The 58,132-nt window shown below is 38.2% G+C and overlaps 2 protein-coding genes and 1 long non-coding RNA gene across 3 annotated transcripts; 2 read left to right on the top strand and 1 right to left on the bottom strand.

Moving 5' to 3' along the window:
* Positions 1–21,140: 21,140 nt before the first annotated feature.
* On the top strand, positions 21,141–25,274 carry LOC142161908 (uncharacterized). Its single transcript, XR_012693633.1, has 2 exons — positions 21,141–21,674; positions 24,812–25,274. It is a non-coding gene; the product is annotated as an uncharacterized LOC142161908 (long non-coding RNA).
* A 692-nt stretch (positions 25,275–25,966) lies between these two features.
* On the top strand, positions 25,967–28,997 carry LOC107791442 (uncharacterized). The gene is made up of 6 exons (XM_016613520.2): positions 25,967–26,263; positions 26,346–26,405; positions 26,593–26,705; positions 28,214–28,282; positions 28,532–28,583; positions 28,697–28,997. Exons 1-6 carry the CDS (start codon positions 26,036–26,038, stop codon positions 28,829–28,831), a joined length of 657 nt encoding a protein of 218 aa, XP_016469006.1. The 5' UTR covers positions 25,967–26,035; the 3' UTR covers positions 28,832–28,997.
* Positions 28,998–29,226: 229 nt separating this feature from the next.
* Positions 29,227–45,310, bottom strand: LOC107791440 (uncharacterized). The gene is given in 21 exon segments (XM_016613516.2): positions 29,227–29,610; positions 29,843–29,948; positions 32,134–32,413; positions 32,867–33,086; positions 33,216–33,318; positions 33,818–33,976; positions 34,754–34,838; positions 34,947–35,024; positions 35,228–35,268; positions 36,458–36,517; positions 37,758–37,877; positions 38,033–38,296; positions 38,440–38,511; positions 39,520–39,582; positions 39,690–39,872; positions 40,003–40,119; positions 40,231–42,180; positions 42,286–42,429; positions 42,527–43,075; positions 44,310–45,063; positions 45,065–45,310. Coding segments are annotated over 16 exon segments (4,737 nt in total). The 5' UTR covers positions 45,187–45,310; the 3' UTR covers positions 29,227–29,610; positions 29,843–29,948; positions 32,134–32,413; positions 32,867–33,086; positions 33,216–33,318; positions 33,818–33,841.
* Between the last annotated feature and the right edge of the window lie 12,822 nt (positions 45,311–58,132).

Genomic DNA, 58,132 nt, shown 5'->3' on the forward strand with positions numbered 1-58,132 from the left:
GAAGATACAACAAAGAGCATCAACAAGCGGACATTGACAGAGAAAGAGCGCAGGCAAGATTAGAGCAGGCCAGACTCCGAGCTCTATTAGAGTCAGCTCTAGATCGTGAAGACCGTGTCAGAGATATAGCCACCACTCGCCAGCAGCAATTGCAGAATCAAGGCCAACATCTCCAAGATTTCAGGACACAAATCCACGACCTGGCGGTCTACACCTCCCAAAGTTACGTAAACTGCCAAGGAATGGATTATGAAAGGTTTACAGAGCATGCACCCACTTTTGCCCGTCATCTAGCAATGGAGTTGGAAAGGATGTATCGTACTCTGGGAGGTCATCTAGGTCAAGCCCCACATTGAGCAAATAATCTAATAATTTACAACAAAAGTGGAAAGTGGGGCATGTTGTGAGATGTTAAGAATTGTATCTTTTATTTTGATTTAAGTGTGTGTGTTTCAAACCATTTTCTTACAAAGTTTTCAAATGTAATGTCTGTTCATCTTTGTATAATGAATAAAAGTGTTTGCCTTATGTCCGAACTACGGAAGGTCTGATTCATGTGGGGGCATGATACGTAGGCAATCTCTATAAGATTCGACCACCACAATAAAATATATATAAGAAAATAAATAAAATAAGAGTGAACAACAATAAAAGACCAAGAAAAGCTGGGATGACGCAAGCAGCCGAGCAAATGCATAATAGAAAGGGGATATTTGTCTAGGAGCATTGCATCTCAACGTGTAATTATATATGTGTTAAAATCTCAAAACTAACAAGTTTGTTCATTTACAGAATTCAAGCAGTTAGTTTCTCTAAAGAGTATACTGGCATATTATCATTATCACACGTGATCAAAAGGACCAATACCCGAAAGTATGTCTATCCCAGATATTGACACAAGTGTTGAGCTACAGGAGATGGATGTGGGGAAAATGAAAGAAGAGATGTTTAAACTCAAGCAGCAAATGGCTGAGATGTACCAAGCCTGGTCTACAGGGCAGTTACCCCCATCTTACCCAACTAACCCTGTTCCATCAATGACCCAAACTCAGGATAATATTACCACTGAATTATCCCCAAATTTCCCCATTTACCAACATTACCGAGGAACCACCTCTCAGACACCGCAGTCTCCACCTCCTAAACCAGTTCCATACTTTCCTCCACCTGTAACTCCTGTCTTTGTGGCACCTCCCACAGCTACACTCCACAAATCTCCTAGTGAGCCTACATTCCAGGCCCAGGACAACCAATATTACCCTCCGAAACCCACCCTCAAAGCCTCCGAAATCCATTCAACTACTCCTCGTTTTGACCTCCCAACCGAAATTTACAAGCCAGCCAAAAATGCTGAACAAGAAGAGATGTTCAGGAAGGTCAAAAGTCTAGAACAATCGTTCAGAGACATGTGAGGATTAGGTGGGCAAGTTAGTGTAGCTTACAAGGATTTGTGCTTGTTCCCAAATGTACAATTACCAGTTGGCTTCAAGATGCCTAAATTTGACCTATACAATGGGCACGGCGACCCAGTAGCCCACTTAAGGGGTTTCTGCAGCAAGATGCGAGGAGCTGGGGGAAAGGACGAATTATTGATGGCTTACTTCAGTCAAAGTTTAAGCGGATCAGCTTTGGAGTGGTATACACGCCAGGACCATGGGAGATGGTACACCTGGGATGACCTGGCACAGACATTCACATACCATTTCCAATACAATCTGGAAATCATCCCAGATCGACTATCTTTGACAAAATTTGAGAAAAAACACAATGAAAGTTTCAGAGAGTATGGCTTCCGGTGGAGAGAACAGGCAGCAAGAGTGGATCCTCCTATGAAGGAGAGTGAAATGGTAGACTACTTCCTCCAAGCCTTGGAACTAACTTACTATGCCCATTTGGTTTCAGCAGTAGGTAAATCATTCAACGAAGTAGTAAAAATGGGAGGTATGGTGGAAGAAGGCCTCAAGACAAATAAAATCATAGCTATTCAGCAATTAAGGCGACTACTCAAGCTATTCAAGGCGGGGTAGGAGGAATCGGAAGAAAGAAGAGGGAGGAAGCAACGGTAGTTGATTCAGGAATTTGGTCGGGACCCAGAGGTTCACCGCCTTACCATAATCAACAACGACCTCGCCAATCAACTTACCACCACGATTCATCCCAACACTACTATCACCCTTCAGAGCCTCATTTTTCCATTAACCATGCACAAGCATACAATCAGCCACCTGTTCACGCTAATTGGCGTGCTCCCGCCATACCAAGTACTTACCCACGAGCCTATCCCGGACTAGGTTTCAGGCCTAGGCCAGCATTCAGGGGAGAAAGGGAATAGAAAAAGAAAACCTACACTCCATTGGGAGAGTCTTACACTAGTCTGTTCCACAGGCTGAGACAGCTGGACATACTAAGACCAATACAATCCAAGCTACCCAATCCTCCTCCAAAGAATCTGGACTACACCATTAGCTGTGAGTATTGCTCCGGTACACCAGGCCATGATACGGAGAAATGCTGGCATTTAAAAAATGCAATACAAGAGCTGATTGATACTAATAAAACCGAGGTTCAAACCCCCGAAGCTGCCAATATCAATAGAAATCCAATGCCAGCCCATCAGGAGGCCAATATGATAGAAATCATACAAGCTGATGGGGAGACAAAGAAGCCGTCACAAACTGTCATGATGATCAAGTCTCATGAAGCCAAGCCAGATAAGCAGTTAACAGAGGAGAAGCCGGTACTTAAGCAGAACAGAGATGGTAATGAACCATCTGTGGTAGTCGAGAAGGGGTCTTCGAGCAAAGTTGCCACAAAGCAAGAAAGGTTGAAAGTGATAGTACCAGGGGTTGCCAGCAAACCCATTGTAGTCGTGGAAGGAGCCCGTGTAGATCAGGTTATTATCAAACCTGTAACCCAGCTACCAGTTATCAACAACAAAGCTGTTCCATGAAACTATGAACGGGTGACTGTAATGTACAAGGGAAAAGAAGTCAAGGAAGAAGTATGTAAGGTGTAGGGCTTGACTCGTTCGAGAATATGTTTTACGCCCGAAGAGATAAGAAAAACTAAAAATAATCCAACACCAATAAAGAGAGCTATGACGGAAGAAGAAGCGGAAGAGTTTGTAAGAAAAATGAAACTCCATGACTATTCTGTTGTGGATCAATTGAAGAAGACGCCCACTCAAATTTCATTGTTGTCATTACTGATCTATTCAGAGGAGCACCGTCTGGCTTTGATGAAAATCCTGAATGAGGCTCATGTTCCTGAAAAAATTTCTGTAAATCATTTGGGAAAAATAGCCAACAGAATCTTTGAGGCAAACAGAATTACATTTTCTAATGATGAATTGCCTGTGGAAGGTACTGAGCACAACAGAGCTCTTTACCTCACCGTGAAATGTGAAAACTTCGTAGTAACCCGGGTATTGGTTGACAACGGGTCAAGTGCAAACATCTGCCCTCTCTCCACTTTAAGCAAATTGAAAATCAAAGAGAAGAAGATCCAAAAGAATAGTATTTGCGTACGGGGGTTTGACGGTGGAAGCAGAGATTCATTTGGCGACATAGTGTTGGAACTGACAATAAGGCCAGTTGAATTCACAATGGAGTTTCAAGTACTGGACATAACTGTTTCTTATAATTTGTTGTTGGGTCGACCATGGATCCATGCTGCTAAAGCAGTCCCGTCAACACTACACCAGGCGGTCAAGTCTGAATGGGATCATCAAGAAATAGTTGTGCATGGAGAAAAAAGTTTAAATGATCACAGCAGTGCCATTGTACCGGTCGGGGGAACAGAAAATGACCAGGGACCATGGGTATACCAAGTGTCTGACACAGTGTCGATAGAGAAAATTCCAGAGGGGAAGTACCTTCCGAATCCAAAGATAACCTCTGCATCAATCATGGTAGCCTATGAAATGTTAAAAAATAGTTTTATACTCGGCAAAGGTTTAGGCTCGTCTTTGCAATGAATTATACAACCAGTATCTCTCCCCGAGAACTGGGGAACATTCGGTTTGGGGTTCATACCCACTGTCAACGACGTGAAAAAAGGCCAGAAGGCTGAAACAAAAGGCATGGGTTCTGCCAAAACCAGTCCCACATCTATCAAAGTCTTTTGTCAAGACCGGTGCTAAAAATCGCCCGATAACAACAATTCCTAAATCCCTGGTCAATCCTGAGAAAGAATTAATTGAAAGATTCGAGAAATTGTTTGACGATGTGAATATGGTGGAAAGCGGGGAAGGTTGTAGCAACGCAGAAGTTCAATTCGTTGGGCCAGAAACAAAGCTTAATAATTGGAAAGCCACTCCTTTCCCCATTCGAAAGGAGTCTTGGTAGTTTATTTTGATTTTCTTTCAGTTTGTTTGGGTTACCTCAGGGTTGTAATCCCAATACTTATCTTACAGTTTGTTTGAAGTGTGCAAACCTTGTTATCTTTCAACATCCAATAAAATACAGTTTCCTTTATCATTCCTGATAGTTTTCTTTTTCCCCTTCTTCTTTTTCTGTACAGTTCTTTTTACGCTGGCTCTAGTGATATGGCATGCATGAGGAATCCTCAGCCCAGTCTTAAAAATCAATCTGGTTCCGAAGTAATAATTCAAGAAATATATTGTGATTATGAATCAGAATATGATGAAGATGAGGTTTTTGAAGAGATTAGTAAAGAGTTAATTCACTTTGAGGAAAAAATCAAACCTAACCTAAGTGATACTGAAGACATCAATATAGGGGACACGAGTAATATCCGGGAAACTAAAATAAGTGTCCATCTCGAACCAAAGATCCGAGAAGAGTTAATTAAAGCACTCATAGAATTCAAAGATGTTTTTGCATGGTCATATGATGACATGCCGGGCCTGAGCACTGATTTAGTGGTTCACAAATTGCCCACCGATCCAACGGTGCCTCCTGTCAAGCAGAGGCTGAGAAAATTCAAGCCTGATATGAGTGTGAGAATTAAGGAAGAAATCACCAAACAGTTGGAAGCAAAGGTTATTCGAGTCACTCGATATCCTGTTTGGTTAGCTAATATCGTTCCTGTACCAAAGAAAGACGGCAAAATTAGAGTATGCGTCGACTACCGCAATCTCAACAAAGCAAGTCCGAAGGATAATTTCCCATTACCCAATATCCATATTTTGATCGATAATTGTGCCAAGCATGATATAGGATCTTTCGTGGATTGTTATGCCGGGTATCATCAAATTCTAATGGATGAAGAAGACGCAGAAAAGACGGCATTCATCACACCATGGGGAACTTATTGCTACCGGATAATGCCATTCGGTTTGAAGAACGCCGGAGCAACCTACATGAGAGCAATGACCACGGTGTTTCATGATATGATACATAAGGAGATTGAGGTATACGTGGACGATGTGATCATAAAATCAAAGCATCAGGCCGACCACGTTGGGGATTTAAGGAAATTCTTCTTAAGACTTCGCAGGCACAACCTCAAGCTTAACCCTGCCAAATGCGCATTTGGAGTTCCATCTGGAAAGTTGCTGGGATTCATAGTCAGTCGGCGAGGCATCGAGCTAGACCCATCAAAAATCAAAGCCGTCCAAGAATTGCCACCTCCAAGGAACAAAACTGAAGTAATGAGTTTGTTGGGAATGTTGAATTACATCAGCAGGTTTATTGCTCAGCTTACGACAACCTGTGAACCCATTTTCAAATTATTGAAAAAGGATGCTGCGGTCAAATGGACCGATGAGTGTCAGGAGGCATTTGATAAGATAAAAGGATACCTGTCAAACCCACCCGTGTTGGTCCCTCCAGAGCCAGGAAGACCTCTAATTCTTTACTTGACGGTCTTGGAAAATTCATTTGGTTGTGTATTGGGGCAACATGACCTCACTGGCAGAAAAGAACAGGCCATCTACTACCTTAGCAAGAAATTCACAGCTTATAAGGTTAAGTATACTCATCTGGAGAAGACATGTTGCGCCCTAACTTGGGTAGCTCAAAAATTGAAACACTATTTGTCATCATACACTACTTACCTCATTTCTCGTCTGGATCCATTGAAATATATTTTTCAAAAGCCTATGCCAACGGGAAGACTTGCAAAGTGGCAGATATTGCTCATAGAATTTGACATCATCTATGTGACTCGGACTGCAATGAAAGCCCAATCATTGGTTGATCATTTAGCTGAAAACCCGGTCGATGAGGAGTACGAGCCGTTGAAAACCTATTTTCCCGATGAAGAAATAATGCATATCGATGAGATTGAGCAAATTGAAAAGTCTGGTTGGAAACTTTTCTTCGATGGGGCTGCTAACATGAAAGGAGTCGGGATAGGAGCTGTAATCATTTCTGAAACAGGGCATCACTATCCTGTTACGGCTCAACTGCGATTTTATTACACCAATAATATGGCTGAATATGAAGCTTGTATTATGGGGTTAAGGCTAGCCGCACACATGGGTATCCAAGAAATCTTAGTCATGGGAGATTCGGATCTTCTGGTACATCAAATTCAAGGAGAATGGGAAACCCGAGATTTGAAGCTCATACCATACCAACAATGTTTACATGATCTTTATCAGTGGTTTCAATCAATGGAGTTCCGGCATATTCCAAGGATCCATAATGAGGTCGCCGATGCATTGGCTACCTTGGCATCAATGTTGCACTATCCAGACAAAGCTTATGTGGACCCACTACATATTCAAGTCCACGATCAGTACGCTTATTGCAATATGGTTGAAGAAGAATTTGATGATGAACCATGGTTCCACGACATCAAGGAGTATATCAGGATAGGGATATATCCCGCACAAGCCACAGGAGATCAAAAGAGGACCATTAGGCGATTGGCAAATGGATTCTTCTTAAGCAGAGGAGTTTTGTATAAAAGAACACCAGATCTTGGATTATTAAGATGCATAGATGCCAGACAAGCTACGACTGTCATGTCTGAAGCACATTCGGGAGTTTGCGGACCCACATGAGCGGATATGTACTGGCAAAGAAAATCCTCCGAGCTGGATATTATTGGCTTACCATGGAGTGTGATTGTATCAGTTTTGTGCGCAAGTGTCATCAATGCCAGATACACGGAGATTTGATTCATTCTCCACCATCCGAGTTGCACACAATGTCGGCACCATGGCCCTTCGCTGCCTGGGGCATGGATGTGATAGGACCAATTGAGCCGGCAGCATCCAATCGGCACAGGTTCATTCTGGTAGCCGTTGATTATTTTACCAAATGGGTTGAGGCCAAGACATTCAAATCAGTGACCAAGAAAGTTGTGGTCGATTTTGTCCACTCAAATATCATATGTCGATTCGGAATCCCAAAGGTGATCATCACAGATAACGATGCTAATCTTAATAGTAACTTAATGAAGGAAGTATGTCAACAGTTTAAGATTACACATCGCAACTCTACCCCATATCGGCCCAAGGCGAATGGAGCAGTCGAGGCAGCTAACAAAAACATAAAGAAGATACTTCGGAAAATGGTAGAAGGTTCAAGACAATGGCATGAAAAACTACCATTTGCGTTATTGGGATATCGCACTACTGTTCGCACTTCAGTAGGAGCAACTCCTTATTTGTTGGTATATGGCACTGAAGTAGTAATTCCTACAGAAATTGAGATTCCTTCCCTTCGGATCATCGCCGAAGCAAAGATTGATGATGATGAATGGGTCAAAAACCGTCTGGAACAGTTAAACTTGATTGATGAAAAACGATTGGCCGCAGTATGTCATGGCCAATTGTATCAAAGAAGAATAGCAAGAGCATACAACAAAAAAGTGCGTCCACGGAAGTTTGAAGTGGGTCAGCATGTGCTGAAACGTATTCTTCCACATCAGGTTGAGGCAAAAGGAAAATTTGCCCCGAATTGGCAAGGACCATTCATTGTGACCAGAGTATTATCGAATAGTGCACTATGCTTAACATATATTGAAGGCAAATGCATAGACATGGCGATCAATTCTGACGCGGTAAAAAGATATTATGCATAACTTTTTGAATGTTTGTATTTAGCATTATTTCGAAGATTGGAATGACAAAGGCAATTTATTCTGCTATCCAAACACTATACCCTTTGCTTTCCCTTTTGAGCCATATTTGTTTCTTTCTTACCCTCTCTTGGAATCAATGAAAATCAAATATGAAATAATCAAAAAAAAATCACTATTATTTAGTGAACTACGTTTGACCTGATTCCTTAGAGAAGGATACGTAGGCGCCTCACAGCTCGGTCATAGGGTGCACAATATGCATAATGTGCACAAAAAGAAACATTAAGAAACCCCAATCAAGAAACTGGGGCAAGAATTGTATTGGAAATAAGAAAAAGATTCCAAGAGTTGTAATTTTAAACACATACCAAAACTGTTTAGCTTTTGATACCTTTCCATTTCCAACCACATACCAAAAAGACCTTTCGATCAATCTTAGAAAAATGTTGAGTCAAGCAAATGAAGATGGTTCATAACACTCTGGTACAAACAAGAAAAGAAAGTAAAAATGAGAGAGTCTTATAGGTGAAAACCCACACGGGCACCATAAGATGACAGAAGTTGAGAGAGTAAAATGAGAGAGTCTTATTGGTGAAAACCTTCGCAGGCACCATAAGGCGAAAAGGAAGTAAGAAATGAACAAATGAGGAAGGTTTGTCGGTGAAAACTCTTTGAGATATTGCAAGTCAAACGGGTCTGTAAAATGAAAAGTGAAGTTGGGTTATGGAAATTTTGGGGGAAAACAAAATGAGACAATTGAAAGGAGATTGATTAAAAGACTGGGTTGGTTAATCCAAATTGCATGCCATGATCATTGGAGCCAGTGACTCCAATCAGATAAGTCCTTTATTCCTTCTCCAACAATCATCCAAATTTGGATTTTTCTTTTTTCTAAATTGTCGAAATCATCATGTTTTCGTCACTAATAATCTTACTCTTCTAAAGCTTTTGAGATGAGTTTTGTTCCAAACAAATAAGAAAGAATGTCAAGGTATACTACCAAGATTCAAGGTTGCATAGGACAAAAATACGGCCATGATGGGCAGGAGGTGATAAAAATAATAAGATATGGGTGTAAGAAAAATCAAAAGTGGATCAGCAATATCAGGAGAACATATGATTACGGTTAAAAGGGTTTGAAGGAAAACATACAGATGGGGATCCTATAGTTAAGGATCAGTTACAAGGACAAACAGTCTTTTCAACCATTCCAAGGCAACAAAGCAAGACGAAGAGAAGCCCCACCGTCGGCAAAAATGCCCCAGTTAACCATCCTGCTTTAAAACTAACAAAGTTTTCTTTGATTTAAAACAGGGGCAAAAACAACATTGGTGTCAGGAAACACCCGATGAAGAAATAAAGAAAAAGTCAGGCGTCCACCTGGAGAATGAGGATGAAAAATTTAAGAAGAAGTCAGGCATCCACCTGGAGAATGAGGATGAAAAGAAGAAGTCAGGCGTCCACCTGGAGAATGAGGATGAAAAATTAAAGAAGAAGTCAGACGTCCACCTGAAGAATGAGGATGAAGAATTAAAAAGAAATCAGGCGTCCACCTGGAGAATGAGGATGAAGAAATTAAGAAGAAGTCAGGCGTCCACCTGGAGAATGAGGATGAAGAAATTAAGAAGAAGTCAGGCGTCCACCTGGAGAATGAGGATGAAAAATTTAAGAAGAAGTCAGGCGTCCACCTGGAGAATGAGGATGAAGAAGTTAAGAAGAACTCAGGCGTCCACCTGGAGAATGAGGATGAAAAATTTAAGAAGAAGTCAGGCGTCCACCTGGAGAATGAGGATGAAGAAAAAAAGAAGTCAGGCGCCCACCTGGAGAATGAGGGTGAAAAATTAAAGAAGAAGTCAGGCGCCCACCTGGAGAATGAGGGTGAAAAATTAAAGAAGAAGTCAGGCGTCCACCTGGAGAATGAGGATGAAGAATTAAAAAGAAATCAGGCGTCCACCTGGAGAATGAGGATGAAGAAGTTAAGAAGAAGTCAGGCGTCCACCTGGAGAATGAGGATGAAAAATTTAAGAAGAAGTCAGGCGTCCACCTGGAGAATGAGGATGAAGAAATTAAGAAGAAGTCAGGCGTCCACCTGGAGAATGAGGATGAAAAATTTAAGAAGAAGTCAGGCGTCCACCTGGAAAATGAGGATGAAAAGAAGAAGTCAGGCGTCCACCTGGAGAATGAGGATGAAAAATTAAAGAAGAAGTCAGGCGTCCACCTGGAGAATGAGGATGAAAAATTTAAGAAGAAGTCAGGCGTCCACCTGGAGAGTGAGGATGAAGAAGTTAAGAAGAAGTCAGGCGTCCACCTGGAGAATGAGGATGAAAAATTTAAGAAGAAGTCAGGCGTCCACCTGGAGAATGAGGATGAAGAAAAAGAAGAAGTCAGGCGTCCACCTGGAGAATGGGGATAAAGAATTTAAGAAAAAGTCAGGCGTCCACCTGGAGAATGAGGATGAAGAATTAAAAAGAAATCAGGCGTCCACCTGGAGAATGAGGATGAAGAGATAAAGAAGAAATAAGGCATCCACCTGGAGAATGAGGATAAAGAAAAGAAGAAGTCAGACGTCCACCTGGAGAATGAGGATGAAGAATTAAAAAGAAGTCAGGCGTCCACCTGGAGAATGAGGATGAAAAATTTAAGAAGAAGTCAGGCGTCCACCTGGAGAATGAGGATGAAAAGAAGAAATCGGGCGTCCACCTGGAGAATGAGGATGAAGAGATAAAGAAGAAATCAGGCATCCACCTGGAGAATGAGGATAAAGAAAAAGAAGAAGTCAGGCGTCCACCTGGAGAATGAGGATGAAGAATTGAAGCAACAGAAGTCAGGCGCCCACCTGGAGAACAAGGGAATATAATTGAAGCATTGAAACCAAAAGCCCGCTCATATGAGAAAGGAGCACACTTAGAGTCAATAAAGCAGAGGAGTCCAACAAAGTCCCCAGCAGGAAACGACAAGAGTCCCAAACAGATAAAGAAAATACGGGACACAATGAAAGGGAATGCGGAACAAGCCAAATGCCCAAGAGTCACCAAGATATCAAGACAACAAGAAACGCAAGGGCATGATCTAGATAAGATTTTATAATTCATGTACCATAGTCTAGTTTAGCTTTTGTAATACCTTTGAAGCAAGGTGTAATAAGGAGGTCAGCAAGTAGTAAAAGCAGCACGAAACAGCAGTAGCATCACAGTCCCATGGTAGTCCCAGCTACCCAAAACTTCCCGAACTACATTGACCTGATTCCTTTATAGCCAAGGATATGTAGGAAACCTTTGAAGCAGATGTTCGGTCAAATCTTTCAAAAAAATGCTTCCCACGAAGTATTTGAACGGGCAAAAATCGCTCGTATCCGCTCACTTTATCTTTGCACGAAAACTCTTCGAGTTTCCGCGCAAAGAGGGACAGCTGTGAGCACGTGATTTTTGCCTCCCGAAAACAACTCCAAAATAAATCAAAAAAAAATAAATAATAAAATTAATTTCTTTTAGTATGCAATTTTAGAATTTGTGTGGTGTTTGTTAATTATTTGTGTTGTCCGTAAATGTTTGCTTTGTTATAATTAAAAAAATTAAAATAAAAATACATGTTTCATGCATATCTAGGATTTAAATATGCATTTAATAATTGACTAAAAATAAAATTACAAAAATATGCATTTGTTCTAATTTTAATGTTTCACTGTGTGATTAATATTTTTGTCTATGTGTTAATAATTGTTAAAGGTTGATTAATGTCTTGTAAAGTTAATTCTTGTTTTTATTAGGATTTTAATAATTAAATTGGAAATTAAAAAGAAGTGGAAATTAAATGGGCAAAACGGATCTGGGCCAAAAATCTTAAACAAAAATCAGGCCCAAATAATTTAACCCTCCACAGCCCAATCCCAACACTCCCATGTCCGGTCCAATTCAAACGAACCAAAACGACAACGTTTGGTCGTCCTTCATCAAGGGCCGTTGGATTAAATCCATCCAACGGCTGAGATCCCACATCCCTTACCCGTAACCCTTACCCGACCCACTGCCCCGATTCAGTCCGACCCCAGCATTAAACCAAACGACATCGTTTGGCTAAATGAATTGATCCTGGCCATCTATTCTGTTTGATCCAACGGCTTGGATCAATTCACCCCTCCCCTATATAAACCCAAATCCTTACCTCGGCCCCCTAACTAAACACCCCCCTCTTCACTATTCATCATCTTCTCCGAAAGCACACCCCTAACCCTAGCCGCCCTAACATCCCATCGCCTGAAACCCGGCGGCAACAACGCCGCCGATCACCACCTTAACACCCCAGACTCCTCACAACCTCCTCTTCACGGATCTGGCTTTAGTTTCCTTCGAATCAGATCCCAACTCTTCGAATCTTAAATCGAAGGTTGGTCTGAAAACTGAACCCTCTCCGATGGTCTCCAAATTCACACCGTAGCCTCCCCTAACTACCCTAGCTATGGATCTAATGTTGGTTTGGTTCGAATCCCCTCAGAACTCTTCGAATCTTCTTTTGAAGGTTCGAATCAAATATGAACTCACTCAGATTCCTTCCAAATTAACACCAAATGACCCCTAGGCTTCCCTCACCCTTGTGTCATCTTTGGTTCTCTTCGAATCTGCCCAGAAGTGTTCAAATTTAAGATCCTCGAATCTGAAACCCTAAAAAAATTCCAATCTTGGAATTTTTTCAATTCAAGCGAGGGATTGAGGTTTAATCGACCTTAGTCGAAGTATTTTCAGTTGAAAATACTTCGACTAAGGTCTGTTTGATTTCAAAAGTCCGAATCCAATTTGAGTTTGAGTCCGTATGAAGTTGAAGATTCAGAGGTATTTTCCTATTTCTTTTGTTTCCTACGTATGTATAGTTGTTTGTTTTAATAACCTGTGTAATTTTTCATATTTTTGTTTATTTAATTCTATGATTCTGTCTCCTACCCGTCTAGTTGATCAAAATGTGAATTGTTTCTGTTGGTTATGATTATTTACAATGTGTGTAATCGACTCGATTAAGTTCGTCGATTAGTTGTGTTATAAATCATGTTTCTGAAAATGTTGATTGAAACAACCTGTTTTGGATGGATTATTTTGTTGTAATCAGTTGTTTCGTATCTGATAGTCAGTTGATTAATACTCGTTTGTAAATCAATAAGTCTGTCAAAATAAATGTTGTATGTATGTTGATTTCTGAACATCAAGTTTCAGGGCATTGTCAGTATATTGACAATGCTCCTGTGTTTGCTTGATTTTAGTTCAATGTTGAAGTTCAGTTTAATTTATTATGTTGAAATTCAGTGTAATGTTGTTGTGATGTTAAGTTTGAATTCAAGTTTACAAATGTTGGATAGATATAACTGTGTTAGGAACTTAAGAGAATTGGTATTAGCTGTTTAAATCAGAAGGATAATTAAGCCTGGACAGATTTTAAAATCTGTTTTGTATCAGATTCTGAATTTTAGTTTAAGGGCAGTAATAACAGTAATTACAGTAGGATTTCTGGGGTATTTCTGGGATAAAACAGTGAGGGTAATATGATAATAATAGTGGGCTGAAAGTGGAATGTTAATGGCTTTTAATTTAATGGGATAATGGGAAACAAAAGGTAATGGAATGCTGGAAATCAGGAAAAAGGTCACTTAATGGGATTTAAAGTTTTTAAAAGCAGATTTTGGATATGATTTTCTGATTTTTAAAAGAAAGAAGGGGTCCAGGCAACACTTAAGAGAGGGGGGCAGACCTGTATAAATACAGGGACAGACATTAGAAGAAAGGATCTGATTTTTAAGGCATTAGGGAATACACACAGAGATACATATACACATAGAGATACACAGAGGGAAAAGATAGAAATTAAGAAAAGAAACACATACTAATCAGAAACAACAATCTGAAAAGAAAGAAGAAAACAAAAGGAAACAGAAGAATTAGAACACACACACACACACACAATCTGAAACAGATATAGAAAAAGGAAAGAAAAACCCGAAACATATTTTTCCTGGAATCTGTCCGTGTTTGTTTATTGATACTGTGTGGTTTAAATCTGAAATTTTTTCTCAAATCTCTGTTACTATTGGTCTGGTTTCACGGGACTCGTTGATTGTGCTCAAAATCAGCTGCGTTATTTGGCATTTTCTGCCTATTTTGTTGCTGCCATTACTGCTGAAATTCACTTCTTCTTCCCTCGTTTCCAGGTACATATCTGTAAACTCCTGTCATGAAAAGCTTCAACGTGACAAATAAATGAAGCTCGAATTGTAATTCTGTTTTCTATTCATTTAAGTTTGTTAGTTTAAATTTCAGCTTTGTTTCATATTGATTAACTAGTAGTGAGTTCGACACAATGACTATAAGTTAATTGTCTTATTTTGAAATTCGTATAAAAGTTTTGTAATAAGTGTTATCCATTTTGAAATCTTATTAGTGTAGTTGAATTGTCAAAATAGGGAACATGGCAGAAAGATGGCCATTATTTAAACTTTATGGTATTATTAGTTAGGTACAGCATAATATGGAAATATCAAGGAAAAAATACATTATTGGTTTATTTTGTTAGTTTTTTTTAGTTGTTGTTTAAAGCTAGGTGATGTTGGTTGTATTTTGTTATATTATGGCATAACAATGGTTATGTTTACAATCAATAGTTGAAAGTTGCATTAGTAAAATCCGTTATGTTCACAAGGTCAAAATATGGCGAATAATGTTGTATGCAATATCATTTTATTAAGTCAACAAGTAGATTTGTTTTCTTTCTTAATAACAAAGGGCCTAGGAATTTTACAATGCGAAAGTTAGCGTTTTCCAATAGTTCGCATAGGTTGAGAATAGAAATCGTTTCGATTATGTATATCCCAAACTCAATCATAAACATAATTAACTAAAATAATCATGCATATCGGATTAAGAACAAGCGATATAGAAGTAGATTAGAGTTATAACGTGTAACAATTTTAAGAGTGCAAAAATAGCATTCGTTGCAAAAAGAATAATGAGAATTCTTCGAAAATATCATTTCCATTCAAGAATTGATTTTTTTAGTTTCATACGCTATTCACATTTTTAGTATACATATATTGTATTTACTAAAAAATAGTGTTAATCATATGTTTATTCTTATCTTTAAATTTGAATAGCTTGGAGGAATGTAATTAATACGCGAAAATATAATCAGCGATCAACATTTAATAAATTGTGAATTCTTTTCAAAGAATTTAAGGGCATCTCAAAAATGGGAATTTCTCATGATTTTCACATAAAAATGTATGAATATAATAAACAATTTGTGGAAAATCCATAATACCATTACAAATATTTTGCGCGATTAGGGATGCGTTCGCGTAACCTGATTATATTTCTAAAAGTAATTCGAATTATGCGTTCGCCCAACTTCGAGTGAACATTTTAATAAAAGGGATTTCTCCGAGGATGTTAAAATAATTTCATATAACCCGAGATGTGTAGTTCATTGTTTAAATACAAGGGTGACGATGTTCTTAATTTTATTTTAAATTTTGAACATATGAATTTTTAATAAAAACTATAAAATGGTCAATTTTATTGTGTACACGTATGTGTGACATGATTCTTTATATCTATAAAAATGTATAAGGCGAATATACGTACGCGTGATTCGTTTCAAGAAAATCTTTAATTTGTAAATAATCTAAACGACAGCGGTAATAAAATCATGTAATAAAAAACGTATTAAAACCAAGATAATTAAGCCAAAAAATAAAAAAAAAACAGTTAAGCGACCGTGCTAGAACCACGGAATTCGGAAATGCCTAACACCTTCTTCCGGATTAACAGAATTCCTTACTCAGGATTTCTGGTTCGCAGAATAACAAACAGAGTCATATTCTCCTCGATTCAGGGATTAAAACCGGTGACTTGGGACGCCTTAAATTTCTCAGGTGGCGACTCTGAAACAAATAAATAGATCCCGTTTCGACTGTCCTTCAATTGGAGAAAACTCCCTACGCGCCCCGCGGGTGCGGAAATAGGAGGTGCGACAGCTCTGGCGACTCTGCTGGGGACTTAAGTGAAAACTGTAACCCAGAACCACTGGTTCAGGGTTTAAAGAATTCGAGCTTAAATAACTGCGATAATTGGCTTTATTTACTATATGATTTTCAACTGTTTATATGCTTAATATGCTAAATGTTGTTTTTTTACCGCTTTAATATTATTTGAATTGTGAATATATACAACTGCTACGAAACACCCTTCTTTCTGAGTCTTCTGAATTTATGGTGTACGCGTGCGCGTGACCCACCTTTCTGTTAAAGTCATACCAAATAAGATGGAGTTGGGACAAGTAACTAGGCCGGGTAGACTTTCGTGCTCCCGGTACGTTGCCCCCACTTCGGCTCAAACTGTCCGTTTGGGTAAGCCAGGTTTAGAACAATATGCCTCAGGTTTTTACCTAGAATAACTCAGCCATGTACCGGATCCCTAGTAGGAACGTCTATTTGCATCATGCACATTTGACCTTGGAGACTCAACACAGGGGTTGGGTCTGTCTAGGACAGGTGAACCCGAAATAAAAAGACCATCCTGATGCATCCTACTTGCTACCTGTGCATTCATTTGCCTCGAACATGCTTGTTGACCAGCTTAATTGAAATCATTGTGTGAACCGAGGAATAAAATGGGTTGTTTTAAAAAAATTCCCAAAAAATAGTTTTAAATCTTGAAAAAAAAGGTGTTAATAAATTAAAAAAAAATGAAAATGATTTTTTAGTGTATATTTTCAAAATGAATCTTGACTTTATTAAATTAATTTTCAGATACAAAATGAGCACCACACAAAACCCCCCATCCACGAATACAGACGAGTTTCTATTTCAGCTTCAAATGTGGTGGTATGAATTAGGCGAAGATGGTCAAAAATGGGTCGTCAAGCATTTGGGAAATCTCACGGATATTATGAAAGTTAAACCCCGTGATGATCTGATTGCAGCATTAGTAACTTTTTGGGACCCTGTTCACAATGTCTTTCGTTCTCTGATTTCGAGCTTACTCCTACATTAGAGGAGATAGCTGGATATGCTGGTTTTGACGGAAGTCTAAGAAATCAGAGCCTGATATTCACAAAGGCTCCCTCGGTACATCGATTCTTCGGTCTTCTGAACATCAGTAATCAAATCAGGAAAAGCAATGTCATCAACGGATGTTGTTCTTTCAACTTCTTATATTCAAGGTTCTGAAAGTCAGATGGATTCGAAATTCATGAGAAAGGCCTTACTAACAAGCAAAACAAAGACATTTGGCAGATTCACCGTCGCTTTGCCTTCATGGTGGCTTTTCTAGGAATCATGGTCTTCCCAAACAAAGAGCGAACAATTGATATTCACACCGCAAAAGTTGTGCAAATCCTCACCACCAAGGAAAATCACACCCTTGTCCCCATCATTCTCTCAAACATTTATCGGGCGTTGACTTTATGTAAATCAGGAGCAAAAGTCTTCGAAGGATGCAAAATTTTGTTGCAAATGTGGGTGATTGAACATCTCCGACAACAGCCCAAGATCATACAGTATGGGTCAAGCAATGATAATTGCATCGAGAGTTATGAGGAAAGAATAAAAGATTATAAGTCTCCAGAAGGGATAGAAGCATGGGTATCTCATCTAAGGGCTTTAACGGCAAATCAAATTGAGTGGACTTTGGGATGGCTCCCGATAAGGGAAGTGATACACATGTCAACCTCAAATAGTTATTTGCTACTATTGGGATTGAGAAGCATCCAGCCATATGCACCCCTAAGAGTCCTAAGACAACTAGGGAGATACCAAGTAGTTCCTGATGATGAAGATTTGAGTATGCAAGTAATCGAATTACACCCAGAAGCCACTATTCCCGAGGCTCTAATTCAGCAGATATGGAATGGATGTCGATACTTGAAAAGTGATACTCAAGTCCCAGACACTACAAAGGGTGAGATAAATCCTGGATATGCAAGGTGGTTTGAGAAACGGTCTCGCGTGGATGATGTACCAGAACCTGAGCTAAGAAGGCCAACAAAAAGACCCCACATTCAAAGCTTTAATGATAAAATCCAAGAGCGGTTGATCTGGGGAGAAAAGGAAAAAGGGTACAAAGCAACTATCCATGCCCTAAAGGAAAATCTGAGGAGCCTCAGTCTGGAGAAAGATTTGCAAACACAAGAAGCCGAAGGCGAGAAGAAGAGTCTAGCTTGTGAGAATGAAAATCTTCATGCTCGATTTCAAAAAATGAAAAAGCTTCTGAAACACCAATGAGGAGTTGGAAGGATCAAAAAAACATCGTCAATCTTTTTGAAAGAATGCAAGATTATGATTCAATTCTTGCTACAAACGAAAGGGCGTTGAGCAAAGCAAAAGAAAGAATCCAACAATTAAATGAAGAAGCCAGATCTAATAAGGAACGCCAAGTAAGGCAATCCGAAGAAGACAGGGCACAATTCAAGAAGGAAAAAGACCATTGGATACGATCAGAAGACCAACTTCGTGCACAACTAGAAGAGGCAAGAAGATACAACAAAGAGCATCAACAAGCGGACATTGACAGAGAAAGAGCGCAGGAAAGATTAGAGCAGGCCTTAAATTTCCCAGGTGGCGACTCTGAAACAAATAAATAGATCCCGTTTCGACTGTCCTTCAATTGGAGAAAACTCCCTACGCGCCCCGCGGGTGCGGAAATAGGAGGTGCGACATTTCGGCATCGGTTGTGAAATTTGAAAAATTAAATAAGTTCTTAGGCTTGAATCCATGTATAATTGGTGATTTTGATGATATGTGATGTGATTTGAGGCCTCGACTAAGTCCGTGATGTGTTTTCAGACTTGTTGGTGCTTTTGGTTGAGGTCCCGGGGGCCTCGGGTGTGTTTTGGGTGAGTTTTGAGTGAGTACGGACACCCCCGAACTTAGAAAAATGGAGAGGGCAGCAGTGGCGGCGCGGACCGGGCTCCTTCTCGCGCTGGGCGCGCGGCCGCGCAGGGGAAGAATCTGCAGGTTACTGGTCCTACTTCAGAAGCTCATATCGTTTGATCCACAAGGAATTTTGAGGTTATTCAAAAACGATAGTTGTAGCCCTTCGTGTCTAGTTTCCATAAAGGTAAAGATATCGCAATTTGGACACCTGTAGCGAAAGTTATGGCCAAAATACTGAAGCCTGTCACTGCAGTCAAAAGCTGCGCGGCTGCAGTCTTTTTTGCGCGGACCCCGCTGATTTTGCACGGACCGCGGTCATTTTTATGCGGCCAGCGGTGTCGGAATCTGAAGGGTACTATATAAATACGAGGTTTTGAGTTTTATTTAATGTTTTGACCTAGAGAGCTCGGATTTTGGTGATTTTTCGAAGGTTTTTCAAGGAACTCATCGGGGTAAGTGATTTTAACTCAGATTTGGCTAGAATACATGAATCTATCACTGAATTTATCATTTAATTCGTGATTTGAGATGGAATTTGGAAGAAAATTGTGAAACCTTTCAAAAGTGTAAAATGATAATTTGAAGGACCAAATGGTATTGAAATTGGATAATTTTGGTATGGTTAGACTCGTGAGGGCATGAGGATTCTAAAAATGTAAATTTTACCCGATTCCAAGATGTGGGCACGGGGTTCGGGTTTTGCTAATTTCGAGATTCTTGATATTTTCTATTGTTTTCGATTGGGTATTGTTCCCTTAGCATATTGTGATGTATTCGCTTTGATTTTGGTTAGATTCGACGCGCGTGGAGGCCGGTTTAATGGTCAAAGGCGTCGTGGGCTAGAGATTTCACCGGTTCGAGGTGAGTAATACTTGTAAATAATATCTTGAGGGTTTAAAACCCCGGATTTGCACATCATAGTGTTGTATTGAGGTGACTTGCACGCCGAATATGAGCGTGGGGTAGAGCACCGTTGGGGGTTGTGACTTGGTCCGTCCCGGTTGTTGATTTTACTGCGTATTTGACTGAAATTACTTGTTATCATTATAATTTGGGCTGATTGCCATGTTTGGGGCCTTGTGTTGACTTGTAAAATCCTTCGAGGATTGATATTAATGCTTAGCATGATTTGCATATCATCTAACTTCAGTCCAAGGTTTTAAATGTTGTTTTACAAACCCAATCGTATTTCTAAGTTTTGAAAACTTAAATGATATTTTAAATGAATTTCGGGTTGGAAACTTCGATTTTGTAAATGCCCAAGGAGCTTATTATATTATTTTCTGGACTGATTATAAAGTGACTTGAAACAGTGGTAACAATGACACTGTGTGATATACTTGAAACAGTGGTAACAATGACACTGTGATATACTTGAAACAGTGGTAACAATGACACTGGATGATATACTTGAACAGTGGTAACAATGGCACTGTATGATATAAATTGGTCAGGTAACAATGGCTGACCGGTCAGGTAACAATGACTGACCAAGATATTGCGCTTGGGCTATAGGAGCCCCTCTGGAGTATGTACACACCCCAGTGAGTGCCGTCAACGATAAATAAACATAGATGGCTCGGGCTGCACGCCGCAGTGGGTACTGGAATGTACCATCATATGCATTGCATTGCATTCATGCATTTGTGCACTATTTGTTGTTTATGTTATTTCTGGAGATATTTATCTGCTTTTGCTGGTGCTATCTGATCCTTGAGTGTTGGGGCCCGAGTGGCTGACCAGGAACGAAGTTATTGCCCGAGGGGCGGGTTTCTATGCTTAGTGACACTGATGGATGGAATTATTTTGCAACTGTTAAAAAGATTATTTTCAAAAGAGGTTTAAAACTGAGTCAGATTTTTTATAAAGGATTTTCATGGAATTACTATTTTCAGAAAAAGAGTTGTACCGTCTTAGATAGCATGATGAAGTGTTCTTACGTGATTTCTTATCGCTCAGTTATTATTTACTCTTATTACCACTGAGTTGGAAGTACTCACTTTACTCCCTGCACCTCGCGTGCAGTTGCAGGTACTGTTCACCCGGTAGCGGGTTATTAGCGGACTGAAGGTATACTATTGTAGCTGAGCAAGGTGACCGTCAGCGTTCACGGCACCGTATTTATTCATTGATTCTAAATTCCATTATGTATATTGCTGGTCTTGTATTAGTATTTAGATCTTTAGATGCTCGTGGCTTGTGACACCCCGATTTCAGGCTGAGTCGGGATGGTTTCCATTATTCTATCATGTTTACTTCGCACTTGTAATTATATTATCTGCGAATTAGACTTATTCATGCTAAGTAATTATAAAGAGATGTATTGTTTTGTTATTGGTTGGCCTTGTCTCCACGAGAGGCGCCATCACGACCAGGTTGGGATTTTGGGTCGTGACACAGATAATGGGGGCTCCCTTTCTCTGAAGAAGATAGCAGCGCAAAAGAGAGGGACTCTCTCTAGTTTTCCCTTCAGTCGCGAGTTTCCCATCTTGCTCCCCTTCGTTATTCGATCATCTTCTCCTTCTTCTATCACTCATCTTCCTCATTCGAAATTCCCATAAACACACATGAAATAGAGAGGAAATAGCTTTGAAATTAAAAAAAAGATAAAAAAAATCATCAGATCTGGAAGCTTTAAAGTTTAAAAGTTTTTCCTGGGTTGGTGCTGTTCGAAGTCCGAATCATCGAGTCTGCTGTTGCTGAGCTCCGATCTTCTGTTTTGCTGGCCCTTATTTGGGTCAACTTGGCTATTTCTTTCGCTTAGCAGGTAAACACAAAAGCTTTGTAATTATTTATATTTTTAAATGATAAGAAACATGAATTTCTCCATAAATGCTGAATGGTTTTAAGCTGTGATGATTTTTTTCCGTTAATGTTTGTGTGGAAAACAGTGGATAAGTTAGTCAGCTACTGAAGTGTGATGGAAGCATCCGAAAAAATGGTTCAAACAAATTTGGATACTTGGTTTGGGTGTTTTAATATTGTCTGTTTTTTGTTGGTTTAATCTGAAATTGTAGGCAATGGTCCTACCCCCATGAAAGACACTAGTATCATGTTTTCCATAAAAATTGTTCTCAGATCCATTTTATTATGGAATTACTGTTGTTGTTTAGCTTGTATATGAAATAATGGTTTAGAACCCACATGTGTGCATACTAAGTTTGTGTGCATTCTTAGTTGGTTCTGTGAACAGTAGTTTAGTGCTTTTAGGTTCATTTTGTCGATTTGTTGTTGCTTGCTGAAGAAAAATGAGAATTTCGCACACCACGATTGAGGGAAAACATTTGCATTAATATTCTCCGTACGATCTGCTTCCTTAGCTTCTTCTTGAACCATATAGTATGAATTAGTAGTACACGAATCAAAAATGTAAACAAGCTTAATTAGTGGGATTTCATAAAAGACGATAAAAAAAAAAGAGAAAAGGAGATCAAGAAAGCTGAGGGTTTGACTACAAAAACGTGAGAAAGCTTACGAGAAATATTGAGTTGCTTCTTTTGAGCTTTTCCATTGAAAATGATACTAGTATATAACCAAGTGCTTCAGATTTGTCAAGATCCTCTACTCTCCCATTGATTTTGTTATTGTTCTAATTTGCTTCATCCCTTTTGGAATTGGATTGTCTACTACTGAATTTGCTCATTCTTCCTAGCTATAATAATTCGTCATTCGATTTGTTCTTTGAAGCATTTGATCAATTTTTTTTAAAAGAAAATTAGTATTCCATTATCAACTGTTTCTCGTTTCCAAATTCATATCCAATTAGGTTGCTGGCTAACCCATGAGTTATCTGTATATGTTGTAAAATAATTAGCCAAATTACAAAGTAGATTTGTGAATCCATAATGGTAATTATAGCTATTATCTCCCAATGTTTAATTTCTTAAATCCATGGCCCTCACTTAATTAATTTCAATCCTTTAGAAATCAAGGTATTCCATTTATATGAATTTTCCATGGCCCTCGCAAATTAAAGAAAATGCGTAGTTGCTTTAGACGCATTATTTTAATAAATTACCTTCCTAAACTCGGGTGCGCATTTATGTGACCCAAATCCAAACTCAACAATGTTATATAAAATGTGTTGCGGACTGCGGGTGCATTTATGTGACGTGGTTCAAAACATATTTTAAATGGCATTGCAATTTTCTTTAAAATGAATAAAAGCGATTTTAAAGTTAAAATGCACATAGATTTGAAACATGTATTAAAATCAGGTAATAGGCCAATTATAACAATTGGGCGACCGTGCTAGAACCACAGAACTCGGGAATGCCTAACACCTTCTCCCGGGTTAACAAAATTCCTTTCCTGGATTTCTGGTTCGCGGACTGTAATACAGAGTTAATCTTTTCCTCGATTCGGGAATTGAACCGGTGACTTGGGACACCATAAAATTATCCCAAGTGGCAACTCTAAATTTGATAAATAAATAAATAATCTCATTTCGATTGTCACTTTAATTGGAAAAAAAAACTCATATATACACCTCTTCCGGGGGTGTAGTGAAAAAAGGAAGTGTGACACTATTGGGCGCAAAACCATGTTGAACAGCAAAATTACCGAGGGACAAAATGTGATTGATAAAATTTCTGACTTACAATAAGAATTATTGATTCATAGAAATATTATATTTCACCAGTAATTTTGTAAGTTAAATTTTATTGATCAAAGTTTGGTTCATAGTCCAGATGACACCAAATCTACTACATTTAGACCATACAAATCCAGCAAGTTTATTTTTGAAGGTCATTAAAATAGTGGGGGATTGTGGCAATATTTTAATGCCCTTTGTTAGACAAATGTCTTACCCAAAAACATGTGGCAAGCCTTCTAGAAGGGAAGAGATAAATTGTAAGAAGTTTTTGAAAAGTGGCAATTACTTTGCCACGTTCCTTTCCCTCAGCATATCATTCTATGCACATATGCCTATAAATAGGCTCTCAATCGGATAAGAAAATCATCATCAGCAAGACAAAAGGAAATCCTTCTTCTCTTTCCTTCTAATTTCATTATTCACCAACTTCCCTTTGTTGTCTTTCTTTTTGGTAGTTTAATTTCTCTTGTTGCCCATTTTTAAATAGTTGGGTTTGTAATATTTAATTTTGCTGATTCCTGTATCCTCTAAATAAATAGAGATGTGGTTGTTTAATCCTGAAAAAATATTTCACATTGCTGAAATAGTTTCTTTGAACAGTGCCCAGCACGACTCAAGCCAATTCATGTATCTGCTTTCAAATAATATTAAAGCAGTATTATTATTGAAATTCTTGCTCTAACTTACTACTACAAAATATACATCCCTAGGTCAGAAGCTTGCAAATATGGAACCTTATAAGTCTTTCTCTTCATCAATTAAGTACACTTAATTCTCATTAAGAATTATTTTTCTTTAAGAGAAAAAGAAAGGGAGAAACTTGGGGCGATTTACTTAAAAGTGATTTTCTAGAGAGAGAAAGGGAGAAACATGTGGCATCTTACGGAATTTTTACCTCCTATAGAAAAGGTTAATAACTTATTTATTTTAAATAAATACCATTTTAAAAAATTATATTCTATAGATACCTTTTAAGGTTTATAGCAAAATATTTAATTTTGGTTACCTCCTAGCTCTAAGCCACTAATTACGTTATTCAGTTATACTATTTTATTTCTCTCTCTACTTTGATACATCCCATTCTCTTCCCCCATTCTCTGAAAATACGATGCTCAATCTCAAAATTCCTCTCACCCACACTATTTTCTTTTCATTCCGATCAATTTCTTGCACCAAATATTTGAATTGCGATTTCTCTGTCATCAATACACTCTCTCTGAAGTTTCAAAACCACTTGAGTTTACTATGTATTCAAATGTTAATATGTTTATCTCTTTGTTCATTCTTCATCTGTTGGTTGCTGCCAGTGTTAGAGGACACGAGATCAAGAAAGGAGATTTCTCTGTTAAGGTCACTAAAAGCAAATCAAAATGCATATGTTTCGCCGGATTCACCGAAATAAGAAAATAAGAAGACGCGTGTTGTACCTTCAAATCTCAAAGGTGTCGCGTGTTGTACCTTCAAACGTTGCTACAGCGGATTCGCCGGAAATTAGGGTTTGTTCTTGAACAAAGACGACGTAGTTTGAAGATGAGCAACTTATTTTCTGTTAATATATTTCAATGTATTATCATGTATTTCATTGTATTCATTGTCTTTTTTTTTATTGTAATTCAATGTATCTCGTTGTATCCCATGTATTTCATTGTATTCACTGTCTTTTTTTTATTGTATTTCAATGTATCCCGTTGTATTCTATGTATTTCATTGTATTCACTGTCTCGCTATATGCCATGAATGTATTCATATATATTTTTTTAATTAATATAATTTATGTATTCAGATGTATTATATAATTTCTCTGAAGATTGCTATGTTTTTGGGGTATTTTTCGGTTGAGAATCTTTTTTATAACTGAAATTACAAAATTTGTGTGTTATAATTGAGTTTGTTGAGTTATATTAGGAGTCTATTATGTTAATTGATTAACTTTCTGTTTTAAAAACAGTGTAATCCCCTGTTTCACGCCGTGAATACAGTCGAATACAATAATCTGTCCAGCTGTAATCCCATGTTTCACTCCATGAATACAGTTGAATATACTCGAATACAACAACTGATTAGCTGGACTTCCCTGATTCACGCCTATTTTTGCTACTGTATTAATGAATACAATAGCTTAAATACATCAAATACATCTTATAACCACGGAAAATGTATCTATAATCCGTAATATAACAAATGGTATCTATAGATAGCTAATTACTACTAAAAGATAATGCTTTATGAAAGTTTTTCTTTTCTTACCATCAAAGTATGTGGTGCAGTGGATGAGACTGCTCTTCCGTTAACCAGAGTTATCGAGTTCGAGTCATACTTGGTAGGGAGCGCTTCCACCGAACGAGGCCCTACGCGGCGCAAATCCGAATATAGTCGGGCTCCAATTCGGATATAGTCGGGCTTCAATACGGGCAGCGAATTCATGTTTAATTTTACTTTAATTAATTTTTTAACATAAAGTCCCCAATGAGAAAAATAAGCTGCATACATCTTTCTTTTCCCCAACCGAAACTCAGCTAGAGCATCTTCGAATGGGACATCTATTAGCCTCGCCGCCGGTGGCATTTCGGCCTGCCGGCGGTAACTTTGTGCGGTTAACTTCAAGGATTCAGGCATTATCGGTGGAGGAAATTCTCCCAAATGCCATACGGCGAAAGCGAGATTCAACATGGAGAGGAGGTTTCAGTCTTGGGGTGGATTTGGGGCTTGCCCGTACTGGCCTTGCTATTAGCAAAGGCTTCAATTTTCGACCCTTAACGGTAACATACCCAATTTTCATCCGCAAACCAAGATGGCACATACATTCGTATACTGGAATTTTGATTCGGATTGGATTTTTAGGTTCTGGAATTGAGAGGACAAAAGCTTGAACTTCGAATTCTTGATATTGCCCTAAAACAGGTAAAGACACTGCTTTTTTACGTTTAACGTAGAAAGATTTAATTTTTATGGTAAATTATCAACTGGGTATTGATAATTTGTTTGATTCTTGAATATGTGTTTAGTGTTTCTTTCATTTTAATTTTTTAAGAATTAATGCCAGCATTTTGGAGTTTCATGAGACTGTGGTTCTGTTTGGGGAAGTTAGGAAGTGGATGAGTTTATAATTGGACTTCCTTTGTCAAGTGATGGAAGGGAAACTCCACAATCTAATAAAGTTCGAAGTGTTGCTGGTAGGCTTGCTGTTCGAGCTGCTGAGAGGTACTACTAATTATTTATGTAGCATTTTTAATCTGCATTTTACCTATTCAATTCATCTCAGAAACACTACTGTTGTCATTGCCTTTACTTTTTATTTTTTTGATGAAGTAATGAGTTCTATAGAAAATGGCATCAAGAAGATGCAAGAAGTACAAGAGGGGGAAAGAGTCAGCTTTGATACAAACAAGAAAAGAAATACTAGGCTAAAGCAAAAGAGCTGACAAAATCCAAAAAGTTAATATGGTAATCTACAGGGGCTAAATACTGCCAACTAAATAACCAAAGGAGACATCTAGCTTTAAGTGTGTGTGTGTGTTGGAGTTGATATCCCATCAAAACATCTGCGATTCCTTTCTGTCCAGACACACCAAAAGATACAAGCAGGGATCATCTGCCCGACTTTCCTGATGACTCTATCAACTTTCCAACCAGACCAGCATTCATAGACTTCTCTGATGCTTTGTGGCATGACCCAACTGAGACCAAAGATAGAAAGAAACATGCACCGTATGTTTGAGGCAACTGAGCAATGTAGCAAAAGGTGTCTGTCGGAATGTTGCCGGCATATGAAACATCTGTTAACAATTGGCATACCTCTTCTGTTAAGGTTGTCCTGTGTTAAACAAGATTCATTAAGGGCTATCCAGCTGAAGCAAATGATCTTTGGGGGAAGACTTGTCTTCCAGATGTACTTCCAAGGCCATCTATCAATGATTTCATTAGTTGAGCATAAATGAGAGTAACCTTCTTTCACTGAGTAGAGGCCATCCATCCACTTAATATTGTCAGCAATGTTGTGTTTGACTGAGTATCCCTCTAATTTAGCCAGGAGACTCAACAGCTGTGGAATTTCCCAGTCTTGGAAGTCCCTTCTGAATTGGATTTGCCAGCAATTGTCTTGTCTTGCCTTTACTTTTTATCAACTGTAATCTTATGGAAATCCTGATGGTTATGTGTCAAGTTGCGTGAAAACGGAAAAAAGGGAAGCATCTTGCGTTCACGTAGGGATCATGAAAATGAATATTCAAGAAAATTCTTGTGGGAGTTTAATGGTTGAACTGTCCAGAGACATGTTTGCTTGTTATGCTTTACACTCTAGGGCTACTAGTTGACTTCCTATTTTCAGAAACCTTTGAGCTAGTATGCTTTTGTGTTACAAATTAAAAGGGCAACCCGGTGCACTAAGCTCCTGCTATGTGCAGGGTCCGGGGAAGGGCCGGACCACAGGGGTCTATTGTATGCAGCCTTACCCTGCACTTCTGCAAGAGGTTGTTTCCATGGCTTGAACCTCGTGACTTCCTGGTCACATAACAGAAACTTTACCGGTTACGCCAAGGCTCCCCTTCAGCTTACAAATTATCGATGCTAAATACATCTGTTGTAGTCATTCTCTTATGTCATGTTTAAATGTAATTTAAAAGTGGTGAGTGAGGGGCGTTCTGTAGTGATCTGGCGTCTTCTACGCTGTCTTGGAGACCTTTGTTCATAAAAACCTTACTTGTGATTAGGGGCTGGAGAGTATATCTGCAGGAAGAGTATGGAACAACAATAGAGGCCATGAGCTACATGGTTGATAGGTAATGGTTTCCTCTGACTTGTCACTGTATTTATCGAATGAGTTATGACGAAGAAAGTATCACTTTCATAAAATCAAGTTTCAATTCATTCTCTTATGCCAATTAAGATCTAGGCTATGCAATCTACAAAGCTTTTATACCTGTCTTGCTAATAAATTGATTGTCAAGTTATATGTGAAGCTAGGTTAATCCTTCATACAGTCTGTTACAAGAAGTAATCCAAAAATAAATAGCGTGACAATGTTGTAGGGGCCTCGGAAAATCTGCTCGTGAAGGGAAACAGGATGCCTATGCTGCTGCTGTATGTGTTCAGTTGAATTCATCCGTCTTTTGTTGTACTTCCCCTAACATGTTTTGTACATAGACTGAAAGTAGTAAACCTAAGATTAGGATTTGAGCTTTGTTGTATTGCAGATGGTGCTTGAGAGATACTTTTCAGAGTCAGGTCGGAGAATCGAGCTAGTGTTACCCAAGCAGTTGGACCTCCAAGAGAAGCTCAAGAAGGGGTGTACTGAAGATGCTGATTATTTTACAGATGAATCTGATTAGGTGTTAATGGTATACTTTGATTGTGATAACTCTAGTCACTAGAATAGTACTTATATTATACCTTTAGAAGACATGGATGATTTACCCTTTTTTGTTTGATAAATATCTTCCTCCTGTAAATCATATTCGGGAGAAAGGAAGCCATGTATCTTGCTTTCCTTGTTGAGGAATTTCTACTATCTGAGATGAAAAAATTAAATTAAGTAAAAGTGGACAAATAAGAATGCAATCTGGAGGTGTATGTTATTCTTTAAAAACGTTTGAAAGAATGTATCTGATAACGTCCCTATTCAATTCTTGGAAAAACTAGAACAAATAGTTGGTAAGAAATCAAATAGGAAAATGAGCTCAAGGCGAGTGAGAAAAATGGACACAAATATAAGTTGAACATCTCATACCTAAAAGAGTTAAAATATCTAATTATTGTTCTAATATTTAAGACTCAGTACTGGTAATTTAATACTCACCAAGTAATTATTAGATTATTTGTCAATGAACACAACAAAAGTACAACAATGGCAACTAATGCCTCAATGTCAAACTAGTTGAGCTCGACTATATAAATCTTTTAAGTCTATTCCCTTCAAGTTGTACTCATCTGAGTCCAAACAGAATACCAAGAATTCCAATCTTAAGCTTTAAGAGGACCAGCTCAGCTTAATTGTTATCATCATCACAACCTGACAAAGACAATAAAATTAATATGTACATACAGAAATTTCTCTCCTTCATTGATATTTAATCCGATCATGCATAAATGAAGGATCCCCTTCTTGCACCTGCATTGCCACAAAGTGAGACCACTTTAAAACTCTATTATTTGTGATCTTCTAAACTGAAATATATGTGAAACAAAAACAAGGAAGGAAAATTAGGAAATGGACTCTTAATATCACACAGGGAGGTGGCCCCAGGAGGAGAGGAGGGGAATAAAAAACGAAGACAAGAGGAAAAGAATAAAACAGTGAAAGAAAGAATACTCTATGGAGCCAGCAGACAATGCATTCCTACCCATAAATCAGAAGGCCAAGTTGTCTTTGCAAGCTCAGCTGTATAATGGGTTTATGCAAATCTCTTTCTTTCCAATGAAGTGGATCACCAGTCTCAGCTCCAGATTCTGTTCGACATCAATCAACATGATTATTAGTTAACATAAGCCTTAATTATACCGCTGGTCTAAACTAGGAGTACAATGACTGACATCGATTATGATAAGAGTCACCTTAACATGGCTATGCAAAGTACTTTAGATAGGATGAAATCATATGACATGGTTCAGCACTTCAGCCTACAGCCCCATGAGTATTTATCTAATACAAGTACCAATCTAGTAACCAAAAGAGTGCATTAGCATGATTCAGAATATAAGAACAATTCAGGCCTAAGACTCCCTTTATGGGCTCGGAATCTTTTAAGTCAAGTAAATCTCATTTTAAGTACATTAAGCTAGTCTTTAAAGTATTTACATACTGATTTTGTGGCTGAACACAATTATCTGAAGCCTTGAGTTGGCCCAACTTCCTACATAGAAAGGACCTCTCCTTTTACACCAATAATATACATGAAAAGGAAAGAACATTTCACACTTCTTACGTCGTTCCTGCTATTATGGAACAATCTCCTACTTTCATTCCACACAAGCCAGAAGAGACATAACAGTGTTGTGCTCCAAATCACATACTTCTCAATGCCGATTTTCTCTAATCTCCAGTTGACATTGTCTCATTGAACATCCATAGCGACAATCAAGATTATTCACCAGAGTAGACCAAGGTCCATAGAAGAGAGGTAAAGCCAGCTATTTGTCTCATCTATTTAAACTTATCCGCTATTTATAATGCATCACAATGCCAAAGAGACTTCCTTCCCTTACCCTCACATGCATCAGGTGCCTAGACTTGCTAGCTACTTCTATAAGACCAGGGATTTGTCCAAGTCTTCTCCCTAATAAGGATTTTCTCAACCTATTATGTGAAGACCTCGTAGGCGAATACCTGAGATATCTTCCTCAAACCTGACTTTTTCGAGGCAGGGCTTCGATCCGTATCTGGCCAACTCCTCGAACTGCTGGGTGCGGCATATTCATGGACTGGCAAAGCGAACTCTCAATTTGAACAGGAGAGCCTAGAGAGCTCTCTATCTTTCCCCAAATTCCGACTAGCGTGCATGCTATTTTTTTTTTTGAAAAACGAACTTATTTTGGTACCCTCATCTTCAAGGCTTTTCCCCAAATCTCCTCTTTCCCTTCCTTCTAATAGCTCTAGGTAGAGTGATTTCACCATGAATGTTGTCATCCGTAATCTCCTTCACATAATCTCTGTCCTCCCTCATTTCCCATATCTGCAGATCTTTTCATAGAAACTCCTCCACTTCATCTCGCTTGCAATCTAGTGAGTCTCCTTCAAACACTCATGTCCCACATAATTCCCTTGTCCTCCATTCTTAACTAATAGGTCACCCTAGCCTTACAATTCTGCATATGCAGCATATATAACAGCTTTGTGTAAGCGTCTTCAGTTTTTCCATCATACCACAAATCCTTTCAAAAGCATACTGTCTCCACTTTCAATAGTGTAGCCAGTACGTAGCGAATCCATCCTTCACTTCAAAATCCCTTCCATAGGCTCACCCCATGCGAAAATGTCATGTCTCCCGAAAGTTATACATTGTTTCAAGCTCTATAAATAAACCAATACCCTTGACCATAGCGCATAGTTTCTTGATTGAATCACGACAACCACCTCTCCAAAAGCATTATGTTGAAGAATGGTAAATTTTGTATTCCTTCACCAGTGGGAACATCTTTTTTCTCTAATCTACCAAATGGAATTTATTACTTCTTTCCTGCAAAAATCTCATGACTTATTCCTTATCTGTTTGCCACATTTGAAGGTATACAAGAATAAAGACATAATACTAGGAAAATAGAGAATGGACTTCAACAATGTAATTGTTCCTCCCTCGGACAAATACTGATTTTCTACCCATTACGCTTTCTCTCAAACTTCTCAATCATAGGCTGCCATAGTTCATTGCCTTTGAACTTTATCCCCAAGGAAAATCTGCATTTTGTTATCCGATGCGATCCATCTTACACCCACATATTTGTCCTATTCTGTGAATATGGATCCTTTACCTACCTCCCCCACTGGCACCAATTGTGACTTGTGCATGTTAGTACACAATCACGACATGATTTCAGACTAAACAAATGTCTTAAATAGGTATTACAGCTGTTGAATCTCAGGTTCACAAAAGATTAAAGTGTTTATGAACGAATAATAAGTGGGATATGGCAATACCTCTTCTTCCTTTCTCTTCTTGTATTTCTTACATCGGATCCTCTGAGTGTACCCTTCCTTCCACCATCTTCTCCATGAGTTCACTGTAGAGTTCTAGGATGCTTATGTTGAGACCAGCCACATGAAAATAAGGAAAAGGAATTGGCTACTGCGAGTTTTTAGATTACAGGGTCAATCAAGTTAAAAGCTCAAATAAGCCGGAAGAAGAACCTGTAATGGCCTGCTACAAATGACAAAAGGTTTGGGGCCCTTTACACTCTAGCAAGTGAAGTGAAGATACCTGGAACCAGCAGGACAAAGAAAGAATAGAGATTCGATAAGAAACTGCAAGTGGAAGTTGTGTGAGAAATGGCATAGAGCCTCAGAATGTTTTGTCCATTCAATTCTAGCCAGCACTCGAAAGATGCATGAGAACAGAAACATCTCAGAACCATGGAATTCTCGATGAGCAGGTCAGGATAACAGTGTTATTTCAGTTCAAAATCTTATGAGCCATGATTTCGTCAAGTAAAGAAGAAACAAAGTTGTTAGAAAAGCAAATAGAAAGAACAGTTACTAGACTTTTCAAAAGTCTCTTCTAAATAGCAAATTTAGTTTCATTCACCCCAGATGTGCACAGTTCGATACCACAATGATGATATGTACAAATTCATTTCAACAAGGCATCAGAAGTTCTTCATATATAAATCCAGATTGGTGAAAATCAAAATTGTACTGAGTGGAGACTTCGAACCTTGGAATTACTTTCAAGAGGAACCAGGTACTGGCCTACTCAAAAAAAGATGAACCAGGCAATGGCAAATTGTCTCCAACATGCCAATGCGGTCATGCTACACTGACATGGTTAGAGTTCAGACGAGATTTGATTCTATTGAATCGAGGAGCTCTTAAGATATTCCTTTGTTCTGACATCCAGTGGAAGTAAGTTCCAGTTTCTAAAGGCGGAACCCCACCTATATTCATAATGCCAAACCATTTAATCCCAATTTGCTAGAAGACAGCAACATAAATTTTAATACCAACATGCAAATGCAAAAATTTTAAATGCAAGCAATGTGTTGGTAAAAAGAAGAAGATCCTACTCAATCACGGCAGAATCAGCGGCTGGAGAATTAAATCCATACTGGGTAGAGGCAGTTGCGCATTGAGATTGACCTTTGAGTCTTTGATAGTGATAACAATAAGCTGATATCAAATAGAGGACACAAATGATTGAGACTGACCTTCAAGTCTTTGATAGTTATAAAAATTAAGAAGAAGTTGAAGGAGGACAGAAAAGATTAAATGGAGATACTTTAAAGTAAAGAGCACAATAGTAAACAAAATACCATGTAATATTTAGATTTACAGACTACACTTCAATATTTAGCATAATGGCTTTCATTCTCATAAAATAATCAGATTTCACTAAGAAAATGCAAAGATTTCCCCTATACAGGAAGAACTACTACTACCTTTTGATACTTCCACGGAGATACTGAAACACTACTTTAATGAACAAACATTCTTTTTAAAGCTTTTTATTATACAACCAAGCCATTATCAGCTAAAATACTTTAATTTTATGCAAGCAATCATTTCAATCTAAGAGGATAGAAAAAGATACAAATAGATACCAACGGCATCTTAAGACCCATATATGTACTTATGGTTGACCTGAAGAAAATATAAGAGCTTAACATACCTTCAAGATTCAAAACTTCTGATATTAAGATCCCACAGAAAGCCCAATGCTTGGGATAATTCTTGGGAGCAGCTTAACTTGAGGTACTGAATTTGATTCATCGTTGCTAGGAAGAGAAGGTATCTCATTTTCCAAAGTAGAATAAGCATCTGCAAATGCCTACAGAAAGTAACTTTTATGAGAATCGTTATATGCGTCCAACACTCAATGATTATAATTTTTAATGAGAAGCATAATTTGTTCAGTAGCACCTTCAGTCCCAATATAACAAATTGCGACTTAGGAACTAACTTCATTCCATACATCAAAACAAGGTGCAATAAAAATTTAGAGAATAGTAGAATACCAAAAGGTTGTTAGTTTAGGTTATATATTACTAAATGAAAAGCAGCCACTGTCACTTATAAAGAACAGAAAGCTGAACTTTACATATTGAGGGCATGAGAGGATATAATACTTTTCATGTTTAACAAACGCATGCTACAGTTTAATAGAAACATATTCCATGCCATTTCTACCGAGGGTCTATTAGAAAAAGCCTCTCTACCTCCACAGCGTAGTGATAAGATCTGCGTACACACTACACTAGGTATGCTGGTGTTGTATATTCCATGCCATTTCAGAGAAGTACCAAGAGCTTTCTCATGCAAGTCTTTACGTATGCAAATTATCCTCAAATCTAGGGGTGATTGAAGGATATGTCTGGTTAATTCATTAACCAACACGTCCCCAGTCTGCTAGCCAGCTTGGAAGAAATCCTTTGCTTTCAACCTCTTAAGAGATTCAGATACTTTCAACACATGGCATGCTATTGAACTAAAAGGTAAGAAACCTAAAGTATCACGTGTTTTCCATTTTTTATCGACTTGTAAGTTTTCCTAGTTCTTGTAACACCAATATTTTCTCAAAAATTTAATACAAGGCATTCCAACTAACCTTGATGCATTGGTGTATGCGAAAGCAATTCCGCCCCACATTATTGGTTGGGTACAGAGGATCATCAATGCAAATTGGATCAATGCTACAAAAATAAAACCAGGGAATAAAAAGGGAGGGAAAATGAAAATCATGAAAAAACAGAAAGAGGTTTGCAACAAACAAAATCAGGAGGTTCAACAATTAGCCATACCTGCATCCTCGTTCTCTATTTATGTATAAGCCGCTTCCCTGTATTGAAACACGCATTTGACGAGGATCAAACACATTCCTGGGGACAAAAAAAAGAAGCTTTACATCCAAGGTTCTATGGTACCCTTTTTGCACCTTTTACTTTTGAGGGGAGCAGGGGTGTCATAGTGGTTGGGACTTCAGATGTATAAGTTAACTACAACGAGTTGGCCACTTGTAAGGAGGGAAACATGAGATAAAAATTAACCAAGGAAATGTGTCTTTTAAGCAGATCAAACTCACCCAAAGAAGTAGAAAAAATCCATCAGGAGGCTCCCCAAGTTCTACAAAATTAGATCAATGAAAGTTACACTCAATAACTCCGATGCATCAGAAGGAAATGAAAACGAAGCTTAACTTCTAATGAAGTGAAAAAGTTAACTTCTTCCATAGAGGCACTACAGCGTTTAACAAGCTTGTCAAGTATAATATTGTAGGGGCACCTATCATATTGCTATGAAGTTGGAAAGGCATGAGCTTATGTGTGAGACTATCAGGTTAAGCCTGCATTGCAGCAGTGCTGTACAAGCATTGAGCAGGAGGAGATTGGATTTTTCTATCTTATGTTGAGTATACTAGCAATCAAGTTTTACATCTTTTGAGAGAAAGATCGGGCTTGTTCTGTCAGGTACAATGTGATGCATTATTTTACAGTTACGCAGGTAAGCCAACAGATCGGCTTGCTCGTACATTCATCTTTCTCTAACATTAATTTCTGAAATAAGACAAAAGCACTGATATGCAATTTTTAAGGAAAGAGATTAAAAATGAGACAACCAGCTCAAAGATGATGAAAACCTCCATGTACTAACTTAGGAAGGTGGTCACTTCCACAAGGCTCTCGTAGTGCATCAGACATGCACTTGTAGTTTCTGCTATTTGAACCTATTGCCCCAAGTTCACAAAAAGGGAACCATGTTGCACCAAAACTCATCCTTATCTCATGCTTACTGGGAGATAACATCTTTAAGAGTGATTTCCAACCTTTCAGTTTCAGTAATGCCATTGTATTTCATTGAAGTTAAAAAGGTCAACCTTTTTACTTAGCTACATGATCTAATTGTTAAAGAGAAAAAAAAACACAAATAGAAAAAATAAAACATGGAATTCACCCGGTCACACTATATCAAATAATTAAACTTTTCAAGCTAAAACCCTCATATGAGAAACTCAGCTGGCTAGGTTGTCCTGATGCTGAGAAATGTCTCTCTCTACTCCGTTCTTAGTTGTTGGTGTTTATCCAGGCAATCATCTTATTATGTTATTCAGCAGGTTCTTCTTTATACTGTGAAAGGTCCTATAAATGTTATCATCACAATATGTGCAACCCAATAATAAAAATATTGGAGACATCATCACAATCTACGTTGAACATGTAATGGGCGTTGAAACTGATGATTTAACCTTAAAAACAGGGGTAAATCGCCAAAAAAATAAACTGAAGAAATTAATAATGGAAGAATTCAATCATACTTGGTCAATTAGTCGACCGTGATGATGTTCATGCTGCAAAAATCGTGTGATCAATAGTACCTATTAAATGGTGTAGACATTTAAGAGCCATTAAAACACATAATAACATAAAGAGAGAATGAAATCAAGGGAGCGAAACACCTAATATAAGGATGCCAAGAATTGGAAGACAAGAACTGAAAAGGCTTAACTATTTCACTTTTGCTTGAAACGAATGTGTGAAAAGTTTTTTAAATAAAAAGTTTTAATAGATAATGGCCACATTCCAGATATTTCCACTTCCCAACAAACCACAAAATTTCTGCTCGAACTTGTGTTAGACTTGGAGACCTCTATCTAATTTCCACCTTTTGCCCCATAATTATAAGGTGCTTGTGTCAAAGAAGTAACAAGTTTTCTGCAGCCTGAATGAAGGACCCAGCTTTTACTTGATGCCTACTTGTCCTGGTCTTCCGCGACAGACTGCTAGAGAATTGAAAAGGAGGAACTGATACGCAATGTGACATCATTCAACAACCGAAAAACAATTAATCAAGATGGGGAACTCTAGGGTAACTCCATTCAGTACTTTGTTCAACATAATCTAGAACTTCATCAAACTGGAAGTTAGCAAAAGTCACTTATCTCTAAATGGATAACATCACAATTTCCATCCCAAATTTATAATTGGATCGTGAGGACATTACATGTAAAATCAAGGTAAGGACATTCCTTGAACGATCTCACTATTAGAATGAGTCAATGTGAGCAGAAATTTACCTTATGCTGGGAAAATAGGAAAAGGAATAGAAACAAGGGAAAATGGTAGTGAAAATAGAGGAGAAGTTAAGCAGAATTATCTTCTTTTATGCTTGGTTTGGGTCGAAAACAAGAATGGAAAGGCAAATAGTTTGGACTTTTCATTGTCACTGATTTAAGTTTTGGGCAAAGAAGAAAAGGATACTCTCTTATTTTAATCCCGTAATTGTTACAGCACCAAAGCAAGAGACCTGAAAACTCTTTAAGCTGTCCCTTTCCTTCTCTTCCTTCCTCTACTTCCAAGCAAACATAAAAATAGCCGGCCAACCTCCATCCTTTGCTTGGTTTGGGTTGAAACAAGAAGACAGAGCAGCGTGGAGGATTGATGTACTTAAGCATAACCAACAGAAGAGCGCTTGAATATGAAGGGAGGTCACAAGTACATAAGCGAAACACTTTTAGGTAAGTTAAACTAATCATTGCTTCATTCACTTTAAACAGAATACTTCCTTTCAAACTTAAACTGAATTCTCTAGGAAATATTGATGATAGAAAAGCTTACTAGACAATATGAGCTTAAACCGCCTGAATATGACTGGTCAAGACTGCGATCTGCTAGGAACTGTTTTAGCACCAAAGCAAGAGGTGTGGCAGCAGGAAACTGTTCAGTGAGCTCTTTAACCTATCATCGACAAAGGAAAAACGTGATAAGATAGATCTACATCATAACCGGCTGACAGGCTCGAGATAACAAAATATCAAAGTGATGAAGATTAAGAGAATATAGTTCTGAATTTGATCCCACAAGTACTCAGATGCCATCTCTTCAAGACTTACCAGCTCAGTGGTCTGTAATCCTGTATGTGAAGGCGATTTGAAACTAATATCAAGTCGAACTGCTTTTACATCCTTTCTACATTCATTCATCTTGGACCACTGTGGTGAAGATGAGGACTCTGAACAAGTCGAATCAGCCTGAAATACTGCATTGCCTTCTTCTACAATCAACTGAGTTGGCTCTGCTTTTGGTGTTTGTAAATTTGATAGAGACGACAAAATGAGATCATGTGGAACTTCTACCACAAGCATTATAATTGGTATCTGTAGAGAAATGGCAGCAACATAGCATGGAATAACATGACTAAGGAGGTCAAAGAAGGCAAAAGGTGTCATGCTAACATAAAGGAAAAAACTAAGCTGATGAGAACCCAGAAGGAAACGAATTTGGATTGCAGAGACATTACAGCAGTATTTTCCACGATCTTCAGAGAATCATTTTTTACCCACTCCTGGTTAGCCAGATATCTAGCTGCATGCTGCAAAGTTCTCTATGTCAGCAACAAGGAGCTCCATTAAACTAAAGCTATATTTGCATCAAATTGGACAACCAAGGGTGGAACAAATAAAATTTTCTTGTGTAGTTCTTTTTTTTTTCTAATAAAACAATATTCCCTCCATCACGTCTTATTGACACACTTTCCTTTTGTCTGTTCCAAAAAGAATGACATTTCTCCTTGTGGAAACTATTTAATCTTTGCATCCCGATATTACCCTTAATTACTTGTTAGGACTCACTTGATATAAAGGTTCATTCTTTTATGAGGAGATATGCAAGTGAAAAACTTGTGAATTTGATTCCTTACAAATGGCACCCAATTAGATTTATTTTTCTCCCTTGCAGAAAATGAATTACACATTTTTCTTAGGGCAGCTGCCACATTGAGATTTGAGTGGCATCCAAGACCTGTGCCAGCTCTTATATCAACATTGAATTGTGTCCCCATCAATTTCAAAAGCATGAGTTGTTAGCAAGTGGATACCTTTATAAATTTAATTAGGTCTTCACGCGCAAAACAAGGACCATAGCATAAACAATTGTACCAAATACCCAGTGCCAAAATAACTTAGTTTTTCACTAGTTTCAAGTTTTATGCAAAAGTTTGGCCGCAAAGAGAACTCCAGAATTAAATCATACTTAGCAATGTAAAGTCACACCATTTATATTTATTGTACTTGAAATATAGTGGTATCTATCAGTAAGTCGGAGCTAAATTTCAATGTTGAGTACAAGAAATCACTCTACAAGTCTGGGTCTCAATTGTCAATTCACATACAAGTCAGGAAAAGGTTGCTCTTATATTTGGGTTTTTTTTTGGTGGGCGGGTTAATGAGGGGTCATGAGGAAAATATTGGTTATTGATTAATCAGCAAGAAGGTTGATGTTGTAAGAAAAGCTTTAAGTTACAAAAAGATCATCACTTTCAAAGCAAACACAGCATTTCCTCCAACTATTAGAGAAGAATATTCCATGTAATCCTGGATACCTGAAGGCATGTTTCTTTGATCCCATTTCGCCCCTCCAAGATCCCAGCTTCTTTAATTGGTTCCTACGGGGAAAAAAGGAAAGCATATAATGTGCTCCTTTCTCCAAAACTCCTTTTCTCCTTACCCAAAATATATAAAGTAAGAAACATGTTAGCTAAGACATGCTTACCAGATTCCTCACAGGAGGAAGACAAACCACAAGGTCCACATCACTTGATGGGAGTGACAACCCAGTAGCATTTGAACCAAAAATGTTTGTACGAGACCTAGGCCATAATACTTGTAGAGAACGTGCAACACGCTTCACAGCCCAATTAATGTAAGGCTTCCTGATCACATTCTCGGAGGCAACCTTGAGAATCATTATAGATAACCAACAATAAACATCAGGTTATATCTATCTGCCCAAATTTTTTATCCTGAAACTCTGGTTAAATTATTGAAGTGATACTGAAGAAGTTACTACTCTCTTGGGACTGTACCTGTTTGCAGAAGCTCTCGATTTCGTCGTGAAGGCAACTATGGATCACTGAAAGACAGGCCTTCTTTGCAGTACAGTTCAGCATTTCGGTAGGTTGAAGTGGGAATGCAACATCTGGCTGGAAAGAAAAACAAATGGGATTTGAATATTTTCCACCCAGAAAGACAGAAACTTGAGAATAAGGGGAGTTATGAAACTGCAAACCGGATTCTCAGATTTGTATATTTACATGTTCTTGATCGCGAGTTAACTGTGAAATTGCGATAAGGCGATCCTGCAGCAAAGCTCCAGGTAGAGGTTGTGTTAACTGATGGGCTGAGAAACTTTTACTTCTCCAAGCAGGCCAAACTACTTCACTACCATCCACGCGTATACATGCTTCTTCAAAATTAATTCCATCATGGAACCAACCTTTGACACCCCATTGCCTGGGGCTGGAGCTACCAGACCGAACAGTTGGGAAACCTCTGTGCCTTCTAGAATCACTAACGGGAGAAGGAGGAGGTGGACGAGGGGCACGTGGAACACAGAGGACCACAGGCGATGGAGGTCTCTTGATCCTAGGTTGCTCCCTCCTGCTGGGAGGAACACAAGGACTTTTATGATCATGACTTCGCTTAAAATCTGATCTTGATCTCTCCCTAGACATACTGGGAATGACAATGGGTCGTAGAATGGGGTACGGAAGTGAATCCACAGACTTTGCTTCACCATCAGCAGACAAATTGGACAAGGATCCTGAAGCATTCTCTATTGTCACTAGATCTGCTGATGATGAGGACTGTAAAACCTTGCTGGTAATCTCACTTCCTGGTATAACATAACCAAGAGCCTGATGTCCTGAACCTAAAGGATCGAATGGGGAGCAAAAGGAAGCAGCAGATGGAGAAGTCAAACCATTTGTACTGTAAGAAGAAGAGAAGGCAACCATATCATCAACTGCCCTGTTCATATCTGCTTCCCTGCACGCCCATGAGCTATCATCCGAGCTAAGAGAGGGAGGACGTGAAAAATTAGTACCGAGATGATCAGAAGGATTCCAGTACATAACACCACCTCCAAAGTACTGATTATAGTCCACCCCAGGAACAGCATGTACCTCTAACTCTTCTTCAGACATCCAGTGATAATCATGGTCTTCACCCACTTCATGTGAATTTGAAAGATCAGAGAAGTCAATAAAGTCACCAGAATACACCCTTTCATCCTCAGTACTAACCGCATTGCAGTGAATGCTTTGGGGTGCTATATCCTGCTGGAAAGAAGTTCGTCTAGAGATAAACCCAGCATCATAATTGCATGTAACCGATGGAGCTAGTCTATTGATACTGCGAACCATTGGGGGCCAATCTAAACTCATTGACAAAGGTCTAGATATAATTCCAGGGCACCCTGTTTCAATTGAAGAAGTTCTCACATGACGTACATTGCGTAGAAAAGAATGACGAAAATGACTTTGCCAGTTGTGACTGACATCAAGGTGCAGTCTCTCAGTAGCAGGTGGGAGATGTGAATCACTGTATGGAAGATGAATGGGAGCTACACTGGGCCACTCATACGAAACATAAGATGGTGAATTCATAGGCCCTGTATCATAAACATCAACACTTCCTTGCTCCTTTAAAGAGGTAAGTTTTTTGTTGGAATCACTACCTTTAGTTTGTTTCTCAAGAAAATTTGATCTGTTATTCAATGTTTTAAACTCCTTGCAGTTTGAATGAGTGAGCTCAGATTCAATCAAAGGCATTCTAGAAGAAACACCAGAATTGCCATCACTATTAGTAGTTTCCACTGCAACAGCTACCACTCCATTTCCGATCACCCCCTCTGGGGGCAAATGGACTGTCAAACAAGGATTCCTGCAACCTTCAAAAGAACCAGCAGAACCACAATCCCCACCGTTTTGACTCGGAATGCTTATTTCCAGTTCACGTCCCTCATTGTCAACAGAAGAATCTTTTGATGCACTTTGAACAACTGAATCTACAGGGACACAATCAGACCTTGGATCCCCATCTTGGGAGTTGACAGAAACAAAGGACTTTTGAGAATTTCTTTTCTGACATTTACCATCTTCCCCAGAAGTTATCAAGCTACGGTTTTTAGTCTTGTTTCTTTCTTTCCTTTTCTTCCTTGAAGCACTTCTAACAGTTTGACTATCTGGTCCTTCACCATGTCCCTGCAGACAGACAGTCAGTTACAAACTATTTATAACATAAATTGGACATCTGATCCATAATAGAAAGATAATTACAACCATATCAACCAAAGATGGCAGACTCACGTTATCAAGATCCTTCTGTTGTACTCTATCGACCGATCCACTAGGCAAACTACAATGTACATTATCACCACGAAATTTATCTACCAAACCAGTAGACGAACTATTATGCACATTATCACCACACATGGATGCGTCTCCATTATCCTGCATATATTTTAAAAGAAAGTAAAGAACCACATGGTATAGGAATTTTTCTTACTAAAAGGAATTTATATGGAAAGTCCTCAAGATCAGAGTGTACCTCACTATTTTTAACAGGACTTACACCTGTAGTAGATTTTGGCAAAGGATTAAACTTCTTCACTTTATGGTTCTTCCCTTTTTTCTTACGGTTAGAAGCACCATGTATTTCCTTGTTTTGCTTTGGTAAGGAATTCAAGTTTTCGTCCCCAAGCAGCTCATACTTTGTACAGTCAAGAGAAATAATCATGAGTAACCCCCGTAATTTTCTTAATATACTATCAGAAAGAGTATTAACAGATTCTAATGAACTAAAAAATAGTTTTCCACTGTCAGGAGACTCGCCAACAGTACCCGGACATGCCAGCAGCACAGTGGAGACATCCTGAAGCATAAACAAACAATCAAGTAACTGGTTGAATGAACATGAAACTCCAAACATTGATGCATGAAACGTGTTCTGTGGAACTCCTACATCAGACCCTCTGAAATTCACAAAGTTCCTTCGTTTAGACAAAGTAGTGTTACCCAGAGGCTGTTGCAGCGCCGAACTGCATAGGCAAGCTTTATCCGCTGAAACACCTCTTGCCCCCTTCAAAGTATCAGCAATCTGAAAGACATAATTGGAGATTGGACAGCTTAAGCCTGTGTCAAATTCTGAAGAGCACCTGTAAACTATGCAGGAAGAATAGACGACCCTTCCAACAATCAGAAGCTTAAATAGCTAAACTGCTAACATCTCAATCATTTAATTGACTATGTTAGGAAGGATAGGAGTGCTATGAGAAACATACTTTGTGCTATGAGAAACATACTTAAAAGGATATACCATTAATGTAATAGTTGCCATTTGTGAAAAAAAAAATTTGATTTATGAAAGTATATCAAACCAAAATCAAACATATATAACTGGTATGTTATATAAAATAACTTGCAGCTATAATGCATTATTTTCTAATATTATACATCTTGCCTACGCTGAGCGCTATGCGAACCAGAGATACCACGGTTACAGAGAACAAAATATGGTAGCCAGAGGCGCTGGCCAAGTATGGAAGCAACTTGCAACGAAGGACATGTAGCAGTTCAATAGTTATTGCAGTTCCTCCTTTATTGTCTCAAAAACACTTGAGCAGACGAACTAAGAACTACTTCTGTTAGAAGCATATACATGTGCTGATGCTACTATTACTACTACTTGTACAACAAATCCTTCTACTTCTTCAGCTTTGAGATAATATAAATTGTCCTTTTGACCAAAAAAATACACAGCAAAAAGTAATTTTTTTTTACCCTTGTCAAAAAAAAAAAAAAAAAAAAAAAAGCTAATGCTTAGATGTGGTATATAAACCCCTACTCTATTCTATGGAAATACAGAGAAGCATCTTAGTTTTAAAGTTGCATGATTTGATAGTTTTGTTAATTCTTCGGTCACCGCCTGCATTTTATACTCTTTTGCTTTTCCAAATCAAAGAGGGATACCCAGCATTACTTTAAATTTCTTTTTTACATCTCAGCTTATTTCTTGATACAGATCTAACCTACTTGCAAATCTCAGCCTACTTACTGTTCAGATAGATTCTTGCGGACTCTGAAATGCACACTTTCCATTTAACAAGCTATATACTATTCCAAAGTCTATGCCATTATCTCTTTCCTATTAGAGAGGAAAATTCAGCTTTTTGACATCCATGAATGGAAATGCCACCACATATACAAATTCAAACAAATTGTAATCTCACTAAATGAACTCGTAGCACATTGAATACAACAATGTAGCACCAAAGAACAAACAAAGACCAAATTGCTAGGTGAAAAATAAAGGCTCAACATAAAAGTAGTACCAGTGATTTTGCAGCCTTTCCTAAGCCGAGACGAAGAATCTTCACACTCGTTGTCTCATCCAACTTTGCCCACCAATCTACACACCCTTTCTTCCTCCAAAACGCATTGGCTCCTATACCTACAGCATTCACCTTATCTTTCAATTTCACACCTCTCTTCTTCCCATTATTATTATTATTATTCAACCACGCCAATCGTAACGCCACCTCCAACCTATTTGCCATGAAAGCCTCGATACTATAATACCCTTTGGCTTTCAACCACCCCAATTCCACCCATTCTGAGCTCAACCCACCACTTTCTTCCCCCCTCAAAAACATCCCATTTGAAACGCCATCCATTGCATTCGTAAAACTATCCACATTCTCCACAAATTCCTCACTAACAGTCAAAGAATCAACAAAATCCAATAAACCCGAAACCCCATTTTCCCCTCCTTCCCCTTCTTTCGAGCTGAAGAGCCGAACCGAGTGACGAACTCGCCGTTCTGACTCGTTCGACTCAGCAACTCGAGCTAATAACCCGTGAGACTTGCGGAAGCAAATGCTCGGAAGATCACAGCCGTCGGAGGAGGGCATATCGGGTAGGATGATGAAGGAACCATGACCGTTGGATTGGATTTTAGTAAGCATTTGAAGAAGGACTTGGAGGAAATTGGAGTGAACGATTGTGAGATGAGCTTGCCGTTGAGGAATTGAAAGGGAAGAGAACCATTTGAGGATAGAGGATCTAGGGTTAGGATTATGATTTGGGAGATGGAGGGGTTTGTGAATTGTAGAGAGAAATGTGGGATGTGAGGGAATCAATTAGCTGCTGTTTTGAACTGTTAATGGATTTTTGAGGAAAAGGGAAATTATAGTTTGATTTGTGCATCATTTTTTCTTTTTTAAAGATGAGTTTTTCTGTGAAGTTTTGTAGTAGTAGTTGCAGCGGTGATCATGGAGAGAGAGAGAGAGAGAGGAAGACGACGACCAGAGCCGAAACAATTGCGGTTCCTGTAAGAGATTTTTCCTTATTTGCTGGCTTTTCTTTTCTTTTTTATATTGAAATTTAAAATAAATTACTCAACTTGACAAGAAGTTAAAGAATTTAACTAAAAATACTTTTAATTTTTTCAAACTAATTCCAATATTTCGAATACGAATGTTTAGTAACTAAACTAGTATTTCAATTACTATAATATTCCGTACTTATTATAGCCAAAGTCCAAACGACGAAATTTTTTAATTTTTTTGCTTAATTACGTGAAAGATAGAACATAACTTAAATGAAAAATTAATGAATGATAGTTGAAAGTTTATTATAGTTGACTTTTTTTTATAACATTGATGGCTAGACCAACTTGTATTTTTCTAGTTTTATTTATAGGTAGTCTATTATAGTCCACCAGCACAGAGCCAAATAAATAATTTTTCAATTCACATATAAATTTGTATATTACTAAAAAAATAAAAAATCACATAGAAACATATGAGTTCACACTGTGTTGAAGTTAACATTCAAATTCAAAATCTTGACGTTGTTACTCTTGTGACCAAATCACTTAGTCATCCCCTTAGGCCTTAAGGCAATGTAACGAAAAAAGTCAAAAGATATAATATTACAGTATTATTTTACGTCATGAAATTATAAATGAAATTCAATTTATAAAAAAAAAAAAGCGAGATTATGCACAATATAATATATATATTTTACATGACAAATATATTAGAACATAGGTAACTAAAAGGAATGTAATAAAATTGGGATTGAGGGGATAATAGGTAACAGCTAGGCATTTATAAGTGTTTGGAAAATACTTGGTTGAGACCGAAGGAAAAATGAATATTTGAAGTTAAAGTTGGAGAGATGGTAGTTGAAAGTTTATATTGTATTTAAATATAAATTCTACTTGAAAAAGAAATTGAAGATCTATGGTTGAAAATCATTTATTTCACGTCAAATACTCATCAAATAAGTTTTTCAACATTTCAACAGTATTTTAAATAAGTTTATTCGCAGAATATACAACAACTTTGTCCTTGAAATCTCCATTGAGAAATACAGATTACTCCCTCATTTCGGATAACTATCATCTACGTCCATCGTATCAACTAGATGGAAGACTGCTTTAGTTCATGAGATAAACCTCCAATGACTTGTGGTAAATACGGTATGTATTTACCGTACCGTATTGTAGCTTCTCTATGTCCTAGAGTTGGACCATTTGCCTAATCTCAAAATCCTTGATTCAGAAGACTGCCAATCTGATTCTGACGAGTGTTACCATAAGGAACTGCTAATTGGATTTCCCTCACAGGATTTGCACTCTTATATACTGTTTGGGCCAAAAGCGCTTTTTCCAAAATATTGAGGTGTTCGGCTAAGTTTTCGGAGGAAAAAAAGTGATTTTGAAAAGAATAGTTTCTTTCCAAAGCACTTTTGAGAAAAATACACTTAGAAACTGTTTTTAAAAGTTTGGCCAAACACTAATTGCTGCTCATAATTATTGTTCAACTTAATTAGCCAAACACAAACTGTTTCTCACCAAAAGTACTTTTGAGAAAAATCACATCTCAAAATAAGCTGATTTTTGCAGCTTGGCCAAACAGGCTATTAGCCTGAACAGAGGCAGACCTATGTGGTGAGGTGAGGGGTCACGCGACCCCGTTAGTCTCGGTAAAAATCATGTATATACATATTATATATATCTATACATATATATGGGACCCCTTAAATATTTTAAGTGTACCCTCAGAAACAAAGAGACGGATGGAAGAAGTGGTTGCCTTGGGGCCTTAAATTCACAACTTTGTTGAAGACATATGTTCGAAACCCTTTTGGCCCTTTAGCTTTTTTTTCCTCCTTTCTATTTTTATTCTTTAAGTACAATATAATTTATATTTAATAGCAAATTGCTTTATCTTTTACTTTTATCTCTTCTTTTTTTGAATTCAATTATAATTTAGTACTAATATATAATAGTTAACTTAATTAATATTTTAGTTCTTTGATTACAATATAATTTATATTTAATAGCAATTTTTTTATTTCATTTATAGTCTAGTACTAATACAAAATAGTCAACTTAATTAATTTTAATCTTTCTCTTCCCATAGCACCCATTTTGCGAAGAAATCTCTTTTTCTCTCTCTCATTCATATATATATATATATATGTGTGTGTGTGTGTGTGTGTGTGTGTTCGGTGTTTTTTTCTTCTTCTTTAGAATTTTATCGCTGGTGATTAGCATACAGTGGTGCCCTCGTCCGCTCAAATCCTGGGTCCGCCTCTGAGTCTGAAACCATGTTAGATTTTCCTATGGTTTTGATGTAGTTTGATCACATCCCTACAATGTATGTCTCGACATGAAGTGCTTCTTGTTTCACTGTAACAGCTGCAAGGAATCAATGGAAAAAAAGGAGTTGCACTCACGAATATGGCATATCGTTAATAAAGTATGTGAAAATCATAGGAGATCAAAATTCAGATCCAGACAGTCGGCAGAGACAACAAAACAAACGCTTGGTGATTTTTTTTCCAAACCTAACCATTGGTGGATAGAGTTACTAATATGTGTGGAATACCGTGGTAATCGATAAAAAGAAAAAGAAATAAGAGTAACTGGCATTTGACAAAGTAGTCATGCATAGCAAGTGTTACCTGTTTAACCAAAAAATAGAATTTCAGTCAAAACTAGAATTTAGAAGAACACGGGTTACTGATAATCAAAAGAATATGCAAAGGAAAGTAATTTGAAGTAATTAGAATGTAATCAAGAGAAAAACAAGTAAATCAAAGTATATTCTGATGATATCCATTGTTCCTACAATTGATAAGATGTCTCCTTTTTATAGGTATCTTAAAGATATGTGTTTTCCCCAAATCATAATGATGCTATTATGAATAATTAAAGACATTGAATGCTACGTTACATAATCATTATAATCAATACAAATTCCTTAACATATCCAGTATTTAATGCCTGTCAAATTCTGTATCTGTGCTCTTTACTATGGTCAGATCCATTCTTTTTTATTCTTGGATATAAATGACTTAAACAGGTACGGCCACCCGTGCCTCTTCCTTTGTCCTTGCTTATTTCTATTGTTGCTCGTGCCTCTTGATTAATTGTAATTCTTTGACTATTTGACCAGTCCACGTGTCTCGATACGTCATCCTTATATAAATGTAATTTTTTCCAATACAGATAGTCCCCCCACTTTCCATTTATTCATCAGTTGAGTATTTGGGAAGTGGATTTCATTAAAACGAGAATTTTTGACACCATTAATGTTATGACAAAATTGACGCTTCAATTGTCACTTCTATTTAATACTCCGTACACGTATCAATTTTTCATTGGTTCTGCAGTTTTTGCAGCCTCTTTCAAGGTTTTTATGGTTCCACTATTTACGAAGTGCCAGTTATCATAATTGTGATCCTTCCTTCACTGCATTTTACCTTTGGCGGTCGATTATCAATATAAGTATAACTTCTTCCCTTGTCTTTTACCTCATAAAGTTTTACTGAACATTTAATTTCCCCATTCTCTGTTTACTTCTTCTTTACATCATTCCTCTTCGCTATGTCTTCACCAAACCCCCACCCTCGAGAAGTCTCCATTGTTGATTCTTTCCCCAATGCCCCTGTTAGGCATAGAAGGGGAGGTAGACTTCGTAGCTTAGGATCTACTCGAGGTGGTTCGTCTATGCCTTCTTCTAGCTCTAGTCCCTCTTCTAGAACCAGAGGTTCCCTTTCTCACAAATCTTCTTCTAGGAGTAAAGAACCTTCTGAACCATTACGCGAACCTTTAGTAGAAGAGATAGTCCCTACAGAATTATCTTTTTACCACGATAGGGAATCTCTTAGAAACCAGACTGTCACTTTAGATCGTGTCGATACTTACCCCACTCAAATTACTGAAGTTTTGACTCCTGTGGTTCGTAATGACTGTCATTGGAATAACGATTTTCCCATTATTATCCCTAATCCGAATCAGAGGATAACTTCTTACTTAACTGGGTTTTCTTTTGTTTACACATACCCATTTACTTTAGGGTTTAGACCAGTGATTGACCCAGTCATTCTCGAATTTTGCCGTTTCTTCAACGTCTGTTTGGGCCAAATTGGTCCGATCGTATGGAGGTTTGTTGCCTGTTTAAGGCATTTAGCCACTAAAGCCGATGTTCCTTTTACTTTCCCTCACTTGATTCATCTTTACTCACCTAGGTTTTTTCGCAATGGTGTTTTTACACTAGTAGCCATGAGTAAGAGGGTTTTGGTGAGCCCCGAAGATGACAAAGACCGCGGCTGGTATGCCCGATTTGTTGCTGCCCCCACTGTTGGTTTAGTGGGTGAGGATAATGTTCCCTTCCCTGAGAAGTGGAATTTTGCACGTAAGTCTTTTAGCCTTCTCGTACCTTTTTCTTCAAGTTTGCCAACTTCTCTAATTTTGCCTTTGTTGTTTTTTTAGCTACCATGGGAGTTGTGGGGGATGTTCCCTTGGGTAGATAAATTGCTGAAGATCGCACCGATGGACGGTAGGTCTTGGAAACACTTTCTAACCGTTTTGGTTGGAAGGTAAAGACTCATGGTAAGAATTTATATTTTGCGCCTTTCGTATCTATATTCTCTTTTGTTGCTCTAATTTCTATCTCTCTTTTTTTCCCGTCAGGATTTGCTATTCGAGGAGTTACTGCTGAAGCAGTTGCGGCTTCTCGTGTTTCCTCGGGAACCCGTACTCCTTCAGGAACCCGTATCTCTCTAGAAAGAGCCCGGGAAATAGTTTTGGGTTCTTCTTCTGCAAAAAGGAAAGCTGCAGAAGAGGAAGACTCTGAAGATGAGGGAGATGAGGGCTCCCTGGTAACAAGGCCTCGAGTTAGGAGACACATCGTACCTGATGACGAAGCTGAAGTGTCGGTTTCTCTTACCGAACCCGTTGAAACTCCAATAGTAATTCCTGACGATGACGTCACTCCCCACGATACTCGTGAGTCTATTGACCAACTTTTCATTAGCGGATTTGGCCGTGAATATGTAGGACCTGTTTTAGACGAAGTACCCTTATCTTCTTTTCCAACTCCCGTGCTTGTGGTTCCTTCCTTACCTGCCCCAACTATTTTTGTTCCTTCTTCTACTACTTTCACCTTTTCTCCGGCTCCTCCTTTGACTATTTCCCCTCCTATCGTTCATCATACAGAAGCGGTCTCTTCAAGTAGAAGTGTCACTTGAGGCGGATAACTATTGAAGTTCCTGCCGAGAGCAGCCTTTTAAGAAAGTCAGGTCAGGCAGATGTATGGTTGGAGCCTTTAATTGGCCCAATTGAAAAAGCCAAGTTGGAGAGTCATAGTTCCCTGCCTTTAATGAATGATATCGTACATGCTACTTTGAAGGTGCTTTCCTTCTCTTCCTTTTTTTTTTGCTTTATAATCCGATTATCTTTGAGGATTCTTACTTCTTTTTCCCCTTTTCAGGCCAACCACATTGGCATAGAAATGATGAAAAGAATTGCCCCTTTGGAGAAGATAGCACGTGATTCTCATTCGGAAGCAATCAATTGGAAAGAGCAATTTGAGAGTGCACAGATTGATATAGAAAACTTACAAGAGAACAAGAGTACCTTAGAGCAGCAAGTGCGGGCTTTAACTTCAGAATTGGCGGTTGCAAAAGCTTCTTTAAGCCAAGCAGAAAAAGACAAAGAACGTCTCGAGTCCTCTTTCTCAGAGCAACTATCTAAAACTAGTGAAGAAATCAGAGAGTTAAAAGCTCTTTTGGACCGAAAGGAAGTTTACGCTGGGGAGCTCGTGCAAAACTTAACTCAAGCACAAGAGGATCTTAGAATCTCTACTGATAAAGTGCGTATTTTAGAATGCTCCCATACCTCTCTTCAAGTTTCCTACAACTCCGCCTTGGCTGAACATGAAGAGCTAAAGAATGAGATCACTGCTTGGGAAAAGGATTATGAGATCCTTGAAGAAAAATCTGTTGTCGAGACAAGTTGGGCATTTTTGAATTCTCGTCGTGATACCCTACTTGAAGTTGGTTAAGAAAACTTCAACATGGAGTTGGAGTTAGCTAAGATCAATGAAACCATTAAAAAGGCTCAACAAACTCAGGACTTCCCTTCTCCCGTGGTTGAATCTCCCGTGAATGTTGAGGCTGATATGGGTATCCCAATTCTTTCAAGCCCAATCGAATCTGTTGCTACAAGCCAAATTGAAACCGCATCTGTTGATGTAGCTGCCCAAATTGAACCCACTGTTGTTGATGCTCCTGCTTCTGTTCCTCAAACTTCTCACTGACCGGTTTTGAACATTCTAGTGACTTTGCTTTTGTTTTGGAAAACTGTAATCAAACCCTTAACTTTATTTGAGGGTTGATTTTGAAGTCGTAAGTCCTCAAGTCTTTTATGGGGCAATCTATATAGATAGTCTCGTAGTTTTATGACTAAGTTTGTCCTTAGTCTTAGATTTTTACATATTAAGAAGTTCTTCGTGTTATTATTATAAACTTTTGTTTCCTTTATTCTTGCCTTAATTTTTAAGGACTTACAGAATAATTTGCATTTTTATTCTTCGAAAATGCTTCTGTTATCCTCATGATTAATTAATTTGAACATGAGTTTTATAAAAGAGGACCCTTTTATATTTCGACACTTAATGAAGTAGACGTCTCAACTTCATAATCAATTAACATACGATAAAAGAAATAGGAACACACATGTTTCTGTGAAATAACTTTGACAAGTTGTTATTGGAACTTATATTTCTTTACATGTATTTGAAGTACATCTATAACTTTCTCGTAATTGTTTTTCTTGTAACAGATTTTTACAAAAGAAGAGTAACAGGTACGGGGTTTTTCCTTATAACCCGTTTTAGTATATGGCCTTTACCCTAATACCCTAACTATAATGAGGTTTTTGTTTCTCTTTAGCCTCAGCTCGTGGCTCCATCTCGTAACTTTTACTCTGCACTTGACTCTTTTAGGCTTGATTTTCCCTCAATCTTCTTTGCCTTTTTTATATACATGTCTATGTATATTATGTAGTCCCCCAAGTGTTTGAGTGTTGAAGTATGAAGCCTCGAGCACTTGATAGTTCCTCTCATTTGGTCCTTTTCCTGAAAAGGGAAAAACACAGGGGACTCGGAGGGGCGATTATAGATGAAGACTGCATACCCCGTATTTATTTCTATCAGAATAGTTGTAACCCTAGGCCAGGAATTTTGGGTTACTCCGTGTGCCTTACAGGTCGTGACTCATCATTTAGTACGGTATAGCTTTTTGCCTATCATCTAAAATCGTTAGTAAAATTTTAACAATTCAAAAATGAAATATAAAATGGTTATACCTGACCGTGGGTTTCCCTTAGAAATAGTATCTCTTCAAATGAACAGCATTCCAATGTGAAGGTAGTACTTTGTCATCCATTGTTTCTAGTTCATATGCTCATTTTCCTGCAACATCACGAACTCTGTAGGGTCCTTCCCATGTTGGACTTAATTTTCTTGCGTTAGCTGCTTTTGTAGATTGAAAAACCTTTTTAAGCATGAAGTCCCCAATTTTGAAGAACCTGAGGCGTGCTTTTCTATTGTAGTATCGTTCTATGACCTGCTTTTGTGCTGTCATTCTTATTAGTGCAGCTTCTCTCCTTGCTTCGAGTAAATCTAGGTTGACCCGCATCTCCTCGTCATTAGATTCTTGTGTCGCCTGTGTGAATCGGGTACTTGGTTCTCCTATCTCGACTGGAATCAAAGCTTCAGTTCCATAAACCAATGAAAACGGTGTTTCTCCCGTACTAGTTTTCGCCATTGTACGATATGCCCATAAAACACCAGGTAGTACTTCTGGCCAATTCCCTTTTGACTCTTCTAATCGTTTCTTCAAATTGTTGATAATGACTTTATTTGTTGATTCTGCTTACCCATTACCCACTGGATGATAGGTGTAGACGTTATTCTTTTAATTTGCCAACTTTGAAGGAATTCTGTGATATGAGCTCCTATAAATTGAGGGTCATTATCACATACGATCTCCTTTGGTACGACGAATCGACATATGATATTCCGCCAAATAAAATCTCGGACTTCCTTTTCTCGCACCTGTTTGAATGCACCTACCTCCACCCATTTAGTAAAATAATCAGTGAGAACAAGCAAAACCTTTACCTGTCCTTTTGCTTGTGGTAATGGACCTGCGCAATGACCGGGTGTAATAGTTCCGCAGGTCTATGCATATTGTTACCGTACCTTTGACATTTATCACATTTGGCTACGAAACTTTCCGCTTCTTCTTCCATTTTAGGCTAGTAATAACCTGCCCTAATTAAGGTTTTTACCTGTGATCTTCCACCTGCGTGATTCCCGCAATGTCCCTCATGTATTTCTCTCATTACATACTCTGTTTGCGAATGTCCAAGGCATCTTGCCATGGGACCACCAAACATTTTACGATATAGATTGCCTTGTTTTAAACAGTACTGAGCAACCTTTATTCGTAGCGCATAAGCCTTTTTCTTGTCATCAGGGATGGTTTCATACTGCAAAAAAGTAACAATTTCGTTCCTCCAATCCCATGTTAAGTTATTAAAATTTACCTCACTCACATCAGGATCAAGAACTGAATGAAATAAATGTATCACTGAGGCATTTGCATCATTTGCCACGTCGGTTGCAGATGCGAGATTAGCTAGGGCGTCTGCTTCAAGATTTTCGTCCCTGGGTATTTGTCTAACTTTCCAATTTTGAAATTGTTTTATCAATTCCCGTACCTTTTCCAAGTACTGCTGCATCCTTGCTTCCCTGGCTGTATAAGTCCCCAGCATTTGATTGACTACGAATTGTGAATCACTCTTGATTATAATCTGATTTATGTCAAGTTCTCGTGCCAGTTCTAAACCTGCAATCATAGCATCATATTCTGCCTTATTGTTAGTTATGAAATGACATTTGATAGCTTGCCGAATGGTTTCACCCGTAGGTGGTACCAATACGACCCCTAAACCTGCTCCTTTTACGTTAGACGAGCCGTCAGTGAATAAAGTCCAAGTCCCTAGGTTAGCTCCATTGAATACCTGCAATTCTTTTTCTTCTTCTAACTGCATTCCCTGACTAAAATCAGCCACGAAATCAGCTAATACTTGTGATTTTATAGCAGTTCTAGGTTGGTATGCAATTTCCTATTCACTTAACTCTATTGCCCACTTAGCTAACCTACCTGATAACTCATGCTTATGTAATATGTTACGTAAAGGAAAGGCAGTTACTACAACGATAGGATGACACTGAAAGTAAGGTCTTAACTTTCTAGATGCCATGATTAACGCAAGTGCAAGTTTTTCTAACCGAGGATACCTCGTCTCCGCACCTAACAAAGATTTACTTACGTAATAGATAGGGGATTGTTTACCTTGTTCTTCTCGGACCAAAACAGCTCTTACCGCCACTTTCGAAACAGCAAGGTAAATGAGTAGTTTTTCCCCAGCCTTTGGTTTTGCCAGCAAAGGTGGAATTGATCAGTACGTTTTCAAATTCCTAAGTGCCTGTTGACATTCCTCATTCCATTCAAAATGATCCTGCTTCTTAAGGGCTGAGAAGAATTTCAAACACTTTTCTGACGATCTAGAAATGAATCTTCCCAAGGCTGCAATTCTTCCTGTTAATCTTTGAACTTCTTTCTTGTTTGAAAGTATGTCAGGAATTTCCTCAATAGATTTAATCTGTGTAGGATTCACGTCAATACCACGATTAGAAACAAGAAAACCCAAAAACTTACCTGAAGCAACGCCAAATGCACATTTTTCGGGATTTAGTTTTATATTAAATTTGCGCAAAATTGAAAATGTGTCAGATAAGTGTGATATGTGATCTTTTGAGTACTGAGTTTTAACAAGCATATCATCTATATATACCTCCATGGTTTTTCCTAAATGCTCTTGAAACATTTTGGTAACTAACCTCTGATGCGTTGCACTTGCATTCTTTAGGCGAAAGGGCATTACCTTATAACAGTAAGTCCCCCTTTCTGTTATGAGTGAAGTTTTTTATTCATCTCCTGGATCAATTTTAATCTGATTATAACCTGAATATGCATCTAAAAAACTTAACTGCTCGTGACCTGCAGTTGCATCAATCAATTGATCTATATGCGGTAGTGGAAAAGAATCTTTAGGGCAGGCTTTGTTAAGATCTGTGTAATCTACACAAACCCGCCACTTACCATTCTTCTTAGGAACCACAACAGTGTTAGCTAACCAGTTAGGATACTTTACCTCTCGAATGGAACCAATTTTTAGCAATTTTCGGACTTCTTCTTGAATCACCTGATTTTTGAAAGTCTCTTGCTTTCTTTTCTTTTGCTTCATAGGGGGGTATGATGGATCTTCATTTAGTTTATGAGCCATCACTTCTGGTGGTATTCCTGTCATGTCAGAGTGGGACCAAGCAAAGCAGTCCATGTTAGTTTTCAAAAATTTAATTAACTTACCTTTCATCCCTTGGTCAAAATTGGCTCCTACATAGACTTTTTTATTAGGCCATTGAGCAAATAACACGACAGGCTCTAATTGTTCTATCGTTGTTTTGATATTTTCATTCTCTTCTGGTTCTTGAATGGTATCAGGCCTTGAGTCTACGTCTGTTTGCCCTTGTTCAGTCGAGGCTTGTGCTGCGAAATCCTCAACTGCCTTCTGTGATTGCTATTTACCTTCACTTCTCATGCTTGTATTTGCAACGGAGTTGATAGCCCTGGAAATATGTTGATCTCCACGAATTTGACAGATTCCCCATGGAGATGGAAATTTAATAACTTGATGCAAGGTCAAAGGAACAACATCCATTTCGTAGATCCAGGGTCATCCAAGAATTACGTTGTAAGCCATCTCTATGTCTACTACCTGGAACTTTGTATCTTTGACGACCCCTTCAGCAAATGTGGTAAGTATTACCTCCCCTTTCGTGACAACACTGGAATTATCAAATCCAGATAGAGTATGCGCCTTTGGTATTACTCTATCTTCAGCTTGCATCTCATGTAATACTCTTAGCAAATAATTTTGACGGAACTACCCGGATCAATCAAAACTCATTTCACATTAGTATCATGTACAATTAAAGAAATTACCAGTGCATCGTTATGAGGGGTTGATACGCCATCTGTATCTGCATCATTGAATGTTATATTGTCTTCCTCTAAAACATGTCGCACCCGTTTCCCTTGGGTAATTGTTACTTTGGAAGTTTTGTTAGCTGCAGTATATGATATACCATTGACGTCTTCACCCCCACTTATAACGTTAGCAGTTCTTTTGGGAGAAGGTGGTTTTGGAGGCTCCTGTCTGTTCTTCATGTAAGCCTGCTTGCCTTTCTCACTGAACAATTGAGTAAGATATCCTTGTTTTAGTAAATGATCAACTTCACTTTGTAAGAATTTGCAATCTGTTGTTTTGTTCCCGTGGTCATTATGAAACTCGCACCAATGGTCAGGGTTGTGCCTGTTTGGATTTGATCTCATTTCCTTTGGCCACCGAACCTTATCTCCCATGCTTCTCAAAACAGCCACGAGCTCAGAGGTGCTGACGTTGAAGTTATATCCACCGAATCTTGCTTTTAAATTTTTATCGTTATCCCGTGATTCTCTGTTGTTTCGCTCGTTCCTGAATTTTGATGAAGAACCTAATTCTTTGTTTCTTGATCTATGATAGTACCTTTGACTATCCTGCTTTGACTTACTGGGTTGTTGCGAATATCTATCCATATCTACCCTTTTGATTATGGGCGGCACCCCGGGTATCTGCTCTATGCGCTCACTTTGCTCCTTGAGCTGTTTCTGCAAGGTTAGTACTAAATTTTGCAAATCAGAATTAATGACATTACCTGGTTCTCTCTCCTGTGACTTACTGGGAGTTCCACCGCTACCTGAATTAACAAGTCCAGAACGAGGGTTTTCCACAGTGTTATTATTTGGAGTAGGTGTGGGTGTTGCAACAGGTAACTGGTTAACAAGTGCCTCAACAGCTTTGTTGACCTGAGCGACAATTAATTTCTGCAAAGTTTCATCAACAGCTTCAACATTTTCAAATTGAGCATACTCGTTTATTTGAGACCCATCAGGAGTACCCTCACGAGATTGCCGTGGAGAATCTTGCGGAGTAGGAACTTGAATGTTAATATTCTACGAACCTCCCTAACTTTGTTGGTTATCTTGGTTTCCTGGGGTGTTGTCATTGTTATTCGACATAATTGATGCAACAAGGAAGGTCAAGTGAAAAGAAAATAGATTATCAGATTCCCGGTAACGGAACCAATTTGTTTAACCAAAAAATAGAATTTCAGTCAAAGCTATAATTTAGAAGAACACGGGTTACTGATAATCAAAAGAATATGCAAAGGAAAGTAATTTGAAGTAATTAGAATACAATCAAAAGAAAAACAAGTAAATCAAAGTATATTCCGATGATATCCCTTGCTCCTACAATTGATCAGATACCTCCTTTTTATAGGTATCTTAAAGATATGCGTTTTCCCCAAATCATAATGATCCTATTATGAATAATTAAAGACATTGAATGCTACGTTACATAATCATTATAATCAATACAAATTCCTTAACATATCCAGTATTTAATGTCTGTCAAATTCTCTATCTGCGCTCTTTACTATGGTCAGATCCATTCTTTTTGATTCTTGGATATAAATGACTTAAACAGGTACAACCACCCGTGCCTCTTCCTTTGTCCTTGCTCGTTTCTATTGCTGCTCGTACCTCTTGATTAATTGTAATTCTTTGACTATTTGACCAGTCCACGTGTCTCGACACGTCAATCCTTATATAAATGTAATTT

The sequence above is a fragment of the Nicotiana tabacum genome, chromosome 7 (assembly GCF_000715075.1).
Source record: "Nicotiana tabacum cultivar K326 chromosome 7, ASM71507v2, whole genome shotgun sequence".
NCBI lineage: Eukaryota > Viridiplantae > Streptophyta > Magnoliopsida > Solanales > Solanaceae > Nicotiana > Nicotiana tabacum.

Coding starts and splice junctions, on each gene's coding strand:
- LOC107791442 (XM_016613520.2), top strand. CDS start 26,036: ATGGGACATCTATTAGCCTCGCCGCCGGTGGCATTTCGGCCTGCCGGC. Junction 26,264..26,345: donor TCAATTTTCGACCCTTAACG/GTAACATACCCA, acceptor TTGGATTTTTAG/GTTCTGGAATTGAGAGGACA. Junction 28,283..28,531: donor ATGAGCTACATGGTTGATAG/GTAATGGTTTCC, acceptor ACAATGTTGTAG/GGGCCTCGGAAAATCTGCTC.